Source organism: Diachasma alloeum, unplaced genomic scaffold (genome assembly GCF_001412515.2).
Source record: "Diachasma alloeum isolate Michigan unplaced genomic scaffold, Dall2.0 Dall_scaffold_00206, whole genome shotgun sequence".
NCBI classification, from domain to species: Eukaryota; Metazoa; Arthropoda; class Insecta; order Hymenoptera; family Braconidae; genus Diachasma; species Diachasma alloeum.
In genome coordinates this window covers 202,009-267,729 of record NW_021680371.1, presented here as the reverse complement: position 1 = coordinate 267,729, position 65,721 = coordinate 202,009, and the positions used below count along the sequence as shown (strand labels likewise).

General features: G+C 34.7%; 3 protein-coding genes and 1 long non-coding RNA gene across 5 annotated transcripts in view; 1 reads left to right on the top strand and 3 right to left on the bottom strand.

Moving 5' to 3' along the window:
* Nucleotides 1-6,289, bottom strand: part of LOC107036160 (facilitated trehalose transporter Tret1) — a 22,841-nt gene extending 16,552 nt beyond the window's left edge. The window contains exon 1 of the mRNA XM_015253911.1: nt 5,662-6,289. Within this exon, the coding sequence (XP_015109397.1) occupies nt 5,662-5,730 (69 nt within the window). The 5' untranslated portion in view covers nt 5,731-6,289. The remainder of the gene's footprint in view (nt 1-5,661) is intronic.
* LOC107036161 (RING-box protein 2) overlaps nt 1-16,173 on the top strand; it is a 35,319-nt gene extending 19,146 nt beyond the window's left edge. Inside the window, exon 2 of the mRNA XM_015253914.1 lies at nt 15,910-16,173. Coding sequence (XP_015109400.1) covers nt 15,910-16,091 — 182 coding nt within the window. The 3' untranslated portion in view covers nt 16,092-16,173. The remainder of the gene's footprint in view (nt 1-15,909) is intronic.
* On the bottom strand, nt 12,317-14,252 carry LOC107036163. Of its 2 annotated transcripts, none has more exons than XR_001460774.1 (2): nt 13,819-14,252; nt 12,317-12,408 (listed from the first exon to the last, which is right to left on the bottom strand). It is a non-coding gene; the product is annotated as an uncharacterized LOC107036163 (long non-coding RNA). The 2 variants fall into 2 exon arrangements; XR_001460775.2 differs by lacking the exon at nt 13,819-14,252 and adding an exon at nt 12,517-13,801.
* Nucleotides 16,174-30,650: 14,477 nt separating the features above from the next.
* LOC107036134 (serine/threonine-protein kinase PAK mbt) lies at nt 30,651-42,714 on the bottom strand. Its single transcript, XM_015253878.1, has 4 exons — nt 41,799-42,714; nt 39,332-39,740; nt 34,338-35,450; nt 30,651-32,257 (listed from the first exon to the last, which is right to left on the bottom strand). The coding sequence occupies exons 1-4, from the start codon at nt 42,167-42,169 to the stop codon at nt 32,096-32,098; spliced, it is 2,055 nt and encodes a 684-aa protein (XP_015109364.1). The 5' UTR covers nt 42,170-42,714; the 3' UTR covers nt 30,651-32,095.
* Between the last annotated feature and the right edge of the window lie 23,007 nt (nt 42,715-65,721).

Sequence of the window (65,721 nt, the reverse complement as noted above, 5' to 3'; positions counted from 1 at the left end):
CCCCCCCCCCCAATTGTTCCACAGTCGGGCTAGAAATGATAGGAAACCCATGGAAAACCTCAATCGCAGAGCCGGCCGACAGTGTTGCGCTGCCATTATTGGAAATTAATAAACTCATATAGTTATTTCAATGAAAGTGAAAATCAAAGAGAAGAAGTGTAAATTTCAATTTCATTTTCCCTGAAAATGCATAGAAAACCAGAAAATTCCGGTAAATATATTCTTGAATTTTCAGAACAGTGACACTGAATGTGATTTAGGGAGAAAAAACTCATGAAATTTCAGATTTCACTGGAAATTCAATGTAATTTGGCACCGAATACTCATATTAGATTGAAAATTCAAATAAGTTGAGAAATTCTCCTATTTATGCTGTTTAAAATTCTAGAATTTTAATGAATTTTCAGTGAAACCTGAAATTTCATAATTTTTTTCTCCCTAAATAGCATTCCGCGTCACTGTCTTGAAAATTAGTCAACTGCCCAGAAAATTTTTTTTTTTCCAACAGTGTAGAGAATATTTATTTATCTTTAAAATACCATTCATTTGATGTGAATCGAAACGGAAATCAGGATCAACTTTCATCTTTGAATGAAAGCTTAATTATAAGCTATTTGGTTAAATCCATTGTTCTATTTAAATATGTAAAGTTTATGTAATTCGAATAAACCATTCCTCTGAGTGCTTGACTGGCGCAGCAGATAATTTTGCTGGCTCGAATGCGACGGATTCCAAGGTCAAATCTCGGTCGGGTGGAATGGCACGATCTAATCATTTACACTATGGGCCGGATTCGCAAAATAAAAGCCAGAAATGTAGTCAGGGCGATGTCACATAATTTGAAAAAAAAATCGACCCAGAAACGGGTGGTCGTAACTCCAGTGGAAGGGGGGAGGGGAGGTGCTTTGGCCCAATTATGAAATTGTCATTTTATCACTTATCTGAACGTTTTTTCTTCATTTATGTAATATTTCCGTATTTATGTAATAATAATTCTTGGTAATTATCAAGAATCTTACTAGACGAAACGTCAGCACAAGATTAGTTTGTTCTATCACGTCTTAACTTATATCTCATCACATGTACATAAACAGAAATTGTTCACGAAGAAATACGGATTATGACGTAGTTTACCTGATTAATCCATTCACTAACATCAAAATAGTCTAGAGTCATCCTCTCCGAAAAGTATCTAACCGGAAAACCTCTCATTTCTTCAATTTTTCGGCTCTTATCAATGCTTTTAAGTGCATTGATCACAATACGAAGGAAAAAATAATCGAAAAATTCGCACTCTGCCATTCTTTTTTGTAAAGACTGGCTCATTTTTCCCCCATACTCGGGATAAAGGCATACACGGAGAAAAATATTCAGTAAAAATTACGAAACAATTCACGTAATCCGCAATGGGGAGTCGTTTTCCGGAAATTGTTATAGGAATGGAAGAGAAGAAATCTGAAACGTTCAGTGAATTTTCAGGTTCATCACCGAACAAAGTACGAAATTGTCACGTAATTTTTCCCGAAGAAGTAAAGTCTTACAGAAAATTCCCGATTGATTACGCCTCCAAAATCAAAAATTCTTGAACATTCAACAATTTTTATGAAGATGGTGAGTTATTTCGACGTTTCGTTCGGTAAAATTTCTCAATTGTTGGGGAAAAATTACGGAACGACTCCTTGTCCCCACAGCAGAGAGTCATTAGACGAGTGATTAATTTTTACGGAACAAATCGTAGAATTTACGTAGCGATTCCTACAGTTTCAGTTCCGACTCTAACTTTTTATTGAATTTTACTTCGCTCGCGGATTACGTTTCGAAGCGTAATTTTTACGTTTTTATTTTCTGGTAATTTTTATTGAATTTTTCTCCCCGTCTATGGACTATTTGCTGATGTACTACTAGCGATAAGCCAATACTGCATATTTCAAGTTCATTACCGACTATCGTTATGACAATTCGCTATGACAATTGTCAAGACCAGTATTTAATGGCATGCGTCAATGCGAAAAAACACCGATAACCGATCATTCAATTGCGGAGGCCGCCGCTCATTCGAGTGAATCTTGACGAGAAATAAATTATTTAATTTAAATAGAAATAGCTAATAATTAAACATTTCAACCTTGAAAGCAAATTTATTATTCAAGATTCTTGTGCCTTTCATCAATTACGGTAAGGGGGTCTTTTAAACGATAAGATCGGCAAATAAACTCGGTTGATAATGTCGGTGAACCATGCTTTGGCACACGTGACTGTTTGCACGTGACGACCAGTCTCCAGTTCCTTTCAAAAATGCACGTAACCTCCGAGGTGCATTAATTATCTTTCCTCCGGAGGGGTCAATGATTTTGCGGAGGTACAAATGTCACGAGAAAACTTCAATTTTGTCTGTTCATCAATTTTTGCTCCATTTATTTCTCGTTTCCATTGACATTAGATGACATTTCCGATGGATAGGTTTGATTTAGAATGGAATATTTTTATATGGAATATTTTTCAAGTACGAAAATAAAACTCGTGTTCAAGCGAATCACCTCCGTGTCCTGAGTGAAATTATATCCGACAAATTTTTTGAAATTTTATGGAAGATATACATTGTTGGAAAAAAATAGTATTTTTCCGGCCTGTTGCGATGGGGTTTTTTACTCGTGTGGCGTTGGCCTCCGAGCCGTAGGCGAGGACTGGCCAACCACACGAGTAAAAAACCCCATCGCAACAGCCCAGGAACAATATTTTTCTGTAGTGATTTTCAAGTTTTCGAGTTTGGGAAGTATGTAATACCAATTCCCAGACGAGAAATTGTGAGAAGCAGTACACAAAAACAAATTTTCACGATAGTGACACTGAATGCAATTTAGGGGAAAAAAATCATGAAATTTCAGGTTTCACTGAAAATTCAGTAAAATTCCAGAATTTTAAGCAATGTAAAGACGAGAATTCCTTAATTTATTTGAATTCTCCTTGATTTTTCCATGAAATTATGCATTTTCAATGACGAAATTCCTTGAAATTTCAGTGGTAATTTAATTCGATAAAATTTTTCAAAAAGTGTACCGGAAATTTCGGATAAATGGAAGAAAATGGTTATGAAATTTCAAGTTTTTAGTGGAATTCACGGACATTCATGAGTTTTCCGTTGGAGTGAGATGGAAATTTTACAATTTGATTGAACTTTCAGTGGAACATGAATATTCAGAAACAAAATGACACAAATTTTCTGTTTTTCCCTGAATTTACCTGATTTTTCTGAATTTTCACAAGATAATTGAACTGAAAAATCAAGTATTTTATTGATTTCCAGATAATTTGAACAGAAAATTAATGCAATATTTGATTTTCAATGACAAGATTTCCTGAAATTTCAGTGGAACTTGAACACGATAAAAATTTCCAGAAGGTGCTACGGAAAATTCAGACGGAAATTTTTAACAGTGTGTATTGAAAGTACAATGCTTCGATATTGATCCATCTACCACAAGCACGCTGTTGTTGTCATTATGTGAACACTGCTGAAATGAACGCGATCGAACAGTTACCATTGAAAATGTTCTATGCGCCGCATACAATTCTTACGCTCATGGTGGTTCCGTGTACACAGGCACACTCTCGTATTTGAAGCGACTCTGCTATACTTTCGGTGCTTTCGAGCGCAGGAATGTGGCGATCCATTGTTATTACCAATGTAATAGTGCATATAGTATTAGCATAATGACACGGAAGATATGAAAAAGGTTGAAAGAAAATTGAAAATGTAACGGAGGATAATTTTACTCTCTTGCAAAAATAATGCACGTTGGATAGTTTTTGAAATACCAGCGCGGAAGGACTTGCACTGAGAAAAAAAATTATTTTTGCCAAATATCCATTTACTTGAGAGAAATATTTATTTGTTCAATACCGTATGTCTCCAGTCGAGTCATTACCGGGCAGTCCTCATTAGGTTTCAATTATGGCAATTATATTAGTTTAGGGATGATTATGTTAGTTATGGCCTTGAATGAACTCCCTCGATAACTATCAAGGCCATTAGTTGTGGTCTTGAATGAACTCCCTCAATAATTATCAATAATTTGATTAAAAAACTAATGGAAATGCTTCCCTCTAGAAAATAAGAAATTTAGGAAAAATGAATAATCATTGAAAAAATTAATCCAACATCATGTGCAACATAGTCATCCTCTAGAACAACATGATTTTCATAACTAAAACTTAATCAGGCTTGCCTAGGAATGACTCGATTGGAGAAATCTGTTTTTTTTTAAATAAATGCTTCGCTCAAGTAAATGAGTACTTGGCAAGAGTAATTTTTTTTTCTCACTGCTTACTGTGCAGAAGTCAGCTGCATTGTTGTGTGAATTTTCAGTTGACATGTGGATATTTTTCTTTCGCTTCCTCGAAAAAAATTGACGTGCAGTGGCCACATGAGCGAATTAATAACGCAATTGATATTGATCCAGAGTAAACCATTTTGAAAGTTGTGATCAGTTTGTTTGAACGATTGATAAATTGAGCAGATTTTTTTCTTCGTGTTCCGACAAAAAATCGATTCAGCAGTGAAGAATTGTATAATTATATCAGTAGCAAAATGGTAAAGCGGTTTAACTCGACTTATCTCCGAGTTGAGTTTTTGAGGAATATTTCCCAATCCAAGGGAGATAGCGAAATTTTCCTAATTATATTTGTTGTAGCTCAAAATTTTGCTATCTCCCTCAGATTCCAAGATATTCATTGAAAACTAGCCAATAGTCAGAATTGACTTGAACCGTTTTACCACTTCGTTACTGAATAATATGTATCGAAGCATCATGTGTTCCAGTGCACGCAACTCTTGCCGCGTCAGCATCTCGAAAAATAATTTAAAAATATTATCTTCAAAAACCTCCAAATTCCTCAGGTATTAACGTTCATAATAGCAATTTTGATTAGAATTTTAAAAAATTTTGTGTTCGAAACGTTGGCAAATAGTGGAAGAATCGTTTTTTTTTCTTACGATTCTTTCCATTTTTAATCCTGATTAAAATGAAACGATTGGAGTAATTTCGGTGTTAAAAATATTACATTGATATAATTGGAAAGAGTAAAACTATTCACTACATCGAATTGCCAATATTTTTCCCCTTTTCTCCTCATAAGTCTCATAATTTAGGCTCCAGGGAAATTGAGAGAATTGGTGTTAAAAATCATGAGGCATATTTCCAGACTTAGTTACCGACGGATTCATGACCAGGGGTTCAAAAAGCATTGGAAAATAGTCGTTTACCTCGGCGACTACTAGTGTATGTAACATTATCACGATGGTGGGGCCTAAAATAGACAAAGCAAAAAGAGCGAGAGAGAGAAGCAATGTGATGAGGCCAGTAAGTCAGAGGCGAGCCCCGGCTTGTGGCGTAGTCAAACGGAAACGCGCGGAACTTTCCAGAAGCCTATGAACCGGCTTTGAGGAACAAGGTTCGATATACCAGTAGTCGCTGTTGGTAAGATAAGGACAATGAATACAACGCGACATAAAAGAAATTAATTCCAAATGTGAACACCGGCGTTGTGTAAAAGACTTCCTTCCGTACCGACGTGACAAGTGCATTGGGTTTTGACAATATTTTGAATGATGAATAGTTTAGCAATGCAAATAATTCGTAACATCTGACAAATATAACTCACCTTGCGCTTGGAGAAGGGCATAATGCACAGAGGCCAGGGTTGCATCATCTGCCGCCTTTGGGATGACATTTTCGTTATTTTATCCTTTTGCACAATTTTTTTTTTATAATTTCGGAAGAGTTCAAAGTTCCTTGGTCAGGTGTGAGAATGTCTATTCAATAAATTCCACGTTCACTTGATTTCTTATTAGTGCGGGTTTGATACTAATAACTGTCTGGAGGTATGTAGTCCGGTCTGACTTGCCGATTGTCTCCTGACGTTCTGCACCAGGGTGTCTGCTCGCTATAGTATCCAGGCAGTGTATATGCTGCACTGTCTCTTTCCGTCAGACAATACTTTCTCTCCTTTTCCCTCACTACGTCGTATATTCGCTCTGAGTAAGACGTACTTCACGTTTCAGATTTTTATAAAAAAATGATCAATAGATATTATTATCTTTTCCTGAACTCTAATCGCAGTTGTTTAAACATGAAAATTTACGATTCACGGCTGCTTTAACAAATATAAATTACGATTTGCTATTTTGAATGACGTGCGCTTTAGAACGATTCATATAATTTTGTATGATTTTGAGATATTTATTTTTTATTTGAATAACAGTCGAAGGATGTTTCTAGTCAGTTTAACAACTGTGCTAATCTGATCCTCAGTGAATTGGTTCCTTTTATATACGCCAACAAGTCGAGCCCTGGGGGAGAGTATCATTGGGCTGCAGGCGCCAGTCCTAACGTCGGTTGCCTTCGTACAATCTCGTATGGTGGAAAACCGACCAACCAGGGAATCGCGCGGGCGTATAGTATATTGGATTGAAAAAAATTACGGAGAGAGGGATACTGAGGACTGTATTAATGGCAGCCATCGATCAGGAGATGGGGTTACTCTGTGTACACTGCTAGAAAAAAAATGAAATTTCGTGGATAGTTGACTACTAATTTTCAGGACAGTGACACTGAATCCGATTTCGGGGAATAAAAATCATGAAATTCCAGGTTTCACTGAAAATTCACGAAAATTCCAGAATTTTAAGCAGCATAAAGACGAGAAGTCGTTACACTATTTAAAAATTACACTTGAAATTTTCAAGTAAAAAATCTTGAAATTTTTAAGAGGAGACTACTATGAGTTTTAAATCGTGGGCTATTGCAATGAGATTTCTCATACATTAAAGATCGATTATATGTGTCTAAAAACAAATAATTAGTGCAAAAAAAATTGTTTATTGTTCGTTTACCTCGCAAACGCTTAAAATGTTAAAAATGGTCCAGGGCCTCCAATTTTTGGAGCTACAGAGGTTTTTTTTTCAACTTCTACGCAGTTAATTTCATTATTATTTTCATTAAAAATTGCACCATTCATGTAAAATAGCCCGAAAAATATTTCTGAAAGAATCGGGAATGTATTTTTAATATGTTAAGAATAATTTTTCTGCCTAGTTTACATGAATAGCGCAAATTTTTACATTATACAAAACGAAATTAGCTGTTTAGGAGTTGAATTTCAAAAAAATTAATTGTAATTAATTGTAATTGTTATTGTACACATTGTTTCAAAAATGTTGAAAAAAACATCTGTATCTAGCAAATTAGAGGCCATGGACTATTTTTAACATTTTAAACGTCTGCGAGGCAAACGAACGATAAACAATTAATTTTATTGCACTAATTATTCGTTTTTAGACATACATAATCGATCTTCAATGGGTGAGAAATCTAAGTCAATATCCCACGACTTTTAAAACTCAGCAGTCACCCCTTAACAACGAATAATTTACATAGAATTTCCAATGATCTTGTTATTAAATATAAATATAAATAAATATAAATATGAATCAGTCAATGTTCTTGAATATTCCACGAAATTTGATTTCTCAGGTTCATACGACAATAAAAATTACTGAAAATCGTGAACATTCAGACAAATTTTCTTCTGAATTTTCAATCTCTTGAAAATTCGACTGAATGTAATACTTAATTTTCGTAATTGGTGTGAAAATCCAAATTGTCATTGAAAATTCAATGATGGATTCATCATGAAAAACTCAATTTTATTGAATTTTCAAGATGAATCAGAAACTCCATGAGCAATTCAGTCTGAAATTGAGTTCAAGTTTCGAATATTGAAAATTCAAATGCATCTGTTACTTAAATTTCAAAAAATTTCTAACAGTATAATTTATTTGAATTTCCAATCTAATTTGAATATTCAGTGCCAAAATACATTGAATTTTCAGTGAAATCTGAAATTTCATGATTTTTTTCCCCCTAAATCGCATTCAGTGTTACTGTGCCGAAATTTCAAGAATATATTTACCAAAATTTTCTGGTTTTCTGGTTGACAGTTCTCTTTGATTTTTCCACGAAATTCTGAATTTTCAATGACGAAATTCCCTGAAATTTCAGTGATAATTAAATTCGATAAAAATTTCCAAAAAGTGTATCGGAAATTTCTGGCAACAATTTTTAACAGCGTGTCCCACTTCAATACAGCCATATATCAAGTAAATTTGAATGAATAAATTTTAACGCAAATTGGCATATTTTTGACGCCTTTCAACCTTCAATTCTCCACATTCACATCCACATTATTATGATTCATTGGGCTCGCCCGTGTAGATGTGACTCTTTTAAATTGAATTGTTGATACTTCGGTGGTTCATTCTAACTTCAATATCTCTAGGAATAATCACAACATTTCCATCTAATAATGTTTGAAGTGGAAGGGATTTCATCATTTGAGTTGTGGGCAGGTGGTGGGCAGGTGGTTTTTCGTATCCCCTTTCTTCGTTCATAGTGCGAGAATTCCTTTACGTAATACGGAATAAAATCAGATTTGATAACGAATTGTAATCTTTTCAGGCAATCCGAAAAGAATAAAGTTTACATTACGTCAACGTCATCAGCTGTATGTCTCGTCTATGATTCACGGTGATTTTGATTGTCGGCTCGTGTGACTTTGTTCTCGACGCATTCTTTCCCCTCACCACACTTCGTGTTCCTGCAATGATGGTTTGACGAATCGATAGATTCGAGATATCCTCCAATAACGATTCCGTGATTTTCAACCGGAATTCCCCTATAACTCTAAAACTGTCGAAAATTCGTTCGGTAGTTTCGCTGCGTAGCAATGAGGGGAAATTTGATAGTGAAAAAATTTTCAGTTAAATGGATTTTTTGGAAAATTTTCCGCAATCAATGGTATGCAGGGAAGCTTAGGAAAATTCACGCAATAGCTTCGAATTATTCACATGTCATTCGTTTGGATAATTTTTTTCGTTTGAATTGAGTGATGGAGTGCAGCTATTCAACGTTTGTGCGGGTTAGAGCCATATTCATGTAAAGACTTCATTTATACATAGCAATACAATCAAATTGAAAAAATGGAAAATTTATCAGTTGTAATACCCCGAGACTTTAAAAATAATCGGATATTTCCCGAAAGCTTCGTTGCAAACAAATGATTTTTTTTTTGCAAAACTTAAGGATATCCAAGTACTTTGGGAATTTTTTTTCAGTGAAATGCTTTTTTACTTTTATAGTCAAACATCAAAGCTTCCATTTGAGCCCCATTTGATCCTAAGTCTCCGGACATTTTACAATGATTTTATTATTTAAAATTTGCATGTCTGAGTTTGAATGTCGATATTGAACCGTTAGACAACATTTTGTAAATCTGAAGAAAATTAGAAAGTTTTCTTTTGGAGGAAGATTGATGAAATAATTTAAAAAATGCAATTTTTTGAAAATTACGAGCATTTTACGGACATAAATATTTCATAAACAATCAATTTTCCACCATAAATGTCATGTGATCGGAATCGTAACAAATTTATTCTAATGCAGAATTTTATCAAAAATCGATTTCACGCCTAAAAAAATTTCTTTTCGAATGTTTAAACAATTTAAATAATTTATTTATAAACAATGAATGTTTAAAAAATTAATAATTCTGTGTGAAATGTAATATGAATGATGCTGAATACACTATTAGAAAGTGTTTGAAATTTCATGGAAGATATTATAGTAAATCTCAGGAGACTGACATTGAATCGAATTCAGGGAAAAATGGTTATAAAATTTCAAGTTTTAAGTAGAGTTCACGCAAATTAATGAGTTTTCTGTGGGAGTGAGACGGAAACTTCACAACTTGATTGAATTTTCAGTGGGACATGAATATTCAGAAACAAAATGACATAAATTTTCAATTTTTCCCTGAAATTTCCTGACTTATCTAAATTTTTACAGAATAATTGAACTGTTCAGTTCAACTTGAACACGATGAAAATTTCCGGGATTTGGAACGGAAAATTCGGACGAAAATTTTTAACAGTATATTTATGTTTTTTTTTTTTAATTTTTCTCATGCAATCTAATTGACAAATTTGATGATTGAAAATGGTTAAATCTATAGTGGGGTCTGCACCAAACTGTAAAAGATACTTGAATCTCCTTAATACTCTCGTTTCTTCGCAGGGAAATTGAGGGAATATTCTGATTTTAGTCGAACAGTGTGCGGTGTTCGGAATTATGTGACACTTCACGAAAATGTGGGGAATATCTGTCAAAGGAAGGGAAAACAATTGATACTGTGGAATTATCAGTTTGATAATTCACCCGTTGCCCGGTCAATTATCAAAACAAAAATGATGTGAAGATATCACTGGGCCCCCAATTACTGTAAGTAATACCCCAAGAGCTTTCCTTTAGTGTAAGGAAATTGTCAGTAGTAATACCCCAAGAGCTTCGAAATATTCGATTAATTTTGAAGCTCGAGGGGAACTTGTCGGAGCATTTTTCTCCTTGAAATTTCCGCCAAATAATTGTTCGTGGATACTTTGTCGGTTGCTAATCGCAGGGAAAAATTCTCGAAACATATCCTGCTTAAAATCCTATACGGGTACACTGACTAGCCCATTTACTTCCTAGTTACCCCCACTTTACCTAATCCCCACGCACATCCATATCTCCCACCTCTGAAAACCAAGAGAACGGATTAGTCAATCCGACAGTACTTTCGTCCACCGCAACGATTCTATTGGTCCAAATTTTAGGAGAAATAATGATCGAAATAATTCTGTCTCCCCTCCTCCGCACGGAGAGAAATATTCAATAGTAATACCACGAGACCTCGAAAATTATCGAATATTTCCCGATTGTTTTGTTGCGTAGCAACGAGAGGAAGAAGTTTTGCAGATTAAAATCTCGAGCGCTCAGCGCGAGGGATTTTCGTGCAAAACTCATCCCGATCGTTGATACACAGGAAAACATGAGGGAAATGTTCGATTAATTTTGGAGGTCGAGTGGTATTCGACGGATTATTTTTGGTAATCGGATCTGACTTTCTTCATGACTTTCTTTCACTCCACAGGATAATATTTGACACTTGTTTGGTTAGAGAAACAATTGCAGAGCTAGAGGGAATCTATCAAAAGCTACAGGGAAATTATCAAAAGCTAGGGGGAAATAACCGCTGTAATTTTAATTGCGAAGTACTTCATGTTATTGAATACTGAACTCCGGTTGGTCCAGGGGACGCCAGATCCGATTACCAAAAATAATCAATAAAAATTACGGATCTTTTTATCTGAATCTCTGATGAAAAAAACGATACCGTCACTTAAATTTTCTGGGTCGATTCCGTAATTGGTAAGCGAACTATGAGTTCCGTAATTTTTACTGAACATTTCTCTCCGTACGCCAAAGGTCAAGTACTGCATTATTCTATTGGCTGAAATTTTTAATGAAAAAAATATTCCAGAATGTTCGGTGAAAAAACTTCATCATCAGGAAAATTGAAGGTACATCATAAAATGTTCGCTTAATTAGTGGCGATACCATCGCGATACTCTCGAATATTCCCTCATCTTCCAGTACGTTCCATCGACTGTACAGGAACGACGAAGTTTCAGCATTCATTACGGAAAGCTGGCTTTTTTATACTGCACAATATCATTAATAATGCATTATCTTAATGCTATCGTTGATAATTCATAATGGGAGTTGAATCGAGTTGAACAATTCTTCCGTGAATCGAAAGCAGGGACTGGGTTGAATGAAACTGGAATTATTAGCTTCATTCATTAATTTAATATGTTTTTCAAAATGACATCTCGAATGTTCCAGTTGGAACCCAATTAAATCATAAATTTCCAGCTGATTGTATTTCGTTATAGTACAATTCAAATGCGAGCGATGATGATGGGAGTCAATGGTTCGGGTCAAATGTGAAGACCAACAAGAGAGCCTTACGCAGACAGTGGAAAAATCCTCAAATTCCCCTTCTACTCTCGTCGCCAATTGAGATTTAAATCGTTAATTACCGATTTTATCTCAATTCTTTATTCCATGTAAACATAAACAAAGTTGTTGTGAGTTTTGAGCCTCGATTTATTAATTTACAATACATTTATCATTACTCGAATCAACTGGGGATATTCCTCTCATCCTTACATCTCCTTAGTTTCAATTATCTCAACGTTCAATCGATAATCATTCATACGTGGTATCTTTATTACCCCCGTACAATCACAAAAATTTCCATTGGAGACGAACTATACCCCATCTGCCGAGCGCATTGGTTTAGCTTCCATCCCAATTACCATAATGCTTCGCGTATATTCAATTGACATTTGTTTATAATATAGTGGTATGACGTTGATAACCTACTAGAACCGGCGAGTGGCTTTCGCGCAATCAGCATGAAACAGCACGTAGAGAGAGGACAGACAAAAGAAAAGTGGAAAGACAAATTCTGGAACAGAAAACAAGATGTTAATAAACACCAAAAGAATCACTGACAATGCAAAATTTACTTAATAAGATTGCCATAATTTGCGTATGAAAACTTTTCAGTTGATACTTTTTTTTTTGTCCAATTGTCCCGACATTCCTATGATGTGTTCCATCTTCTGGCTTTGAGTACGTGTTATCCCCACGCGCTCAGCCGTAGCACGTGTTGAATGAATTTAATTGAATAATCCCTGTCTGAATACCAGGCCTATAGTATTATCTATTTAAACCGTATAAACATGACGCGATTCCGTTCACGCTTCAAGGATTAGCATAACGAGGAGAAGGGGAACGGATCATCTTTTCAAGTTCAACTTTTGCAAGGTCATACATGCAGATAATTTTAGAGGGGGTTAAGGTAAAAAATTTCAACGTTGGGGCAATGTTAATTGCCAACCTTCAAGTAATGTTGAAGGAATCATTGAATTTACTTCAAAGTACATCGTTATAGAAACTCCATTCAGAAGCAAATTGTTAGTCTATTAGCAAAAATATATTAACTATGTTGTGATGGAAGCAATTTCCCACTTGTTTGCGGTCAGTGTTTTGCTAGGTTTAAACCACTGTTTTATGATGATTCTATTGAATGGTTTATTGTCACCAGATCAGAAAATTAGCATGTGACGCTGCGTCCTTAATTTTATGTGTTGTGTTTCCACATTTAATGAGACAGGTCAGTGCATCGAACTTATTGTATTACGATATCCCACATTATAAAGTAAATCAAAGATCCGAGAATCGATGATGAGTAATAGCTCTTCAGCGATGTGGATAATGCTGTTGAGTTTTTTTCTCGATAAAACACTAGTGGAAATATACTGGCAACTAGTCGTGCATATCCGATTGAAATTATTTGACGAGAGGTTTTAATGTATTCATTTCAATGCTATTTGGATTCTAGAGTGTTATATATTGATAATCTTGCACAGCTTCACGTTTCAATTATACTGCTATAAAGGAGTGAGAAACATACTCTTGTGATAATTTATCGTAATGCAAGGCGTTATAAACGCAAATTTCTCATTATTTCCTTCGATTTATTAACGCCGATATTTCTATTTTTTTTCTGGAAATTGCATTAGTGAAATCTCTTTTTCTAGTTTCCTTCATGTATTCTTCGCTGTTCTGGAAGTAAAAAAAAAATATTGAATTAAAAACTCAGGATTTACGTTTGCGATTTGGTAACAAACGTGAGATTGCAGAATAAAGAGCTGCTTTACATTGCGCTGATGGACTGAAATTTTCACCTCTGAATTGTCACGTATTCTCACTCATTCGAGAGTTCTCAAATCTTGAAAACGTTCTTCAAGTAATATTTTTGTTGATGAACTGGTGTAAACTGATGAAAAAAATATCCTCAAACAAATCTTACCTCTACCACCAAATGCGCACGTTGATGATTACCAACTTCCAAACATTTTATGTTGAGCATTTGAAGTGTCCTAAGATGAAACATTTTTACTGCAAAACTAGATCTCGATGTTCTAGAAAATTTCTATTCTCTGGTCAAACAAGAAATTCCATTTCCAGGATTAGCATCCCTATTTTGGCCTTGAAAAATATTTTATGCAAAACATGGAAATAACTATTTTCAAATAGCCATTTGGTTAATATTCTTCGTTCCAGAAAAATCTATAAATTTGATTGAACGGGATTGTTATTAGTTAGTCATTTCAGCTTGTCAATTAATAGAGTAACAATGACGATATGATGGCATGCCTGCAATTTGAGCGAAGTATTTTGCATTTAGCTTCACTTCAGGGATGAAAAAAAATTAATAGAAAAACCTAGCGAATTTGTTAGAAAATTCTATTGGATTTCTATTAAACTTTCTATTGGTTTTTGACCGATTCTATTGAAATGTTCAATAGAAAAAGTCAATAGAATTCGATTTTTCTATATAATTTATTTTATTGAGATATTTTCTATAGATTTTCTTCGGCTCAAATTTTCTAAGTTTTTTTGTTTGATTTTCTTGATAAGAAGAATGGAAAAATAGAATGAAGAAAACCTAGAAAATTTCACCCAATAGAAATTCTATAAAAAATGTCTGAAAAGAATAAGTTATATAGAAAATTTAATTCTATCAACTTTTTCTATTGCATATTTTCTATTGAACATTTCCATAGAATTGGCCAAAAACTAACAGAAAGTTCAATAGAAATCCAATAAAATTTTCTAACGAATTCGCTAGGTTTGTCTATTAAGTTTTTTCGTGCGCGTTTATGAGAGGTATGATCTTCCTGAATTAATTGTTCACACTGAGAAAAACAAAGTTTTTTTGAGACGTACGTCTTTCCTTATATCAAGAAATTCGTGGCTTGAATATTTTCAAGAGCAAAATATCTTGCACTAAGAAGAAAAAAATTTTCGTCAAGAAATTTTGTACTTGTCCTAACGACGAGGACAATTTCTTGATGACAATAATCAATTTCTCAAACCATGTAAAATTGAATTAATTCATTTAATTGTTTTTCAGCCTCAATGCTAAAATATTTAAATGCAAAAACCACTTGAATTAATTTGAGAACTCGTTTTCTTTATATGAACCAATTGCCCTCATCTTTCGGACAAGTATAAAATTTCTTGGCGAAAGATTTTTTTTCTTAGTATGAGATATTGTGCGTTTAGTAATTTTCTTGATACAAGTAAAAATGTACTTCTCAAAAACTCTTGTCTTCTCAGTGCAGAGTAGAGCAGAAATATCGATATGGTCAGGCTGCGATTTCTAAATCTCGAGTGAAACATCAACAAAGTATTACCAAAATTTCCTACCTCAAATCAGATTTTCGATGATTTGCCCGGTGGCCTGGCGTAGTGGTTAAGGCCGTTGCCTCACAACGGATAGGTTCCAGGTTCGATTCTTGGCCGGGTAGAATGGTGAGATCTAACCATTTTTAAAGTCTTGATCAATCGCCATATAGTCTCATCAGACTCGAAGCGATATAAAATAAGCATAAAAAAAAAAAGATTTTCAATGATCCATTGTCATTAAAATATCTTATTACTCATGTTTGAAAATGGCATATGTTTCACGGACGAATTCCGATCTCGGTAATCATCAAAAAACTATTTCGTCGATTCGCACAATTTTTACTGGCTAACAATTATTTTCCTCTTAGTATAGTTGCTGCACGAAAGGGGACTCGTCGCATGTATTTCATATCTCAGGCACGTAATTACGTCAATGAATTCCAGATGATTATATAAGCAAAGCGAATCGATCACTGAAACTAAAATTGTAGAGATGAATACGGTAATCCTACGCGTGAAATTTGGTTATCACTGAGTAAACTTATTGTAAGATTTACCAAATATTAGATTGATACGCAAACAATTATATATATTTTTGTAATTTTTTTAGCAGAATAAACTATTTGGTTTGGATGCATTCATAAAAAAAAAATTGAGTAAACTTTTAGTCGACGAATAACTAAATATTTTTTACTGTTTCTTTTTCTAGATGCATGTTTGCGCTGTCAGGCTGAAAGTAAGAAGGACTTCTATGGACGTCAAGACTGCGTTGTAGTTTGGGGTGAATGTAACCACTCGTTTCACTACTGCTGCATGTCCCTATGGGTGAAACAGAACAATCGCTGCCCCCTTTGCCAGCAGGAATGGTCTATCCAACGAATGGGAAAATGAAATGAAATGTGCGAAAATACCGGTCTCATGAATATAGTCATAAACAAATTGTTTTTTAAATAAACAAACAAACTCACACATACGTCCAGTAATTTTTATTTCATTGAGAAAAATACGATAACAATGCAAGATAAAGAGCGCGATTAGATAATCCAGTCTGTATTCTTCTCCTATTTTTGCTTCCGAATGGAAGCATTGTAATCGACCAAATTTAAGTTTTGCATTTTTTGTGTTATATCAACCAAGTATGATCCAAAAAGTCCGAAAATGCAATTTTTGGGCGGTGTCCGTATGTATGTATGTATGTGGGTGCATATGTAAAAACCATTTTTCTCAATTATTTGCTAAGGAAACAATGGAATCGAAGAAATTTTTTTTTATCAAATGTAGGTCTTATCTAGCCCTATCCATCGCCATTAATTAAAATTTAATTCATTCATTCATTTTTTTAATTTTTGAATTTTTTCGAAAATCAGTTTTCATACGATAGCTGAAAAAAAAAAGTTTTAAATTCATTTAACTATGGCTTAAAAAATTTGTTGGGATGTCCTCTCGACCGAGTTCGAAGATGAAGATCATAACTTTAATAGTTATTCGGATTTTTTTTTAATTCAATTTTTTTTTCTAAATTTTAATTTTTACAAATTTCTTTTAATTTATGATGTTTCATGGAGTGAACCATAGGTTAAAATATTTGTTTTGATGTCATTAATGTGTAGTTGAAGAATGAGCATGATAACTGTCTTGATCAATTGGATTTTTATGATCATTCATGAAAATTTTGAATTTTTCATGAATTTTTTATGAAAATCAAATTTCTGGTAGTTTCATCTAATGTAATGCTCAAATTTATCAATTCTTGCATCAAACAATTTTTTTTAAACATGATTATAGTGGAATTCTAAGGTATAATAGAAAGTTTCACTCTATCTTTGAATTTATATAAGATTTTGAGAATCATTCTCATGTTTTTCGATATTTTGAATTTTCCATCAGATTCTTCGAAAAGAATCTGATGGAAAAGGTTTCAGATTCTTCATATTATATAAAATTAAAATATTCTTAATAAAATTTTGTTGAAAATTGTATTATCATAGTATCATTTTTGAATAGTATCATTTTTCGACTTAATTCATATGAGAATGTCCGATCATCATTTTTAGAGTATTCAAAAGATTGTTGACTTTCCACTATTGTGAAAAATACACTTGGATTGATTATTGTAGTGGAGAAAAATATTTAAATCTATTCAATTATTAATAAAGAGTGTTACTCCGACTTTACATCCGGGAGCGTTCAGATATTACATCACGTTGTTTTTTTGGGGGGGGGGGGGGGTTTGTATCACTATTATTACTTCATTCTAAGCGTTTCTGAAATTATTGTCTCAGTAACTAGGGATGAACGTTTGGAATTTGGAGCAGCTTCCCCTCATGATCAATAAGAGATTCTGAAAAAAATCGCAAGGAAAGGTTTGAATAAAAGAATTCATAATAATTATTTGATGTGCTTGATTCAGTTTTTGAAAAATGAATTGATTACTTGTTTTCATTTCTTCAAATTCATCCTCGTCATTGAGTAATAAAACGAAAGAACAATTCTGGAGTTAGAAAATCCACTATCGACGATGATCCCAATTTTATTCGTTTCTTGTTATGATAATGATTTTGTTCACATCAATTTCGGAATGCCAAATCCGTAGATGATTGTTTTTTTCATCTCTGCAATACTTTTTCATTTTACGTATATGCATAAATGGGGATTTATTCGATGGGATGATGACACTTCGACAACTGTAGGTGATAAATCATCTACAATGATCCATTTTTCTCCTTTGACAATGCATGCTGTATAGTGTCCGAAGCTATTTTCATTGATGATTTCTGGATCACGAAAATTTACAATCCCGGCTAGAACATATTGATTATTATTTACGAATAATGTTCTCGGGAAATTATGTAATGGAACTCGAAAATTGTGATCTGATGGGCAGTTAATAAAAAGATGGTTATGAAAGTGAATACTCTTCATAGTACATTGTGTACACTCAGTGTTAACTCCATTGAAAATTTCATCTATGGTCGTATGCAATATTCCTTGAAAATGTTGGCAATAAAGATGACCATACTCGCATATTGCAGCGAAACTGGGTTCTATTATAACTTCATTAATTTCTCTATGACCACACAATGGACAGTCCATTTTCACTGAATAACTTGGATTCTGATTGAAAATGATGGGACATAATTCTGATATTGTCATCAGTGCACTGAAAATTACCAAATCAGACCATAATTTTTTTTTTTTTGGAAGAATTCTTTAGACTGAAAAATATCTAATCTCAACTGCTGAACATATTGTTCATCAACCTCATCATTTATGATAATGTATTTGATTAATTTGAATTCTACGGCATTTGAACGGAAGATGTCACTGCGGAAACCTTCTAAACTACATGCTGCGATCAATATTTGAATAACGCTGTCAAATCCACATGTTTGTTGTAGGCAAAATGAAATACCCTGATTGATTATTGGATCACATATATTACCATTTTTAAGTATGTACATACTTTGTTGTTCAGGAGATCGTTTAGTTGATGATGCCGATTCATCATTGAAAATATTAAAGGCGTCACCCTTCTCTTGAAATTTCATCAAAATAGGATTAGATATAATGTCATCCTCAATATGCCCATTTTCGTCTATCGATTTATTTTTTGTTGATTGTTCGAATTCATAACAGGATATATTTGGTTCATTGTCTTTCTCTCGGGTATCTGTACCTACTTGATGTGGTGTAATGGTAGGTTCGAAATTCTCATTGATATTAATCGGTACAACAGTCGGAGTATGTAACTCAAGACAAATTGGTTTATGGTCCGAAAAAAAAGACTCATAAGTTCCACACGAATAATGAGAGAGGTTATTAATGAATATAATATCTATTTGAGTATTGAAATTGGTAGTTGATATGTGTGATTCTAATCCGCGCTGAAAATGATGATAATTCAAATATTTTTCAAATGAACTATCAGCGACAAAAGTGTCGAAATTAAAATCGCCAATTATAATTTTCGGTTTTCCAATGCCCATTGATTCAATCAGTGATTTAAGTTCTTTAAAAAAAATCGCGTAGCTCATTGATGGGGATTTATATCCAGCTAATATTTCTACGTCATTAATTCGGAACAAAATCAAATCTAAATGTCCATTCTTCGAATTGACTTTTTTATGATTCATAGTGGAGTATTTCATTTTCGTTATTTTGTTTTGTAGAATGAAGATACCTTGAGAACAACTTTTCTTATGTGAATCCGTTCTGAATACTAAATGGAAATTTCCTAAGTTAATATAATCATTCAATTCCGTAAAAGTTTCTGAAAGAATTAAAATATCTGCTTCCATGTACCATCGATCACATTCTATGTACCGAAAATTTTTATTAAATGAACGGATATTATGATATATAATTTTCAAATTTCCATTTTTTGTGAAGTCAGTGTACGATAACTTCAATTTTCTATGTTCCAATTTATCATATTCTTTTTGTAGGGGATCATTTGACAATAATTCGTTTGGTGGTTCAAATTGTCCTAAGATGTACAGATCGTCCAATTTACGGACTCTGCTCATAGCAACATATAGTAGAGATCGACTTAAAGATCGAACTAAAATAAAAAATAAAAAAGATAATAATAATTTGATACTTAATAAAAATTATTTTACCTTTAGACATTTTGAATCATTCAACTCTGCCAACTTCACACACAATATTCACTTTTTTAAATGAAACAATCAAAGAACGATAACACGATTGAATAATTGAACATGAATTACTCATTTTTTACATTATCGATTAGAATGGAATTATTTTAACACATCCAACGACATTAATGGTAATTAAAAATTACACAAATGTTGGTTATCAAATCTGTTGGATATAAAATGGATGAAAAAACAAAATATATTACGATTGAAAATTATTAATTTCATGACAATCATCGGCATTGTATGGAGATGATTAAGGAATAAATTGAAATAGGAATTATTTTCGATAAGAATAAAAAAGATGCAAGATCACCATTCGGAAGCATATTGCTAATTTATTAGCAAAGAAAACTATACCATTTTCAATATAAAAGCAATTTCCCACTTGTTTTTCTATTCGCTTTGAATCTGTGGCAGGACAGAGTGGTGGCTACATGTCTCGAAAACTTATGCAAAAATAATTCCGACAAAATAACTCGGACTCAAAAACTTTTTCAAAAATAACTTTGCGACAAAAAAACTTCCGTCTAAATAACTTTGCGACACAATAACTGTAAAAAAAAACTTTTACAAAAATAACTCTGCATGAACAAAACTTTTGATAATATTTTCATATTCATCCGATGAATTGTATTTACCGGCTCCTTACTAATGTGACAAATTTCACAATCACAATCGTGGCTGCCCGAGCGGTAAATCTTTGTTTAAATGTGGAATTGTAAATTGGATTGTTTATCAAAAAAATTTGAAAATTGTAAAGTTATTTTTGGTGAAAAATTGAAAAATGGAGATATCTGAAAAATATTGCCAAAAATTTGAAATTGTACATTGTATTGTTTATCAAAAAAAAAAAAGAAAATTGTGAAGTTATTTTTGTGAAAAATGAAAAACTATGAATAAAAATTTGAAATTGTACATTGTATTGTTTATCAAAAAAATTAGAAAATTGTAAAGTTATTTTTGTAAAAAATGAAAAAATGTGGATAGCTTTTTACTATATCTCTCAAAAAATAACAGTATAATTCTGCAGTTATCTTTGCCAAAGTTATTATGCCCAAAGTAGTTTTATCGGGAAATTATTTTAGTCAAAGTTTTTTTGTCGCGAAGTTATTTTTGCAGAAGTTTTTGAGTCCGAGTTATTTTATCGGAGTTATTTTGGCATAAGTTTTCGAGACGTACTACCCAGAGTGGTGAATGGAAAGAATACACGTGATTTTTTAAAAATAATTCGAACAGGCACTTCGCGCCCATCTCTAATTAGTTTATACTATTTTGTTCCCGCCTTGTCCGTCTTCAGGATTAGATTAAGTTAATTCAATTCATTCTTATTCTTGATATATATCAGCAGCGAAGTGGTAAAACGATTTAAGTAGACTTAGCTCTTAGCTGAGTTTTCAAGGAATATCGTCAAATCTAAGGGAGATAGCGAAATTTTTGTGCATATCTTTTTTATAGCACTCAATGTGCTCTACAGAAAAAGTTATAACAAAAATTTTGCTATCTGCCTTAGAATCACAGATATTGTTGGAAAACCGATGAATAGTCAAAATCGACTTAAACCGTTTTATCACTTCGCTATTGATATGTTTTTGGCAACTGTAAAACTGCACGCTTTACATACCCACCATGCCACATCTCAACCCAAACGATTTTGATTTTTTACAAAGCTACCGAGAGGGCATCACTACCTAGTGATTTAAAAAAAAAAAATTCTCAATTGAAAATACGGTTATTACTCAAATTCTCAATTCAAATTTTTCGAATTGAGAATTTTCGAATCAAATTTTCTTACTCTAAAACAAATGTCATATTACTCCATTCGTTTAGTATATGTCCATTCAACAGAACATATTACTATTTTTAGACCAACTTGTTTGAAAATGTATTTAATCATCTCTTCAGATGTTATATAATAATTGATTTTTCGTTAATGAAGGTATACCAATATTGCTGAATTCTTTGAGCTGATTTTGATGGAAGAGAATTAAAAAAATGCAGAAAGAGATACACGGAGAGAAATATTCAAGAAAAATTACGGAACATTTCACGTAATCCGTAAGCGAGAATCGTTTTCAGTGAATTTCTATAGGAATATAAGAGAATAAATCTGAAACATTCAGTAAATTTTCGGGTCTGTCACCGAAAAAGTACGAAAAAGTCACGTAATTTTTCTGGAAGTTGTAAAATTTAACAGAAACTTCAAGACTTATTATGCCTCAGAACATGAAAATTCTTGGATGTTTAAGAATTTTTACAAAAAGTTCTGGAAAAATTACGGAACGTGTTGTTAAAATCTCCCCCTCACGGTGATGGTGATGGTGACGAAGATGAAAAATATTTTGCGATTATTATATAGAATTAACAACTCATGAAGTTTTTGACGAAATGAAAAGAGAAAATTCAATGCAAAATATACCGTTTCCCCATTGTAGACTGAGCTCAATTAATCAAGTAATTCGGTTTCGAATCGTCAATGATGAAACAAATTCTTCCATGTCAATAATTACTCAAAGATAAAAAAGTTCAATAATATTAAAAATATCAGACTGGGATTGTCACGATGTAACTATAAATACTTTTATTTGTGCGTGCTCTTCACCGGTACGAAATTAATTATCACTAATTGAATGCGAACACATGATTTTAGGAAGCATGAGTCGTGCATCAAACTTCTGAAAACAATTAAACTGAACTGTTCACTTTATATTTTTTTTATTTACTAAATGTCGATTAATTGAAAAAACAATTGATCACACGATCATCCAGGGTAGGTTGTTTCCGAATGAAAGTAAAAACAAAAATTCAAAGTCATTTGTGGTTTGAGGTGATTAGCAAATCTCATCAAATTGCAGTTCGACGAGACTTGTTGTCTATAAAACCCCTGTAACGGTTATGGTCCTGAAACTCACTTTTAATTCAACACATTCAGTGTTCGTGATTCGAAGGAAAGAACAAAAAACAAAAATTACCAATTTTCTGTCAGTGGTCCGTTTTGCCCTCCCGGTCCATTTTGCCCTCCCCTCCCCTATGGAATATTCAATGCAAGTTGAAATCGTCCAAAAACTAATCCCCGTCCAGAAATTGACCTGTTTACCCTCTATTGAACTTGCAAATTTTCACGATTTCCGAAAACAGTGACATAAAAATGAGTCAAGCAAAGAAGAGAATTTCAAGGGAGTTCTGAGAGAATTTGTTTCATATTTGTGCTTTGCACAAGTCGGGAAATTCTTTTGCTAAAGATATTTTTGTCACAACCTTTAAGTAACTAATGGGCTGATTATTAGGTATGTTATACAATTTTTATGATTTTTTATACTGCAATAGATTGCGAAATAGGATTGGTTTTTAGTAGTGTTGGAATATTCGAGCACAGCTCTTCCATTGTTGTACAAAAACTACTCGACAAAGATTTATGACATACTGGGAAATGGTTCTAGAAAGGGACTAATTTACGATCGGTTGTCCTCCGCACTCGAGAGCGGTTTAATCTTAAGCATGTGCCGAAATTTGAAGGACTGTGGCCTCTTGAGGCATAAAACTTTATTATTTTATTTTTCGTTTTCCCAGTGAGAGTTTTCCCTTGATTATACTAGTGCGTCTCTGGACACCTGTCCTCTAGTACAGACGTGCCTCTTATGTAAAATAAAGAGAACTTGATAAAGTATTTCACTGCTTTGCCGTATTTATTTATTCGTTTGCACCCATATTCCAATAAGTAGTGTTTCATGGGGAAAATATTTTTTGTTTATCTACAGAATGAACGAATGCCCTGATGAAGAACACTTCGTGTGTTCGAAACGTTGGCAATTGGTGAAAGAATTGTTTAATTTTTTTCTTTGGATTCTTTTCTTCATTGATTTTTATTTAAATTTCCGTTATGATCGTTAATGATTCAGGAAGTTGGAGTTTTTCGAATAATTTCAAGGGCGCTATTTCAAATTGACTTTCCGACCTTCGTGATGTACTCAATATTCAGTCTACTACAATATATCAGCCTATTTTCTTCCTTCGTAAATCGTTCAATTGTGTTTAATCAATTATTATATTCATGATTTTAAAGGCCTTCTACAAGTTTCCGAATTATTCTCCTGTAGTTTTCCTCTATCTTTATAGTACCTTGCAATCATTTAAAAGGATCGGTGCGTTTTGGAAAGAATCTGTCACCACGTGTTTAATCGTGCTGAAATTGTTGATTCAGCGGCTGAATACTTTGCCGAGCCCTCATTTACAAATATCATTTGTTTACTGTCTGTGGGACTATGCAATCATGTGAGAATGACGTCTGATACAAAGGTCAATTACAGGCTGATGTAAAATTCTGAAGAAACGGCGGAACAGTCACGTCATTGTAGCTGTTTAACAAGTTTTTCTTTCTTTTTTTTGCATCATTCGTTCACATCTTGCGGTCGCAGTCATCCCCACCAGTGAATTGGATGGCTGTGGAGGCTCGACTGCGCGGTACAGTTCTTTCAACCAATCAGCGCTCGGAGGCCCGACCATCTCGAATGGAATTCCCATTTCAATGCCAGCCTTATGATTATTATTATTATTTTCATTATTGCATTCTAGCATCAGGATTTCACTGGATTCTTGGAATATTCACGGTAGCAAAAATACTGGAAAGTTGCCAATTATGAATCATGAATTCTCATCTATTTTAAAAGGCGTATGTGCTTCAGTGACTCATTTTTTTGTGTTGGAGAAAATATATCACAAAATTCTGAAAATTTAATTTTTCAATGGAATGAGCCCATTCGATTCACGTCCATTACCAATAATCGTATCAAGAGTGCTCCACATATGTTGTTTAAATGTACGTTTTGTACGCCAAAGTGCAACTACACATTGGGTTGCGTTGCTGCAACGATGGGTTCTTCGCTGTGCTCTCATTCCGGTGCAAACCTGTTTGCTGTTACCGAAGAACTGCATGTTCACTATTAGAAATCCGGGTAACATCGATATTGTAGTATGGAATTATATGAACTGACATTTATTTTCCGTTTGTCATCATTTCTGAAATGTTTGAAATTGAAACTGCAACTTGTGGTTGAACTAATTGACTCTTTCCAATCTTGTTTTTTTTTCATCGCACTGTCCGTAAAACGTCGTTTTACGGAAACTTCGTGTCCGTCAAACGCCGTTTACAGACATTATGAAAAAAAATGATGTCCGTCATTCGCCGGAAAACATCATTTATGCCACTCATGTCTGAAACCGGCTGGATTACACACTCGACGCTTCGCGTCTCGTGTCTAATTCAGCCGGTTTCAGGCTTCGTGACATAAAATTTTGTTCAGTACTTGTTGGGAAATTTCGTCCTTAACGTGTGTGGTTACATCACTCGCCTTCGGCTCATGCTGTAAACCCCACACACGTTAAAGACGANCTTTTTTGCACTCGTTACGAAATATACCATTTCCAGCCTGTTGCGATGGGGTTTTTTACTCGTGTGGCGTTGGCCTCCGAGCCGTAGGCGAGGACTGGCCAACCACACGAGTAAAAAAACCCCATCGCAACAGCCCAGGAACAATATTTTTCTGTAGTGATTTTCAAGTTTTCGAGTTTGGGAAGTATGTAATACCAATTCCCAGACGAGAAATCGTGAGAAGCAGTACAGAAAACAACTTTTTTGACTCGCGTGATTGCATTCCTCGTTTTCACCTCGGTCTGCAACCTTCACACGGTCAGAAAATTTTTTTATGTCATTAAAAAATACATAAAATATCGTATGTCACACGGCGATAAAAGTACTATCTGGCGAATGTGGCTTTGCAATACTTTTATCGCCTGATGACATAATATGCTATTTCGGTCTTGCAACGAAATTAGCTGTTTTTCACGGTTCAAATTTTTATGTATGCAAATAGAAGACTTCTCAATACTTTAGGTATACAATTCCTATTTTTTTATAACCTTGTCTCCTTATTATTGAAATCTCTTGAACCTGATGTTTGGAATGGTTTTGTGGACCTTTCTACTACACGTTTTCAGCTCTAAGTAAAGTCATTTCGTTTGTCAAGGATAATGGTATAAACAAAAGGAATTCGAAACGAATTGTAACTGGTTATTTTTCATGATCGATTTTAACAAATTTTTCTTCAATCAAGTTTATGTTAGACTCATCAAATTGATCTTTTTTTATGAAGATAAAATTTTCTGAAGACAATATTAACAATTATCAAGTTTCTTCAATTATCGGAAGAAATAGTCTTGCTCACTGTTGGAACGCATTTGAATCACAATTTTTCGTGATAAATATCCAAACGTCTTTTTCTCACGTAACTGTTTCACTCCAGAAGTATAGTCGGTTGTACATTGAAATTTTCGTTCACCCATTACTACCGACTCACTAATTTTGCAGAGTGAAAACCCTTTTATTACTTTTATTATGAGGGAAAGTGGGACAAAGTGAAACACTTGTCATGAGCTAAAAATTCCAATATCTCCATTTATAAACAAAGAAATCAAGAATTAGAGTGGATCAAAAACGTTACACCTACTCGTTTTGAAATTCGTTTGGAATGATTTATACAATATGTGGTCGTCCGCAGGAAAAGGGCTCACTTTGCCGATACGGAGTTATGCATACTCACAATCAGATAATGTTGATAACATTCCACGCATTTGAAGCCCAAAATGACATCGATTGGATGGAAAATGATGTCGCTAGAGAAGATGATAAAAATAATTTAACCCTAGATTGGTCACCATATGAGAGAAACGCCGCAGCCCGTCGTTTTTCTTGAATTGCCATTGAATGGCTGATCAGAAAAATTCAAAAAAATTTGACTTTTCCAATTAAAGTATCTAAAAAATTAGAGTAGTTTCAGAACAACATAATTCTCGAAATTCCTGAAGAAAACAATTTTTTTCTCACAGAGGAATTATTTTTTCCCATGTTGAATGAAAGTACCTGTTACGCGAAGTTGCCGGAAACTCGCTAAACGCGCCCGGGCAGTGTAAAGTGAATTTGGCAACGTTCGGGCCTAAATAACACGGCGGCACTTCCCCGCGGACGTGACCAATCGTTGGGTCGCGTAGGGTGACCAGACTAGGGTTCACATTGATTTAATAGGCGTTTCAGAAAGATAATCGGCAAAGTGGGCCCTTTTTATGCGGGCGTCTACATATGACGCTGCCAATAGAAATTCTCAAGAGTATCACAAACAAATAAATAACAAATATCTTTCCGGTGAATTTTTATTGCTTCCGCATGGAAGCATTGTAATCGTTCAAATTTACGTTTTGGATTTTTTGTGTTAAATTGATCCAAAATTCCGACAAAACGATTTTTCGACTGTGTCCGTACGTATGTGCGTGGTGAAGTTTTTCTTCAATTGTTCGCTCATGAATAGAGGGAATTGAATCTTTCTTTTTTCAAATGTATTGTGGTATTGTTGAGCCCTATCGATGACCACTAATTAAAATTTAATTCATCGATTAGTTTTTTAAATTTTTTGAACATCGGTTGTTTCACGATAACTAAAAAAAATATTCTGAATTGATTGAATGATAGTTTAAAAATTGAATTTGTTCGGGTGTCCCTTTGACCGAATGTTGGAGATGAAAGCGATAGCAATAATCGTTATTTTGATTTATTCGAAAATTTCCAAAAAATTTTCATTTTTTGGACATTTGAATTCCGGGGATATCCTTGAATATCGTGCTTCAAATGAATTCAATCATAGCTTAAAATGTTTGTTCTAATGCCATTAAGTCAAAATTAAAAGGTGATTACGATAGCTATATTGGTTGATTTGATTTTTATGATGATTGTTGCAAATTTGGAATTTTTCACGAATTTTCCTGAAAGTGAGCTTTCTGATGGTTTCTTCAAATGTGATGTTTCAAATTCATTCAAGTATGTGTAAATAGAATTTTTCTATTAACATTTCATCAAAGAGCTGAGGGGAGAGATAGAACTGTAAAAAAAACAATTGGTTGTATAGAAGAAAAGGGATAATAAGAATAATGATGCTGATAACATTCAACTAAGTTGAAAATCTGACAAAATTGAGTAAGAGGAAATCTTATTCAATTTAAAAAATGAAATAAACAATGGATTATACGTGATAGCAGGAAATTATGTGCAAAATAACCATTGGGTAACATATTGCTAATTTATTAGAAAAAATAACTATACTGTATATAATACAAGTGCAATTTCCGACTTGTTTAAGAAGAGGTAGAAGCGTCCCACTCCAATGAAAATCGTTATTTTCTCCGCTTTTTGCAGAGTGGAGTAAGATTTCCTCGAGATTTAAAATATTCTGAGAATGTCATATTTCAAGACTATAACTCTACCGTAGAGCTAATAGGGCGGAAACTGCATAATTATACCCGCCACTTACGTCGTTTCGATTCGACGCTGACCAATTGAGAAAATAATGTGCAGAAAAATGTTACGAGAGGGAAGAAAAAACTAGTCTGTAATTAATAGAAACTATTTTGCTCCAAGACGAATGCCACTTAACTTTTCTACATGACTCCCTACCCCCACTTTAGAGAATATTGAAGGTCGTGGAAAGGTTATTGCGGTCGAAATGAGTAGAGAGGCTCGACTCCAACAGCCAATGAGCGTCAAGCGTACAATCAGTTAGTTTAATGCTAAAGAAAAAGTAATTCGAGCACGTGTCTCCACGTCTTTTCTTTTTTCTCTCTTTAGCTTCGGACAAGGATGACGCAATCACGAACATTTTCAGCGTTAGGAGAATATTCCAATAAATTCTGCAATGCCTGTTTATCGCACGCAAGTCAAAACCTGGAGTAACTGTAAATCGTGGATGGTATCTCAATGACGGGGAGCCGTATTTTATTTTATAAAATTAATATTACCATTTTATTTTCAACACCATGAAACATCTTCACTCTTCATTGTTTTAAGTCGTTTTGTATAGTTGTAAGCAAAGTTACATTACTCGAAGAACAGTCAATTCCGAGCTGCCTTTAGCTCATTATGTCAATAAATTTGTTTATACAAATTAGTTTTTTTACAGTAATAAAAACATGGATTATCTTAAGATCTATAAATACTAATCAATCGTAGATCTACGAGTTCCAATATTTCTGCAACCAGGGCTTGTTATTTGATATTTTCGTATTGGCTTCCATGCAATAAGCTCGATGATGCATTTCCAGCATGAATATTCACATTTTTCAGGAAGTAATAATGTTTTTTTCTGTATTCTTCAAGGCACTTGTTTTGTAAACTTAAATAAAGAATCATAAATATAGCAACGTTCGTATAAACTTAAACTTAATACCTCATTCGTGATGTGGAAATTCGAATAAGGTGAAAATTCAACTCTAGACTTCAAGAGAAGTGAAAAAATGTATAGGAAAATATAGGGAATGATTGGAATGTTAGATTCCACGGATGTGATTGTGGTCTGGACACACGTCGGGCCAGATTTTTATGCGTTTGTTATGCGCTAGCTTATACAATTGTACAGTCCATTCTTCGTACAAGGGACAGGGACACTAGGGCAATAAAATTTCGAGAATTACTCATCCCCACTTTAGTTGCGCTCGGGGGGGAAAATATTTTGATTTGATATTCTTCGGAGAAGATACTAGACGATTTCCATTTTTCATGATCATTTGAGTATGATTCCTGATGTGAAACACGAATGTTTGATTACAAGGTAGAGTAATAGGTCAATTTCTGAACGATTTCAACTTGCATTGAATATTCCATAAATAAAATGACAATTGTACTGATTATTTCACCTTTCAATAATATTACTGGTGTGTAATCATGTGATCAATTATTTTTCCTATTAATCGACATTCAATAAATAAAAAAAAATATGGCCCAGTCTTCCAAAAATTAGGGATTTCGGCTGCATTCAACTATTTTTTAATTTCATTATTCCTTTTTTTGTTATTTTCACTTCGAATAATTTTTTTTTGCCGATTAAAATATTCGTGAAGGTATGGAAACCATCATATCCCCATTTATTTGATTCTTTTATTTTAGATCCTGCCACGAAACTTGTATTTCCCTTAAGCGTCCAGCAATTGGCCTATGCACCCTATTGCCCCTTTTGCAAATATAAATTCAGAAATTCGGAATAAGTTATTTTGTTAATAGGGGTCTGTGAGGCAAAATTGACTTTCATTGGAGTTTCGGTTTTCATAAAAATTGGGGGGAATTTTGTTTTGTTTTGTCTATCTCTATACATGGTGTAATACATATAAAAATGGATATTTTACTATTTTTTATGACCGATGCGTTGAATTTTTTTTTATTAAGTGTAGGGTAAACAGGTCAATTTCTGGACAGGTCAGTTTCTAGATGATTTTAACATGCATTGAGTATTCCATAAATAAAATGAAAATTGTACTGATTATTTCACCTTTCAATAATATTACTCGTGTATAATCATGGGATCAATTATTTTTTCTATTGATCGACATTTAATAAATAAAAAAAATGTAGTCCAGTCGTCCCGAAATTAGGGGTTTCGGCTGCATTTAACAGATTCTTAATTGAATTATTCTTCGTCTTGTGATTTTCACTTCAAATAATTTTTCTCTGCAATTACAATATTCTTGAAGGTATGGAAGCCATCATATCCCCATTTAGGTGATTCTTATTTTTTAGATCCTACTAAGAAACTCGAATTTCCCGTAATCGTCCAGCAATTGGCTTGTTCACCCTATTATTCCTTTTGAAAATACTAATTTAGAAATTCGGAATAAGTTAGTTTGTTAATAGGGGTCTGCGAGGCAAAATTGAGCCTTTCATTGGAATTTTGGTTTTCCATAAAAATTGGGTGAAATTTTGTTTTTTGTCCAACTCTACACATGGTGCAATGCGTGTAAAAAATAGATATTTTACCATTCTATGACCGATGCGTTTAATTCTTTTTTATTAACTGTGATGAGTGTCCATTTGTTTTGAAATTCAATTAATCTGCAGTTAAGGTGTTGTGTGCAAAAAAGGTAAATAATTACATTTCATCTGGAATTCATATAGAATATTTATAATCACAATTGAATTATCTATGAATTTTCCTAGATTTTTTTCAGATTTCCTTTTCAAGTTATTAGCGATTGAATTCGCTTCTTATACATGAGCTCTTATGGATTTTTTTTTGTTTAGCACGAAACTGCGTTACTATCTGAGCTGATAATATAGTTTCATGCTAAACAGAAAAATCTTCATTAGAGCCCATGTATAAGCAGAGACTTTAGGGCCTGGGTGGATTATCTTTCTAACGTTATCTCGAGTATTTTGCCATCTTCATAATGTAAGAAATATATTACAATATCCATTGGATTTTACATGATGCAGGAGTCCCTAAAGATTATGATTGTGCAATAAAAAAAAGTAGAGAAAAAAACTTGACATTTTCAAAGAGTGGTTTTAATAAAGATTAAGAAATCAGGCGGATAGAGAGGAAATAGTGAATGGATAATTTATCATGGTAACTAACGATTTGACAGTCATTGACTGTGATAAATGACGACTTAACAGCCATTAGATACATTAAATTATTAATTTGCAATTTACTCCCTATTGGGTTCCCAATATTATTCAAAAACGCTCTTAAAAATTTTCCAATTTTTTTTAACGTTTCTTTGATTGTACAATTATAGTTTGTGGAGACTCCAGAGCTATGTAAAACTGAATAGCAATTGGAGATCATTTCAGATTATAAAAACAAAAAAAAACGACCAAGATCAATAGTCAATACATCAAACAACTAAGATTAATAATTTGAAAAGGAAATCTAAAAAAAATCTATGAAAATTCATAGACAATTCAATTGTGATTATAAACATTCTATATGAATTGCAGATGAATGTCATTATTTACCTTTTTCGCACGAAATGCCTCAAGTTCTAAATCATAGATGCACACATTTGCAGTAATTTCGGCAATATCTCAACTCTATTCCCACTCAATTCTAGCCCCTTTGTCGAGTGTCTTGTACGGAAAATACGAAATAAAAAACATTCACACCAGAAAATGGGGGTATCACTCGACACGGATTTAGTCCTAGTATCTTGTACGGAGACTGGACTGTATAGAGTCCAGATATCAAAAAGTGGAAATTCTAGAGTTACTGTACACTTGTTCATGAGCAAATAGCACAAGGCTATGGCGTGCTGTCACTATAATGTCAAAGATTTTTCAACTGCAATTTGGATAATAATGATCTGTGTTTATCCACTCGTGAATATCTAATCGATTCCTCTTTTATGATTATGCAGATGTCGAGTGTATCAACAGTTGGTATGTCGAGCACCCCGCATAAGGGGTATCAGAATTGTTGGATTCTGTGCTTGTCGTAAGAATGGATGCTGCAATAATTCCGCTGCAGTGGCACGTTGTGCTGGATCACGTACCAGCATTCTCTCGAGGAAGCCTTGGAGCCTTGGACTCACCTGTTGGAAAGATAGAAGTCAATTGTCAAAATCTGGCAGAGAGGAACTGATAATTGATAATCTGAAATAATCTCCAATTACTATTCAGTTTTTCATAGCCCTGAAGTCTCCAAAAATTATGATTGTAGAATCAAAAAAACGTTGAAAAAAAGCTGAACATTTTCAAAGAGCGTTTTTGAATAATATTGAGAAATAAGCCCAATAAGGAGAAAATTGCAAATTAATAATTTGATGTATCTGTTAGGTCGTCATTTGTACTGTGACAGTCAATGGCTGTCAGATCGCTGGGTACCATGATAAATTATCCATTCACAATTTTCTCTCCAACGAATTTGTTTCTTAATCTTTATTAAAAACGTTCTTTGAAAATGTTCAATTGTTTTTATACTTTTTTTTGATTGTCTAATCGTAATTTTTAGGGACTCCTACGTAATGTAAAATTCAATGGAAATTGTGATACATTTTACATTATGAAGATGGAAAAACAATCGAGGTAATGTTCGAAAGATAGTCCACCCGGACCTTAATAAAAAAAACTATGAATTTTGCTTGGAGTGTAATATAATAATAGATTTAGATATTTTCGCTTTTGAGTTTCAGAATCAAATTCAGTGAGAAAAGTTTGAAAAAAATCGTATCTAATTAGTATCGTCCAAATTAAATTTTGAAATTTTCTTATTTAGTTTGACTGCTCACAATCAATCTGGAATACCCCCATAGTTATTTTTTCTGTTTTTCTCTCTCTATCTCTTACTCTCCTTCCATAATAATTTCAAGATTTTGTAAAACGGTTTTGTAAAACGCAATCTACATCTAAGTGGAACCGAAAAGCCTGTATTTACTTGCTAAATGTTTTAGATTAAATATTCTCTTCCTACATATGAAGTGTATATATGTGGGCGTCCACATGAAAAGGGCCCACTTTGACGGTATTGGAGTTATGTATGTTCCAATAATCTTGATCAGATTTCTCACATTTTGAGCCAAAAATCAACCCGATAGAATGAAAACTGACGCCAGTATAGACGATCAAAAAAACAATTTAACATTGGTTTAAATGGGAGATGTGAAGAGAAAAACGTGAATATCTCGGAAACTAGATGCGACAAAGTGGGCCCTTTTCACGTGGACGTACAGATATGATCGCAAAACCAATAAACGAACGAATAATCAATATAAATAATTTCAATTTTGCAGCATAGTATTTTTTTAGAAATTACTTATCAAATCAAATTAGGTTTTATCAAATCCAGAGCACTTCAATTTTTTTCATTTCATAAATGGAAATAGGGGAGAGTGGGGTAAAATGAAATAGCCGAAAAACAACTATTTGAGGCAATTCAAGCAAAAAAAAAATGTTCTATCAACTTTTTATATTTTTGGGAGTACTGATGAGAATAATAATTTTCTATTCGTCTTATAATTCAATTAATTATAAGTCAATTGATTAGATTTGGCCGATTACACTTTTCTTTTTTTATTCGATTGAAATTCAGCATCACATTTTCCTTTTTCCCCCTTTGGGTCTCCCCCTGGGCCTTGCTCTGCATTTTAGATTCTGCTGTTTTATTTTCTTTTCAATTTAATTCATTAACAAAATTTTCTCACGTCAAAACTTTTTAATAATTTTCCATTTTCCTGAATGGAAAATTATTATTCTCATTGGTACTCCCAAGAATAAAAAAAAGTTAATAAACAGAAGTAAATAACAAAAATATTTAATAAAAAAAAATTTTTTGCTTGAATTGAGTCAAACAGTCATTTTTCGACTGTTTCCTTTTGCCCCACTCTCCCCTGAATTAATAATGTAACTTGCTTGAAGAACAGAGAATCATTTTATGAAATTTTTTATTTTATGAAAAAGAGATTAGATTTGCGTCTTCATTTGTAATTGAAGTGTTCAAAACAATTGTGATTTTTCCATAGAACGTCGGGTCGAACTCCGTTTTTCGGCATTTTTTTGAATAATTTCTAAAATTGACCTGTGTTCGTACTCCTTCAAGATGTATCAAAGAGAGAAGGGAAAATAATTAAAATTCAATTTTGACGATAAAACAGCATATGAACTCAAAAAACAAACCTTATGAGAATTTTTCAATTTTGGTGGTGGCATATCTCGGATGCGTCTCATAGCCTGCAACGGTGGTTCATTGAAAAACGGTGGCTCTCCATCCACCATCTCAATAATCATAATTCCCAGAGACCATATATCTACCTCAGGCCCATAAGGCAATCTCGAGATAACTTCAGGGCTCATCCAGTAAGGTGTACCAACTAGTGATTTTCTCTTCGGTAGCTCTTGAGACACTTGAGCGCAAAATCCAAAGTCTGATAATTTAACTCTGCCATCAGCAGTGAGCAATATCGAATCGGATTTTATATCCCTGTGAATAACTCCTTGGGAATGGAGATAGGCAAGTGGTTTGAGGCACTGGGAACAAACAGTTGCTATTTGGCTTTCGTCCATGCGAGAATGAGTCACAATATCCGTCAGAGCACCACCTTCCAAGTACTCCATCACTACCCAAAGTTCATCATCAACTAGAAAGCTGTCATACATCTCAACAATGTTTGGGTGATGATAGTCCCGCATTATAACAACTTCATTGAATAGCAATTCACGTCTCTGTTGTTTTCTAAGATCCATTTTCTTTACTGCCACTTGGCGATTCGTTTTTTTATCCGTTGCTATGCAAACTGTACCAGTACTGCCTTCCCCTATTTTCAAAAAATTATCCAAATTATCTCGTGGGTCTCCACGACTTACTACCATTTGCAGAGCTGTTCTGAATTGCTCGTGAGTGAGTCTTTGATCTGCATTTTGTTTATTCTGTGAGTTCATGTGTTGACTGATTGATATATTTCCGGAAGAAGCTGCTGACTTCAAATTTTGATTTTGGTCAGGACTTATTCCTGGCCCTGCCGTCACCTTGGACAGATTATGCATTGATTGTGATTGAGCTGTTTCCAGTGGTTTTCCAAAATGCCCATGCTGAGGCGGGTTTACAGCAGTTGGAACGGCTGCCGGTGATGTTGTAGCACTTTCAGATAGGCCATACGAATTTTGAGGACCTTGTGTAGGTTTATTACCGTAGTGGGAGCTCAGTTGGCTTAGAGGACGCTGAGATGCGATTGAACCAACTGGTGATGCTTTTGTAGGAATTTTATGCAGCATCATGTCTGCAGATCCACCCTGGAACGAGTAAAATTAGACATGTAATGAGTTCCACACTGATGTAGTGAAAGCAAACGCATGCTTTCCATGTAATTTGTACCTTAAGGGGAGACTACTATGAGTTTTTAAAGTCGCGGGCTATTGGAATGCGATTTCTCACACACTAAAGATCTTTTATATGTGTCCAGAAATAAATAATTAGTGCAAAAAAATTGTTTATTGTTCGTTTGTCCCGCAGACGCTTAAAATGTTAAAAATAGTCCAGAGACTCCAATTTTTGAGCTACAGAGGTTTCTTTGTTCTTCAAATTTTTTGAAAAAAATGTGTACAATAACAATTACGAATTAGTTTTTTGAAATTCAGCTGCTACACAGCTAATCTTAATATTTTTGCTTCCAAATGGTAGCATTGTAATCATTCAAATTTAAGTTTTGGATTTTTTGTGTTATATCGACCCATGATAATTCAAAAAATCCGAAAATGTATTTTTTAGACCGTGTCCGTCCGTATATGTGTATGTATGTATGTGACAAGTTTTTCGGCAATTTCTCGCTAATGAAGCGATGGAATTGAATCATTTTTTTCTTAAATGAAGGTATTGCTAAGCCCTATCCATCGCCATAAATTAAAATTTAATTCATTGATTCATTTTTTTTATTTTCGAATTTTTTCAAAATTCAGTTGTAACACGATAACTAAAAAAAACGTCCTAAATTCATTGAATGACGGTTTAAAAAAATCGTTGGGATGTCCTTTTGACCAAGTTCGAAGATGAAAGCGATAGCAATAATAGTAGTTTTGATTTATTCGAAAATTTTCAAAAATTTTGTATTTTTTGAAAATAAGAATTCCGGGGATATCTTCAAATATCGTGCTTTAAATGAATTCAATGTTAGCTTGAAAGGATTGTTTTAATGCCAATAAGTCGGAGTTGAAAGATGATTATGATAGCTATATTGGTTGATTTGATTTTTATGATTTTTGAAAATTTTGAATTTTTTATGAATTTCCCTGAAAACGAGCTTTCTGGTGGTTTCTTGAAATGTGATGTTTCAAATTCATTCAAGTATGTGCAAATAAAATTTTTCTATTAACATTTTATCGAAGTGCTGAGGAGAGAGATAGAATTGTAAAAAAGACAATTGGTTGTATAGAAGAAAAGGGATAAAAAGAATAATGATGCTGACGACATTCAACTAAGTTGAAAATTTGACAAAATTAGGTAAAAGGAAATCTTATTCAATTTAATAAAATGAAATAAACAATGAATTATACATGATAGAAGGAAATTATGTTCAAAATAACTATTTGGAAGTATATTGTTAATTTATTAGCAAAAATAACTATAATATATAGAATACAAGAGCAATTTCCCACTTGTTTAAGAAAAAACTGCACCATTCATGTAAAATAGTCCGAAAAATGTTTCTGAAAGAATCGAGAATATATTTTAAATAATTTAAGGATAATTTTTCTGCCTATTTTACATGAATGGCGCAAATTGTGATTTTAACCGAAACGAAATTAGCTGTGTAGGAATCGAATTTCAAAAAACCAATTCGTATCTATTATTCCACACATTTTTTTCAAAAATTTTGAAGAAAAAGAAACCTTTGTAGCTCAAGAATTGGAGGCCTTGGACTACTTTTAACATTTTAAGCGTGCGCGGTGCAAACGCATAATAAACACTTAATTTTTTTACCCTAATTATTCGTTTTTAGACATATATAAATATAATCGATCTTCAATGTATGAGAAATCTTACTCCAATCGCCCGCGACTTTCAAAACTCATAGTAGTCTCCCGTTAAAATATCTAAGGTTTGACTGAGTAAAATAGCCCGGGGATAATACGGAAAACAAACGCAATTATTTTGAAGAGACTGTGTTATGTTCTTCAATTTGCATAGACTATAATTGTATAGATTTCTCTTTTGTTTACGACTAATGAGATGAGGATTGCCTAAGAAATGGCCAAGATTGAATCCCTAGTAGTGGCATGAACGGTGGTTTTCCTTGAACCCAACATTTCAAACGAAATAGTGGAAATTTCTAGCCGTAAAGTTGTGAAAGACGGCATCCATAGAAATGATGATTATCGTCAATTATTTTTTGTGTTCGAATTCCAGTCAATCAGTGTGGTATCTGACATCAAATAGCATATGTAGCAATGTTTTCTTTGTTTACCAGAAATACCTAAACACTGTGCGAATAGATGTGCGATTGATGGAAATATTTTCATGAAATTTAAAGATCTCAGAGTGATATTGCTGCTGGCAAGCTATTTGCAGATTTTTTATCTTTCTGTTTTCTTTCGAATAGTGAAAGACACGAATGAAAAGGCTCCACAATGGATTAAACACCTTTTCACGAACATTTTTTCACGGGGTCATCGCAAATAAGTGAATAATTGCATTGTTTATAACTGAGTATAGATGTTGTTGTTAATGAATTGGCAATGTGTTTCCGAATACATTACACTCGGATTCTATAACATCGTTCCCTTTAATAATCAAAATTTTGATGAAAAGAGGAAATCCCAAAAAATTGACAAACTACACGATCACACACACATACATACGGACACATTCTAAGAATGGTATTCTCAGACTTTGCAGATCATACCTAGTTATTCTGACACAAAAATTTGAAAACCCAAATCAGTAGCGAAGCGGTTAATCGTGTGAAGTCGATTTTGACTATTGGTCAGTTTTTGACGAGTATCTCGGAGTCTAAAAAAAGATAGAATAATTTTTGTCATACCTTTTTTTGTAGAGCCAATTGGTTATAAAGAAGATCATGATAAAAATTTGGCTATCTCTCTTAGATTCCGAGATATGCATCAAAAACAGACCAAAAGTCAACATCGACTTGACCCATTTTCTCGCTTCGCTACCGTAATTTTAACGTAAACAACACGTATGAGAAAATTCAATAGAAAACGTAGCGAATTCGCTAGAAAATTCTATTGGAATTTTATATAAGAATTCTATAGGTATTCTATGAAGTTTCTATAGGATTTCTGTCGGAATTCTATTGAGAAATTTTACTTGGTTTTTACGCTGATTCAAGCGCATATTTGATAGGAAAGAGTCAATATATTTTTAATTTCTGTTCGAATTTTATTCTTGAGACTGTTTCAAATTTTCCAAGTTTTTTCCGCTGGATTTTATTTTGTTTTTCATTACAGAATCCGAGTGGAAAAAACTTGGGAAATTGATGCTCAAGCATTCGTACAGAAAAAATCTCAAGAGAAAAATTCAAACAGAAATTCAAATTCTACTGACTTTTTCTTATCCAATATCCAACAGAATCAGTGTAAAAAACCGGTAGAATTTTTCAACCGCCATACAATTTCTATAGAATTCTTATAGAATTCCAATAAATTTTTTAGCGAATTCGCTAGGTTTTCTATTGAATTTTTTCATACGTGAATGCTCTCGTTTACAATCGAAAGGTAACTATACTATCCAAAAACAAGTTTTTTAAGGCATAATTTAATTGCTTTCGGTGGTGCCTTTTTCAGTAATCATTGAAAAATTAATTTTTGAAAAAGATCTCACAAACAATTTACTGTTACTCAAAAATAAATGGTAGGACTCTCACCATATTCTGATAGAATCAAAAGACCATCGACATTACTTCTTCAAACTGTGAATAAATCTGTTTTAATAATTATTTTTCAAGTGATCGTTAAAACATAGGTTTAGGTAAAAACATGAATATTTCTCAAACTTTATGATAAACTGAATTTTAATTGTTGTCAATGGATAATAAAAATTCCAAAAACGATTACAATGTTTCATTTAGAAGAGAAAACGTAAAAAAGTGCGCCTTGAACGAAGTCTGCTCACAAGAAGCTGCTGTATTAGAAGACAAAATCGCAAAAAAATCATTTACCTGATTATTCCCATTATTCCAATGACCTGGTAGATTCATCGATGACGACGGATTCATCCTCTGGAAGTCGTTCTCCTGCATACTCTGTTGAACACTATTTCCAGAATTCTGATTATTTGGAATTGGACTCAGATTTTGGAAATTGATTGATAGATTAGGTGCATTGAGATTGGAGTGAGTCAGGTTCGGAGAGGACTGCATGTTCGGATTCATGTTCTGCAGATTGGGAATGATATTGTGCAAATTTGAATTGAGTCCAGCTCCAACGTTCTCCGTATTCTGGCGAATCTTATCAGAAACTCCATGATTCTTTCCAGTATCGGATGATGGGTATAGCTGATGGTAGTTGCTGGGAGATGGTGACATTTCATGACCCTCAGGCACTGATGGAGGTAAATTCGTATTAGTTCTGAAAAAAAATGATGAAATTCTTCATTAACGCGTTAATTTTGTAAAATAATACTAACTACTCATAGGATGTTGCAGAGTCACATGATTTTTCTATTGAGGACTGGGTATAACATTTATGATGGATTGAGTTTTTTCTTATTAAAAAATCTTGGCTTATGAATCGAATAGTTTGAGGGCAAAAATAGTTGTCCTTGAAGGAACGTCAGTCGGAGGAGACTAAAAGTATCGTTGTAAATCTAGTAAACATCCTAAGTATTTTTTTTTATTATTCAAAGTACTTAAATCGACCAGATCTAATTACACTATCAGTAATGTTCTGTTAACTTAAGGCCCGGGTGGATTATCTTTCAAACGTGATCTTGGTTGTTTTTTTTATTTTGCTTATCTGAAATGATGAAAGAGCGTTTTTGAATAATATTGGGAAATAAACCCAATAGGGAGGAAATTGTAAATTAATAATTTGATGTATCTAATGGCTGTTAGATCGTCATTTGTCACAGTAGTCAATAGCTGTCAGATCGCTAGTTACCGTGATAAATTATTCATTCACTATTTCCTCTCTATCGGACCTATTTGTTAATCTTCATTAAAAACGCTCTTTAAAAATGTTCATTTTTTTTCTACTTTTTTTGACTGTACAATCATAATTGTTAGGGATGGAAATTGTGATATATTTTACATTATGAAGATGGAAAAACAATGGAGATAACGTTCGAAAGATAATCCACCCGGGCCTTAATCAAAATATTTACACTTCTTACAATCATTGATTTTAGATATTTACTTTACTATTTATGATGAATTTGTGTAGTATTTGAAGAATTTTTGGATTCTTTGTTTTCAATAAGGGGGTGATTGAGTTCATAAGTGGAACTTTTACTTGTTTCAATTCTCCAATGAGTGTTGTCCTTTCATTGCTGGACGAAGGACGAAACAATGCCGCAGAATATGGAATGTTTTGACTTTCGTTCCACAAGTACAGTTCGTATCTTCAATTATGTGCGTTCGTTTTAGGGAGGCTTTCCTAGGTATTTAATAATTCTTTAAAACGATATAATATATTTCACAAACTGAAATGTGCCTTAGGCTTTATTACTGCAAAATCGAGGGTATTGAACAAACAAAATGGAAAATGATTCATTCTTTCTTCTTGCATGGTTTTGGGGCTGTTTCAGGACTACGAGCAAAGAGGGGTCGTCCTTGACAATATTAAGGATATGTATATGGTTTCCGGAAATACAGATTTGTAATTATCGAGAAAAATTAAGTAATTTCACATGAACCGAAATTTATGGATAATTAAGAAAATATTCAGACAAAAATATTTATATGAAATTACCAAATTTTTTAAATTTAAGTTTTGGATTTTTTGTGTTGGAACATTTTTAGACCGTGTCCGTACGTATGTGTGGTAAAGTTTTTCTTCAATTGTTCGCTAATGAATGGATGCAGTTGGATCTTTTTCCTATCAATCGCCATTAATTAAAATTTAATTCAAAGATTAGTTTTTTATATTTTTGAATCTTTTCGAAAATCTGTTGTCCCACGATAACTAAAAAAAGCAAAAATAACTACACTATATATAAGACAAGAGGAATTTCTCACTTGTTTCTTATACAGGGGTGGGTATGTAATTTATTTTCAAATTGATAATTCGCTTTTTAGAAAATTCAAGAAGTGAGAATAACAATAGAGGATAATGTGGAAAAATATATCGAATTCAATGACCAAGAAAAAATTTGTGGAACCCAGACAAATGACCAAGACATTTGATAAATTAAGCCCCACATAACCCCATAATAGCGTCTGCATTGAGTGCCTCCAGTTTATTTAATTTCTGCCCAATCCCCTTGGGTTTGCGGATTAAAATTGTCATAAACATGAAAGAAAAATCCAATTATTTCTGAGTGCTTGTAACTTTGAGTGAAGACCCTCAATTTTCTTTGTTTTTTCTCACGTGAATGGAATTATCAAAAATATTGATGTCGAACTGTGAATTTTGGAATCTTGAAAAATCTTAAATCCTTGCTATGCTCTATGATGAAAAAAAAATCACCTGTAATCGCGCCTAAGTCGAGGTGGACTAGAAGACCTCAATGAGTTGGACCTCGCGACGGTGCTCGTTTTAGGCAAACCATTTTCCCCTTTTTCGCCGACAACCGCTCTCCCCGTTGGAAGTCTTGGATCATTATGACCCCGGACAATCGTTTTCAAGTCCAATATCTCCGTCGGTGTAATTTCACTGGGATCAACAAGAGGTAGTGGTCTATTTGTTGACTTGAGTATCTGATTATTACCAACAATTGATGCCCATTGCAGCGGTAAACCAACAAATTTGCCCTCACGTTTGTCGAAGCCGGTGTGCACTCGGTGTTCGAAATTTGTGGGGGTAGAAATCTGGGGTTTCTTCTTCTTTTTCGTGAACATTTTTCCTTTCCGAGGCAAACACAATCAATGCAACTTGTTATTTGGAGAATTCAAGGAGGAATCGAATGTATCATCACATGACTGTGTAAACTGGGGCTGTGGCGAATTCAGTGGATCAGTTGACAGTGAATGACATGGTGACCAAGAATCCAAGTAGCCCAGACAAACTAGAAGTTGTAGAAAACCAACATGTTTATATCCACTGGCTTCATAAAACCAAAGAAGCCAAGTGACAGCAGCAACGCCTACCGAGCTCTCAACCCCGTTTTTATGCTTTTTTTCTAGCCCTCTCTCTCTAACGCAGTCGTTGAAACGCAAGTCACTGGATCAACACCAATCATTCACGATAGAAAAAAAACTTTCACTTGTCCTTTTATAAAAAAAATGCTCTGTCGTTAGTTACAGGCTATAGGGTGATTCACAAGTGTTTGTATACACTTAAAAACATAGTAAATCTTCGAAAACAATCAGTTGAGGTGACTTCCGCGGTCCTTTCCGCTCGTACTCGTAGCATGTACATAAACTATACTGTACACATTCCTGATACACACCTCGTGGTAGCAAGTGAAGGTCTTCAATCTTCATTCGCTTTGGGTCCTTTGAGTTCTAGCCGCACTCGCTATATTTTGTGCTACAGCAACAGTGTGTGCTCATTGTTTTGTGACAAGTTAGCGACATATAAAAGTCCGCACAAACATAAAGGAATTTAGATAAATGAACAAGCAGATCAGGTGGCAAAATTGGCTCGAGAAGATAATGATACAATGGGAGGAGAAAAAGTCTATTGAAGGGAATGCATAGGGAAGGGTGGGGTAAAATGGACACTAGACTTTTTTTTAAATTACTCATAACTCAGAAACAAATTTATCAATTGAGCTCAGTTTAGGCTCATCACAAAGGGAAAGAATTGTTCTTTGTATTGAGAAAAAGATTATGAAATTTCATCAACATTTCAACTCCTCATTAACATTTTTAAAAAAGTCAAAAGTGTCCGTTTTACTCCAACAACTTCCCCTACATAAATTAAAGAAAAACTTATTTCAGATTCTAACCAGTATTTGTTCACTTAGGCAGATGAAAATCAATAGCGAAGTGGCAAAACAGTACTCGTCAACTTTTACTATTGACAGCCAGTTTTCAATGAATATCTCGGAATCTAAAGGGGATAACAAAATTTTTATTATAACCTTTTTTGTAGAGCCGATTGAGGGCTACAACAAATCTAGTAACGAAAATTTCGCTATCTCCCTTAGATTCGGAAATATTCCTCAAAAACTCAACTGGGAGTCGACTTAAACCGTTTTACCACTTTGTTACTGAAATGGAGCAGTAAAGGAATAAAATATTTTAAACATGTGAAAGAATTCATATATAATCAGCAATGGTTTGCAAAAGACAAATTATCTAGAAGTACGATCACAAGATGTGATAGAATAAAATCAAATCGCACTCTACTTAATAGTCATTTATTTGGGAAAATATTATTGAGTTCAGCTTGCATGTCTGATGGACCTGGCCAAATTATAATTTAAAGAGTAATGAATCCGCAAATGATTTGAGAGCAGTGAATGTTAATATAGATGGTATTCAAAAAATTTACTTAAAAAATAATATTAAAGTTATGAAATATATTGATGAATTCTTCATGATAAATAATGTCAAGTTGTAATAGTCTTTCCATAAAAATTGTTATTCATTTTTCGCTTGTGTTGTCTGAATAGCTGGAAAAATTGGGAGTTCCTTGGGGCATATCCACTGATTAAAAATCGACTTTGACATTTGAATAATAAGGTATGATACACAAGCAGGTATGATGAAGCCAGAAAACAGGGGACAAGTTCGCCGGAGCGCCAGAAGCGGCGTTCCGGTCGACTCACGCTTCCCCTCATCTCCTTTAGTCTCCCACCACTGGCAGTTTTTTTGCTGGAGGGAACGTTATGAAATTGATATTTCAAGTCAAAATAATTAGCCCCGTATGAAATTACATGTACAATGCGAAGAAAAATTAAAAAATGCAAATATACTCTTGGTTTTTCATGTACTATTTCTTTAATAGTCAATGGCCCGCTCACCCTTTCATTAAGGGGTGATTTTTATCTTATAATAGTTGAATTCTTTCTTTTTTCACTGAAAATAATTACCAAGATTGAGAGTGAAATCACTGCTCAATATAATAGCATTGAAAATAAAATGAAAATGCATTTTTGTCCAATGTTGAACAATATTTATTTTTCGCGCGAAAATATCTCGCGAATGTTGTTTGTTTATGTCTGTTCCAAAACGTACTCCAATAGATCTGAACAGTCTGCGCGAGTTGATTCATGTAAAATGATTAAATCGTGTGCAATTATAAATTGCAAAGCATCTTCTAAGGATAATTATCGTTTTTTCTCCCTTCCCAGTGTGAAAAAAATTGAGAAGCGACGACAATGGCTGGAAAAAAGCGGTGATTTGCTATCGAGTGATCAAGTGNAGCTGGAAAAAAGCGGTGAGTTGCTATCGAGTGATCAAGTGTCAAAGAACGATTGTTGTTTGTGTGAGGTGCGTAAGTGAATAGTTGGGACTTTTTTTTTTTTGTGGATCTTGAAACCCCTTGTACCTCATTTATTTCACCCCTCGTGACCATTATGACCCTCGTATCTTTTTCAAAACTTGTTCATAGAAGAAAACTTTAAATAACATAGTTCAAACTGGGATCCTCATTATCGTAATCCCATCCCTCCAAATTCTTCCCCATTAAGCTTCACTGAAGAGAAGAGGAATAATTAATAAAATGGACTTCTGATGTTAATTATTCTTCCTTCTAATTAGTATTTCAATCGTCTAGTCGACATGACTCTCAGTCAATCTTTATCGCTCGATCCCATAGAACTATTTGGTGAGAATCATATAGTTTTCATCTCAACATTTTTTAATCCTGTTCCTCTCGATTGAACACAAAATTTTATTTTCATCACGCTGTATCGGAGAAGTAACTTTCCGACACATTGTGATGAAAAATTTTGTTCGTAACTCGTGAAAAAAGTGGTTTTTGGCTCGTGAAATTATATCACTCACCTTCGGCTCGTGTTATAAACCTCCCACTCGCCAAAAACCACTTTTTTGCACTCGTTACGAAATATACTATTTCTCTCTCATGAAAAAAAAAAAAAAATTGATTTGACGGGGATTTGAACTCGCAACGCAAGTAAAATCGGCGTGTGGTGGGAGATCTAATCCGCGTGAGGGGAAGGGACGCAACAGCGCCGCGCGCGGCTTCCGTTGGAACTTGTCCCCTGTTTCGGTGTCGGCGACATCAAAGCTTCACCATACCTCCCTGTATCATACCTTATTGAATAAGAAAACTAGTAACGCCCTCTCTAGGGCATACCAAGAACTCTCTTTAGGAGGAGCAATGGTCCTTGCCTCTCTCTCTTTGAGTTGAGGATATAATCATAACGAACAGAAGAAGAAGAATTCCGCACAAATCCCTGTGGTGAGGATAATGATAATTATGAAAACGTCAAATTGTGATGGAAACTTGTACGATCATACCGATGATTTCATCAACAACTCCACAATTGAATTGGGATGAGACAACTTTGCAGGAATCTCTTTATCTACAACAATAGTAATGCCTTCATTATTGCAACTATCTATATTCTGCCCAGGCAAAGAAAGAGCCTGGATTTGAGGGGTGGGGAACACGAGCATTATTGGTTATGTGGTCCCATGGAGGGACGACTGGGCTTTTGAGTGGTTGCCACAAAGAGGAATGTGGGAGCACGATCATAAGTGGGAATTTGAAGAGAGTGAAGGTTCTGCCGATCAAACAGCGGTGCTAAAGGAAAGATTCAAGTATGTGCATCAGCCATCAGTAGATGGCAGCATGAAGCTATGATAGAGTATCCAAATTTGAAATAGTATATTTGGATACAAGTGCGATGGGTTTTTTACGAGTGTGTCGCACATGTATCAAACTATATTTTATGTCATTAGGCCCGAAAAAACCGCGATTCTAACCTCGCTTGGCTCGGTTAGATCGCGGTTTTCGAGCCCAACGACATAAAATATCGTATATCACACGGCGATAAAAGCATTATCTGACGCCTTCGGCTCGGATTATAATGCCACATTCGCCATATAATACTTTATATCGCCTGATGACATAATATACTATTTTGACACTGCTGCTATGTTCACCTCATGACCAAAGGTGTTTTTTCGTTTACTCGTAAACGAAAAGTCTTTCTGTTTACTTGTAAACAGGGTTGGGTGGTTTACTGAAAATCGGAGTTTTCTGCGGTACATAGTAGACTACTGGTAATTTACCTCTAAACCGTAAAAAAGGTAAATACCTGGTAGAAAACCCCTTAATCCGACTATGAGGGTAATAACCCTTGTGACTGAATTTCATGAGGGTTGTACCTTGGGAGGGTTAAACGTTAAACGTCATGAGGGCCATACCTTGCCAGGGTCAAACGTCATGAGGGTCATATCGCGCAAAGATCATGCCTCTCGAGGGTCAAATGTGGCACAGGTCATATCTCGCAATGATCCTGCCTCGTAAGAGTCAAACGTTGCAACGGTCATACCTCGCAAGGTTCACAGATCGCAAGGGTTATCCTCGCGAGAATCATCTCTCCCCTTCGACCCTTGATAATTTACCTTTCTGCTCCTTTGGTCTGACCCTCATAATCGTTGGACCAGGTATGACCGAGATATGACCATTGCGATGTTTGACCCTTCTGAGGCATGACCCTTGCAACTCTGTCAACGGGGTTGTTCTCGCACCAAAACAACTGTGTTGTTCTCAATCACGCATACACGCGGTCAAAAAGGTCTAAAACCTCCTCGGTGAATCCCTCGGCTCCACCTCGGGGTGCCAAGACTTTTTGTTTACTTTTCATTTATGAACCATCAAATCTCGACTCACTCAGTCACTCAAGAATCAAACCTGTGCCATCCTACATGGCAGGCACCACTACACCTTCAAGTAGCCCTATCTAATCTCTGAATCATCAAATCTCGACTCAAACGAAAAGGCACTTTTCGGCACGAGGTGAACGTAGCAGCAGTGTCAAAATTGTATATTTCGATACGAGTAAGACGGAATTTTCACGAGTTCGAAGTTGGTGTCCCGAAGCGAAAGTGAGCTGCCAATCACACGAGCTGAATATTCCCGTGTCAAATGTGTCGATCAATATTTTTTGACAGTGATGTTACGTTCAGCGAGTGGCCAAACTGTGAAAAGACTTCGTTTATGTTTCGCTTACAAGTAAGCGAAAAGGCACTTTTCGGACGAGGTGAACGTAGCAATAGTCGTTTTTGCTAATAAATGAGCAAAATGCTTCCGAACGGTTATTTTGTCCATCATTTCGTTTTATCATGTGTATAATTCATTGTTTATTTCATTTATTCAATTGAATGAGCCCGGTGGCCTGGCGTAGTGGTTAAGGCCGTTGCCTCACAACGGATAGGTTCCAGGTTCGATTCCTGGCCGGGTAGAATGGTGAGATCTAACCATTTTTAAAGTCTTGATCAATCGCCATATAGTCTCATCAGACTCGAAGCGATATAAAATTAGCATAAAAAAAAAAAAATTATTCAATTGAATACGATTACTTTTTAACTAATTTTGTCAGATGTTCAACTTATACAAGCCATTGTCTTTGTTACGGTTCTATTTCTCTCCTCCGCCCTCCGATAAAATGTTAATGAAAAAATTTTATTTTTATATACTTGAATGAATTTGAAACATCACATTTGAAGAAACCATCAGAAAGGTTACTTTTAGGGCAATTCATGAAAAATTCGAAATTTTCAAAAATCATCATAAAAATCAAATCAGCCAATATAAATATCATAAGCATCTTTTAACTTCGACTTAATGGCATTAAATTAAAGATTTTAAGCTACGATTGAATTCATTTGAAGCATGATATCCAAAGATATCCCGGGAATCTTGATTTGTCAAAAATACACAATTTTTGAAAATTTTCGAGTAAATCAAAATTACTATCATTGCTATCGCTTTCATCTTCGAACTCGGTTAAAAGAACATCTAAAAAAATTTTTTAAGCCGTTATTCAATCAATTCAGAATATTTTTTTAGTTATCCTGAAAAAAACCATTTTTTTTTAATTAATTTTTTTTTTTTAAATTAATAAATGAATTAAATTTTAATTAATGGCCATTGATAGGGCTCTACAGTAGCTATATTTGAGGGGGAAAAAGATTCAATTCCATCGATTCATTAGCGAACAATCGAAGAAAAATTAGTTTATGTATGTATGCACATACGTACGTACATACACTGTACGGACACTGTCGAAAAATTGCATTTTTGGACTTTTTGGATCATAATGGGTCGATATAACACGAAACATCCAAAACTTCAATTTGAACGAATACAATGCTTCCATTCGGAAGCAACATTGCATATTCGAACTTTTTAAACCGTATTTAGTTACCACAAAAAATTGGCAAATTTAAATTTGAACGATTACAAAGCTTCCATTCGGAAGCAAAAAACACTAATAACGCAAAAAGTAATGGTCACATGCTTTATAAAGCGCGAACATTTTGCCCAGCATTACCCGGTTCTAGAATTGGGCATACACTCCAGGGATAGCCATATCCATTAATTATAATTACCGTTAAATTATTAGGTAGTCAATCAATTAATATCACTCTTAAATTTTAATTATTGAAGTAATCATCAATTTAAATATTCAAATTCCGAACTATTTATTAATCAGTAATTTAGTTAGGAATATTGACGATTAAATGGATATTTGGAAATCCCTTACAAGAAATTTAGTATTCATTTTATTTTCACATGTATACCTTTTCGCGTTTTTACATTTTGTTCCCCTCCCATTTCCCCTATATAAATACAAACGTACCAAAATGGTTACTGTAAATTAGCGCCTTCAAGGCTATGAATAAACGTTGTCATAAATGTGTAATACACTATATGTGAGAGGAACACTCAAACATTACTTTACATTTGTTTCTTTAAGAAATTTAGTATTACTCACTTAATAGAAAATTTACACATCCATATTATTAAATATGTAATTCACCATCAATTGGAAATTTAGATTATCAATTATTTTACTATTGTTAAATTTCGATTAGCATATTTAAATCTTAATCAATGTAAGTGAGAAATTCTTCTAGTATTGAAGAATCGGAAGAATTATTTATTCAATAGAAATTTAAATTATCAATTATTTTACTATTTTTATATTTCAATTAGCAGGGGAGAGTGGGGTCAAATGGACACTTTAGACTTTTGTTTTAATTACTCATAACTCAGAAACAAATTTATCAATTGAGCTCAGTTTAAGCTCATAGCAAAGGGAAAGAATTGTTTTTGTGCAATGAAATAAAAATTATGACATTTTATCAACATTTCAACCCGTCATTAACATTAAAAAACAAGCAGGGGTTCGAGCCTATTCGACAGAAGGCATGCGACCGTTTCTTTTTGCGTTATTAGTCTTTTTCTTCTTTTCATTTCTACCAATTCCATTGGTAGTAAGCTTCCGAATGGATCCGTTCCTCGTGTCTGTGACAGGCATATGCCTATCGCAAGCACGAGTACTAGTACTTTGCAGAATACAAGGATTTTAATGAAAACAAGAAGCACCTTGATCGTATTTGGGATGAAACTAACCTGATCAAGATATCTACTCCTGCAAACTTCTTCAACATGGTGCTCGCCTCTCTCATAGAGTTGAGAATGTAACCATATCGAATAGAAGAAGAAGAAACATCTTATCCTTGCAACGTATATTCATCAAAATGTCCGACTCTTGGAAGGCGTACAATTAGACTGATCTCATAAATCGAAATACTAGCACCAGTCAACTTAGGCAGAAGTAATGATACAATATTTATATGATACACAACGTTGACTAACGACCACACTCAATAATGAGAATTGGTTTATATAATATTACCGACACACCGATCTATGTCTCCGTCCTAGCTATGACATTCCATCAAATATTACATAATAGAAAATATAAAAAATCATAAATTTGTTATATGACTGTTGAAGTCTTACGGAGACAAAAATTATCGATAACATGACGTTGTGTGATTTAAAAAAAAAGATTTTTGGATGAATCGCTCTACGCCAGGATGTACTGAATCGATTGACACAAAATTTTATACACAAGTGTGGGTTAATAATGCGAATCAGTAGCCAAAATCTCAGATGTTTACTTCCAGTTTTACGTGTATTATGGACACCACATGAACTTTTGAATGAAAAAAACAGAAAAACGCTGATATTTCGGAAACTTTGTATGGGCGGGTATACATATTTTGATTGATCTCGATAGAAGGTACCATGACAAATATTTTGAAAAAATAAGTGAATCGGCTCAGTAGTTTAGAAGTTATTAAGTATAACAGTTTTGCAGAAAAAATTGAATATCTCCTAAACTACTCATCCGAGTCTACCCATCTACAATCCCAGTCAATGGCACCATCAGAGCTACAATCCTACAAAATTTCAACTTCCTATCTTGATTTTTCAGACAGTTATCGCACGTACACTGATTTCCTCATCGAAATGAAAAATGCCAATTATTAGCAAACCATCGCTAGATAGGTAGCAATATTATGATTCGATTCGATAGATATTATCACAAGGAATATTTTGACATATAAGAAATTCAATTCAGTCACGTACTTTTTGAGATATTGAGGAAAACAGATTTTTGAGAAATTCCTGTATCTCAAAAACTACTGCACCGATTGAGCTGAAACTGCGCCCTAAAATGCTCCAAAGTAATACCAATTAGATGACAAAATTTCAGATTTCTAGCTTGAACTTTAGTCCTTTTTGCTTCCAAATGGAAGCTTTGCAATCCTTGAATTTTTCGATTTTCTAATTTTGCCTGGAAATGATGTAGAATGGTCTGAAATGTAAAAATACGAACTTTGGCGACAATGTCTGTCTGTCACCCCCCCTTCGCAACTTTTTGGAAATTAGGTTTTAGAAAATACAACACTGAGAGGGTTAAAAAAATTCAAAAAAATTTGAAATTTTGTCAGATTATAGGTCCTAACTAGGACTAACTCTGGGCACAGGATCAGCTTGATCGGTCCAGTAGTTCCTGAAAAAAAGCCATTTCTTTTTGAATCTTTTTTTGCAAATATCTCAAAAACTAATCGGCCGATTGCATTTTTTTTTTCAAAATGTTCGTCTCAACTCCCTCTATCTGGATCAATCGAAACCTATATAGCCGTTCCTGCAAATTTTTTGAGATATTTCCACTTTTCTGTTTTTTTCCAAAAATCGTTGTATGCTCTCTAGCCTTCGCAAAAATGAAGATATCAACTTGAAATTTGGACAGGATCTCCGTCTTATGACAAGGACGGTTGGGATTGAAACTGGGCTGAATCGGCCCAGCAGTTCCGGAGATATTCTATTTTTTGCTATGTAGAATGGTCTGAAACGTAAAAATACGAAGTTTGGCGACCATATCTGNTTTTTTGAGATATTTCCACTTTTCTGTTTTTTTCCAAAAATCGTTGTATGCTCTCTAGCCTTCGCAAAAATGAAGATATCAACTTGAAATTTGGACAGGATCTCCGTCTTATGACAAGGACGGTTGGGATTGAAACTGGGCTGAATCGGCCCAGCAGTTCCGGAGATATTCTATTTTTTGCTATGTAGAATGGTCTGAAACGTAAAAATACGAAGTTTGGCGACCATATCTGTACGTGAATATGTCCACCGCCACCTTCATGATGGTTAATTTTTAGAAAATTGAGTAATTAAGTGGCTAAAATAATTCAAAAAAATTTGAAATTTTGTCAGATTATAGGTCTTAATGAGGAATAACTTTGTGCATAATTTCAGCCCGATCGGTCAGGTAGTTTTTGAGATAAAGCGATTCGTTTTTAAATCGTTTTTCACGAATAACTTTAAAATTATTGGATCGATTTAATTTATTTTTTCTGAAAATACTCGTCTTGATGTCCTCTACCTAGACCAATCAAAACATCTGTAGCTCATAGAAAGTGTTCGAGATTTTCCCCTTTTTGTTTTTTCATTAAAATCCTTGTACGCGCGCTAACGTGTGAAAAAATCGAGATATCGACTTGAAATTTGGATAGCATTTTCCTCCCGTAACAACAAAGGTTCGTATTGAAGACGGGCTCAATCGCACCAGTAATTTCGGAGATATTCAACTTTTTCTGAAAATCTATTATGTTGAATATCTTTAAAACTTTGCAACCGATTCCATTTTTTTTTTCAAAATATTCGTCCTGATGTCCTCTACCGAGGTCAATTAAAACATCTATACCTGTTCATACTAAGTGTTCGAGATATTCACCTTTTTCTGTTTTTTGCTTCCGAATGGAAGCATTGTATTTGTCATATTTTGACATTCTCTAATTTTGCCTGGAAATGATGTAGAATGGTATGAAACGTAAAGAAATGATGTTTTTAGAAAATGTCTGTATGTCCGTGTCCGAGGATTCGGTTTTTGGGTGGTCACTTTTTAGAAAATATAACATTAATACGGTGAAATTTATTGATATAAATTTGAAATTTTGTCTAATAGTAGGTATTATTTTGCTCAACATTGACCTACAATTTCAGCCCGATCGGTCCAGTACTTCCTGAGATATTCCACTTTTTGTATAAAACTATTTTGGTCAATATCTCCAAAATTATTGGACCGATTTGATTTTTTTTTCAAAATGTCCGTCTCAATGTCTTCTATCTAGATCAATCGAAATATGTATACCCGTTCATACAAAGTTTTCGAGATATTCCCCATTTTCTATCTTTTCCTCAAATTGTTTGTTCGCACGATAACTCGAGAAAAAAGTGAGATGGGAGGCTGAAATTTGGTATGATTGTAGCTCTTATAATACCAAAGGTTCGTATTGTTCCTGGGCGATATCAGTTCGGTAGTTCCTGAGATACTCAACTTTGTGTGTAAAATTACTTAATTAATTTTCGACATATTCCTAATTTTTATTTTTTCACCTTAACTGATTGTACTCACGATAATTTGTACTAATTATACTCATTCCTTCTTGTTCGTTTTTTAAATTTTTTAATTCTTGTACGCACGATATTTTGAGAAAAAATGAAAATAGTAAGTTGAAATTTAATGTGATTATAGCTCTTACAATATTGAAGATTCGTATTTTGGATAGGCGCAAGCGCATTAAAAGGTTGAATATCTTCCTGTAGACATTCTGTAGCATGTGGTTACGGTTGTATACCTGTCACAAGGACAGGGAATTGCTACGGATCCATTCGGAAGCTCACTACCAATGGAATTGGTAGAAATAAAAAAAGGAAAGGACTAATAACGCAAAAAGTAACGGTCACATGCCTTCTGTCGGATGGGCTCGAACCCCTGCTTGTTTTTTTTGTGTAATTTATAAAAAATTTCCGAAAAATGACCGCACACTTTCGGACATACATACACACCTTTTCTAAAAACATCATATCTTCACGTTTCATGACATTCTACATAATTTCCAGGTCAAATTGGAAGAAGGCAAAAATCATCGGTCACAATGGTTCCATTCAGAAGCAGAAAGTCAAAAGTGTCCATTTTACTCCAACCTCTCCTATATTTATTTAAAGGTTGATCAATGTAAGTCGGAAATTCTTTTAATATTGAAGAATCGGAAGATTGATGGCCATCCCTGCGTTACACAATTACTCCGTGGACCATTTTAATAAATTTGTCATATAGCGTTTACGATTTTCCGGCGGGTCTCCTCGTTGGTAGCCTTCAATTGCTCAGAATTTCTGTTCTTTCGAGTATGTTCGTAGGAATTCTTGTTACTCCCCAAAATATGGTGGAGTACTTCAATTATTCTCATAGTTTCTCGACCATGTTTGGAGCGTTATTGCTGTTAATTGGGCAGTTGTCTAGTGCTGCTCTACCCTTCAACCCAGCGTTTTTATTTTTGCGGGTACGGCTCCACAACACCACCTCTGACATATATAGCCTCCGGCAATGCTTGCCTTGTGTATCTTCCTGCAACTCTAGTTTTCCGCCACGGGAGGATACTGCATTGCATCAATGGTCAGTCTGTCCAGGATGTCAATGAACTTGTCCGTCATCAGGCTACACTATATGAAACATATAACAGGTGAAAGATTCAATAACATTTAATAAAACTTTCATAAAGCTAGTCGCGTGCTATTGACACCTCACTTCAATGGGCACTTGGCGCAAGCCCAGATGACGGCTTCCAATGCAGGCATCGGCAACCCGTGAATGGCAGCCTCCATGAAGGCGTCAGCAAACGAGCGGTGAGTACCAAGATAGCTATATGACTTATCATCATACTCGCTTTCAGCTCCTGCAACGAGTTTCCATGCAATGCAGTTTTATAAAGGTTGAGAGTGAGTTCGTAGCATCTTCATTGGCGTATGGTGAGCTCATGCTTGACGCTACCGGCTATAGTTCTTGTATGGATGTTGTTCTTGGGGTTTTCCCTTTCAATGCAACGGGTATACCATGCCTTATTTTTCATGGAGCCTCGTCAGCCTTGACGAAGAGTTTGAATCGGTTACCTTTACTCTTGTGCTCACTGCAGGGTGTTTGCAATGCCCACCTACATCTCACTTAAGAAACTTCTGCAGTAAATTTTGGGGCTGTGGAGTGGGGGAAAATATCAAAGGTTCCGACACTCCGCTTCATCCTTTGGAAAAACAATGAAATGACGAAAAGTTTCTGGATGCATTGGAATTTCGTCGTTTGGCTTTCTTTGCACTTATGATTCATGATTAATCAATTTCAAATAATTTTTATTCCGAAATATTATTTATCCGAATTTTTTAACAAATAAAAATTTTCATGAAAGATTTGACAACCACGCATTTTCGTTCGACGCAGTTGGTATTTTTATGTCCTGATGAAATCCTATACTGTATTATAGAATCTATAGTGTATGCCTATGCGGGGTTCACACGATGGCTTCCGCCGCGCGCACTTCAACCTCCCTCAACGTTGCCATGTTTAACCATCATTTTCCTCTAACGTAACTAAAATCCCGAACGATGCCGTATATTTTCAATCATTACAAATAATCCCTGTGCTGACGGCTAGTGAAATTGTGAGGATATGTTCCTGAAATATAGACGGTTCTACGCGTGAAGCGTTTGAATTTTTATTCCATGGCCGATTATTTTTTTGTGATGTTTGAAAAAGTCGTGCCATAAGACTCTGTGTTGATGACACATTTTTCATATTTTCTCCTCAACAATCGACGTGGTTCAGCGTTTTGGGACTTCGGGAAAATTTATTTTCAATCACTCAAAGAATATATTCTCAAAATTTTAGCTCCGCAGTCCATTTTCTTCTACACCCATAGGGGAGGGTAGGGCAAAACGGACTTTTGACAGAAAATTGATAATTTTTGTTTTTGCTTCCGAACGGAGCAAATTCGAAGTCATTTGTGGTTTGAGGTGATTAGAAAATCTGATCAAATGGCGGTTCAACGACACTCGTCGTCTATAAAACCCCTGTGATGGTTACGATCCAAGAAACTCACTTTTAATTCAACACATTCAGTGTTCCTGATTTTAAGGAAAGAAAAAAAAACAAAAATTACCAATTTTCTGTCTGTTCTGAAAGAAAAAAAAAACAAAAATTACCAATTTTCTGTCTGTTCTGAAAGAAAAAAAAAACAAAAATTACCAATGTTCTGTTTCTTTTCTGGCCCGTTTTGCCCTACCCTCCCCTCTACTTACGGCAGAAGTTCCTCGTATTTGGCAATCGATCCAACATATTTTTGAGCGCCATTACTGCTAAATTTACCAAAGCCGTTGTGTCCAAATTGTGAAGGTTTCAGTGCTATTAAACACTGCAGACGCTTCTGCAGAATCGTGAGGGCACAGTCGCTGGAGAGATATTGATCATCAAATGATTGAATAACAATCACTGACATACTTGTTTTATTTCTTAAGCTTCAAGTGAATCCAAAACTAGAAATTTGTTCAAGTTCTCAGTGATGACAAAATTCAAGTCCAATCACATTCGAGGAAATTTTCCGAAGTGCCCTTACACATTTCCAAAGGTGTAATTTATGAGCGTGTAATCAGACTTCGTGCGCAAACCGTCAAGTGCGTTACGAAATTTAAACGTGTAAAACATGTGGTCCCGAGTAGTCATTACACAGTTCACGCGCATATATTTTGGTGTGTAGTTTGGAAACGCACATTGTACCGAGTAGCTCAAATATCCACACTTTTGGCGAGTATATTTTATACACTGGTGGGTAGATTTTACACACTAGTGAGTTGAAATTACAACACACCAGTGTAATTTCAACACACTAGTGTGTAAAATCTACACACCTTTGCGGTAAGAAACACACTAAACGAAATTAGACACATCCCAAACGTGTAGTGTGTACCAACTACACACTATGCTACACACTTTACTTTGCAGTCGTCGTGTGCCTTCTTGCCTACTTACTGAGGAGATCGGGAATATGGCGTCTTGCAAACTCAGACCATTATCGGTGCTTCCCTCAGTAGTGAACGTAGTGGACATTTTCTCGGTTGTCCTTTTGTGCAACTGAGATAGATGCTTCCGTTCCACTGGGTCGATAATCCGAGAGTTCCCTGTTGATGCCTCATAATCTTTCATCTCTGGGTCCGCTGCCGTTTCGTATCAGAATACGTCGGACGAGATAAAATGCGTGCTGCTTGTTCTGCTAAGACAACAGTGCGTGTGATAAAGATGACGTGTAACGCACGCGTCTTCTAACTTCATAGTCGTCTTGCAAGGGTGATATCACAATGAATGCAACGGGAGACATGCGTAGCGCTGGAAGCTTTCATGACGCATCTATTGTAGCATTACCCTAAACATTGATCATCATAGGTACCGTCTTTTGAATGGAAATGGGAATATTCGTTTTATCGTTAATGAAGTTCTATAAGTGAGACATCAGATGTTTTACTTTATCTGATATTTTGCATTGTCTTCATCTTGGTACTCACGCTCAATGACCTATCTCATCCAAATACCATCTAATACCATCCAATCATTTCCTATGACGGCAACAGGACAACCGTACCCACGGAAACTCTACCAACATGAAACACCACCGCAATCATCCCTACCAACGTACAACTCTAGCCTAGGTAAGAATTACATAGGCTGACGATGAGAGCAAGCCTGTATGAGCCCAGGGTTGTTGAGGCTCAGTTATCAGGCTTGGTTTTATCGTTTACTTGAGCTTCAAATGAGGATGATTAAAGGGGCCATTGGCGAGGCTCAATTCAGGCCTAGTCCAGGCTTTCAGTATTTAGGCTCAGTACGTCAAGACTTATTCAGGGCTCAGCAAGGCCTCGAAAATTAAAGTTACTTCCGATTAATTTCCTCAATTTTTATATCAATACTCATCAGCTAATGGTGGTGAAAACATTATCATCATCTACAAACATAGCTATAATTTTCCGCCAAGTTACCTAAGCTAACCCCAGGCCAGGCCTAGAGCAGCTCTTTGTGCACGTGGCTACATAATTATTATTATCCTTATCTATAATTAATTAATCAATCGATTCTGAACTCATAAATCCATTGGACCCATCATTCATTCAAGTTTAGGAAGTTTAATTAGGATATCAACAAAATAACAAAATAACACTAACACAAGTTGAATTTTTATACCCGAAAAAAATGTATCATCCTAAGAAGTCGCAAGTAACCCAGTGGATAGCGCGCGTGTCTACGGATCAGAAGGACCCCGGATCGAACCGTAGCAGAGGAGCAAATTTTTAAATGTTTGATTCCATTGTATTTCAATTTCCAGGTGCGCGGTAATAATCCAGGACGAGTAATTAATAGAAACTAATGATGATAATAATTTGTTTCCTATCCGTTGTTAATTAACCAACAATCACAATCACCAACAACGCTTAGCAACAGTGATGTACGGTCCGACCGCACTCTCTTTCATAGGTTACTCTAAATTCATAAAAAGGGTTATGAAGCAATAAGAAATTGTTTAGATAAATATCTGTAAACAATACTGCAGTTTATTTAGCCGAAGTTCGATTGAGCCTTTACAATTTGGTAATTCAAGGCTTGAATCAAGCCTTGGCACCGAGCCTCGTCCAAGCCTTGCGGACTAAGCCTGAAACGAGGTNTAACCAACAATCACAATCACCAACAACGCTTAGCAACAGTGATGTACGGTCCGACCGCACTCTCTTTCATAGGTTACTCTAAATTCATAAAAAGGGTTATGAAGCAATAAGAAATTGTTTAGATAAATATCTGTAAACAATACTGCAGTTTATTTAGCCGAAGTTCGATTGAGCCTTTACAATTTGGTAATTCAAGGCTTGAATCAAGCCTTGGCACCGAGCCTCGTCCAAGCCTTGCGGACTGAGCCTGAAACGAGGTCATCATTTTAGGGCTGAAGGAGGATTGATTCAAGGCTGGGCCCCAGCCCTGATTGAGCATTTCCGAGCCTTGGTTCAGGGCTTGACGAGCCCTGTTTCTATCGTCAATTCTTACCTGGGAGCCCACCAATCTGGTTTTCCGACAAGCCTACCGCGTTAGAACACTATCAATGGTGCAACGGTACCGCGGGAGAACCGTACCCACCGACAAGCCTACCGAATTATACTCCTACCAATGGTGTTCGGAACATTGCATCCGTGCAACTCTTAGTCCATACGCTAGCAACACTTTCGCGTACATTTTTTGGGTTATGGGTAGACTTGGTGTTTTTCGATGTTTTTTGGCGTGTAGAATGCGAATCTAATGGTCGTTTCGTCGTCACCCGATGCGAACAAAAGTTATTAACAATTCAATTGTTTATATGGTCATATCTCGGTAACGGTTATAGATATGGAAAAAAATTCCAAACAAAAGATGTTTCCTTTATTAAATTACACACTTTTTGTTTTCTAACTTTTTTTCGTATCTGTGATAGATAAAGAGTTAGCGGGGGAGAGCTTGCGCTTGGTCTCGAGACACTCCGAGTGCGTTTATCAGCTAACTGGATGGAGATGGAGGAAAAAAGTTCGAATAAAAGATGTATGTAATACAATTTTACATATAATTGATTGTAACAATTTTTCTCCTCCAGGTAGCCATTAACGATATATTGACGCTTCAGTTCGGTTTGAAGCGAAAAATCATTAGAATTCTTCCGTTTATCACAGAGTTGTGCTTAAACGCGTCGAGATAAGAGGAATATTCCGAATTATAAATTGTTCCTCCTTAAAAATACATAAGTTTGATCTTTTGGCTTTTTATTATATCTCCATTATTTCCAGAGATATAGTCGGTTGAATAAAAGCGCGAGAGCGTTTTCCGCGCTATGCGCATGGTGAATACGATTTGGAGCGCGATATCGGTTCGCGCAACTGATCTCATGTCAATATTTTGAGATCTGATTGAGATACAGAAACTTGAGAAAAAACAACAATTGTTCGTTACTAAATTTTTAATTATTGATGCATAGAAAATTTTTGTCTATTCCAAGTTTCAAACTATTAATGAATGATTGAAAATTTACTAACGAATAATTGTTGTTTTTTCTGAAATTTCTATATCTCCATCAAATCTCGAAATATTAACAATAGACCAGTTGCGTGAGCCGATGTTGCGCTCCGAATCGTATTCACCGTGCCCATAGCGCGCGAAACACTCGCGCTTTTCTTCAACCGACTATATCTCCGAAAATAATGGAGATATAATTAAAAGACACAAGATCAAACTTATGTATTTTTAAGGAGCAACAACTTATAATTCGGAATATTCCTCTTATCTCGACGCGTTTAAGCACAACTCTGTGATAAACGGAAGAATTCTCACGATTTTTCGCTTCATACAGAATTAAAGCGTCAATATCTCGTTAATGGTTACCAGGAGAAGAAAAATTGAAAAAATTAATTATATGTAAAATTGTGTTCTATACATTTTTTATTTAAACTTTTTTCCTCCATCTCCATCTAGTTAACTGATAAACGCACCGGAGTGTCTCGAGACCTCGCGCAAGCTCTCAAGCGCCGCCCACCCCCGCTAACTCTTTATCTATCACAGATATGAAAAAACGTTATAAAATAAAAAGTGTGTATTTTAATAAGGGAAACATCTTTTGTTTGAAAATTTTTTCCATATCTACAACCGTTACCGAAATATGGCCTTATAAACAATTGAATTGTTAATAACTTTTGTTTGCATCAGGGGACGATGAAACGACCATCAGATTCGCATTCTACACGCCAAAAAACTTCGAAAAACACCAAGTCTCCCCATAACCCAAAAAATGTACGCGAAAGTGTTGCTAGCGTATGGACTATCTACCACGGGACAACCGTACTAAACGACAAGCCTACCGCATTAGACCACTGCCGATCCCATCTAGAAAATTGAATGCGTGCAACTCCACGGCGGGACAACCATACCCAGCGATAAGCCTACCGAATTATACCCCTACCGATGCCCAACTCTACCACAGAATAACCATACCAAGCGAATAGCCTACCGCAGAATAGCCCTACCGAACTAATAAGTCTACCGCAGTATTGGCCGTATTAAAATCATTCTCTAATACATTTTTATTCGTAATTTTTTCTCCTCATGTTCTCATTATTCAAATGACTAATAATTAATAAATTTCTTGAATTCAACGTTTCATCAATCTCAATCTTATATATAAAAAAGAAGTCCGTTTTCACCTGATTCTCTAGAACTTTCGAGGAAATTCAACGAGTTTCTGAAAATTTTGGGTTAATTCAAAAAGTTTCTAGAAATTTGATGCGAACTCGAGAAGTAAAACCCAATTTCATCAATTCATGATTCTGTTGTAGGAATACTTGAGAATGAGTCATAATATATATGCGAAAGTGGTGCAAAATGAAACAGCCGAAAAACGACTATTTGACGCAATTCAAGTAAAAAACAATTTGTTTTTATCCACTTTTATTAGTTTTTGCTTCCGAATGGAAGCTTTGAAATCATTGGATTTTCACATTTTCTAATTTTGCTTGGAAACGAGGTAGAATGGTCTGAAACGTAAAAATACGAAGTTTGGACACCGTGTGTGTCTGTGCTCACGGTCATCTCGTGGTCATTTTTCCGTAAATTCAACGAATAGAGGGCTAAAACAGTTCCAAAAAATTTGAAATTTTGTCAGATATTTGGTATTGAATTGGAGTACCTCTGTGCCAAATTTCAGGCCGGTCGGTCCATTTGTTTTTTAGAGAGAGCAATTTGTCTTTTTATCGTTTTTAGAGAAAATATAAAAAACTTTTGGACCAATTTCGATATTTTTTTTTCAAAATGTTCGTCTTGATGTCCTGTATCCGAGTCAATCAAAATATGTGTACCCGTTCATCCAGTTTTCGAAATATTTCGATTTTTTCGTTTTTCATAACAAAAGCTTGTACGCACTCTACCCCTCGAAAAAATCGAGATATCAACTTGAAAATTGGTATGAAGTTATCTCTTATTATCGTAACGACCGGTATTGAATATGAGCTATATCGGTTGATTAGTTTCTGAGATATTCAATTTTGTGTTTAAATGTGTTTTATGTAATATCTCAAAAAATATTCAATCGATTTCAATTTTTTTTTAAATGTTCGTCTCAATGTCTTCTATCTGAATCACTCAAAATACGTATACCCGTTTATACAGAGTTTTCGAGATATTTAGATTTTTCCGTTTTTCCTAAATAGCTTGTACGCACTGTACCCCTCGCAAAAATCGAGATATCAACTTGAAATTTGGTATGAAGTTATCTCTTATTATCGCAATGACCGGTATTGAATATGAGCTAAATCGGTTGATTAGTTTCTGAGATATTCAATTTTGTGTTTAAATGTGTTTTATGTAATATCTCAAGAAATATTCAATCGATTTCAATTTTTTTTTTCAAAATGTTCGTCTCAATGTCTTCTATCCGAATCAATCAAAATACGTATACCCGTTTATACAGAGTTTTCGAGATATTTAGATTTTTACGTTTTTCATAAAAAGCTTGCACGCACTCTATCCCTCGCAAAAATCGAGATATCAACTTGGTTTTCTACTTTTTTATCGGCGATCTATCGTCACGATATTCTCGTCACTAAGGGTAGCTGTAGGCAAAAGCTCATGCTCGTAGCTCTTGTAGTTTGGGCTGTAGCTCGATACGTCAGTCGCCTCGAAAATCGTTTCTCCTTTATATATAAGATTCCAGCGAATTGGCGATTTTACATTTTCGGTTTTCCCTAAATTTTTTGTTCGCATAATAACTTGAGGGAAAATTGGGATAGGAATATGACGTGAGAAAATAGTTTCTCTTGTAAATTGAAAGAGAATTGCTATGGGTCCATTCGGAAGCTTACTACCAATGGAATTGGTAGAAATAAAAAATTAGAAACACAAATAACAAATAAAGTAACAGTCATATGCCCTCTGCAGCATAGCAGCGGTGAATTGCTTGTTTTAATTATTGGGAGTATTGAAGAGAATAATAATTTTTTATTGTTCTTATAATTCAATTGATTAGACTAGGCCGATTACACTTTTTTTTTAATTCGATTGAAATTTAGCACCACATTGTCCTTTTTCCCCCTCTAGGTCTCCCTCTGGGCCTTGATTTGGACTTTGAACTTTGCTGTTTCATATTCTTTTCAATTAATCCATTGAAAAAATTTTCTTTCGTCAAAACTTCTCAATAATTTTCCATTCTACTGAATAGAAGAAACATTCTAATGGAAAAATCAAACAAATTGACTAGAAAAAAATGTATTGGATTTCTATCGAAGTTTCCAATAGTTTTTCGCCCATCTTATTCCAAAATTTCACAGCTTGACTGTGCATTTTTTTCACTTTTTATAGAAAATGTACAACAGAAGATATTTTACAGGAAAAATCAGAGGAGTTTGACTTTTCCATACAACTTTTTCTATTGAAACGTTTCCCACACTCGCAAGTGCATTAAAAATCGATGCCAGCATCCAGTCTTCCAAAACTTAATGTATTATATCTCTTCAACGTTACCTTGGGTTATTTCCCATTGCAGGTAACGATGCCGATTTCCCTGACGATGATGACAATATTTTTATTAACCGAATCGACATAAGAGGGGACCTTTCAATTGCATCAAATTTCTAGAAACTTCTTGAATTAATCCAAAATTTCTTGAAATTCCGTGCATTCTCTTCAATTTTCTAGAACTCCCTCAATTATGTCGAATTTTCTGGAAAATCCGTGCATTTTTTTGAATTTTCTAGAAACTCCTTGCATTCTCCCAAAATTTCCAGAAACTCTTTGAATTTCCTTGAAATTTCTAGAAATTCCGTGCAATCCCTGGAATTTTATAAAAATTTGCTGTATTCTCTCGAAATTTCTAGACCATGCTTGAATTCCCTCGAAAGTTCTAGAAAGTCAGGTGAAAATGGACTTCTCCTTTATATATAAGATTGAGATTGATCACACGTTGAATTCACGAAATTTATTAATTATTAGTGATTTGAATAATTAGAACATGAGGGGAAAAAATTACGAATGAAAATTTATTAGAGAATGATTTTAATATGGCCGGTAGGGTTGTACCGCGGTAGACTTGTTAGCTTGGTAGGGTTATTCTGGGGTAGGTTAGTCGCTTGGTACGTTTGTCCCACGGTGGAGTTGCACGCATTCAAATTTCTAGACGGCATCAGTAGTGGTCTCATCCGGTGGGCTTGTCGCTTGGTACGATTATCCCGTGGTAGAGTTGCACGGATTCAATATATATTCCGAATACCACACCCAAAAAAAAGTCGGTCTGAATCAGACCGATTTTTCGAAAAATCGGTCTGATTCAAGTCGGACTGAATCATGCCGGGATTCGAGTTGTTTCATGTCGAATTGACGGTATGTATCAAGTCGGACTCGGACAGGTGCAAACCGAAATATCGATCTGATTCAAGTCGATTTTCCGACTTGATTCAGACCGACTTCGGTTTTATTCAGGTCGATTTTTCGGTTTGATTTAAACCGATTTTTCGGTTCGATTCAGACCGATTTCTCGGTTTGATTCAGATCGATTTTTCGGTTTGATTCAAGCCGATTTTTCGGTTTGATTTAGACCGATTTTTCTATTTGATTCAAGCCTATTTTCGGTTTGATTCAGACCGATTTTTCGGTTTGATTCAAGTCTGGATTATTGAGCTTAATTGATCAAAGGTTTTCATCAATGCCGAGCGGTTTTTATAGGCGGGGGTGTAAAAGGGAGTTCTTGTTAACGGATTAGGATTCTAAATCGGGGTCTTATGTAGATTTTATATCGGGGAAGTGTTGTTACATATGGGTCGGAGAGGGAGGGGGGTGCTTTGAGAATTCATGACCAAAAAAATGGAGCTGGTGAATTTTTCAAAAATATCTCATAAAGTAAGGGGAGACGGTGAATTTTTACGAAAATTTGCGGGAGGAGGAGGGATGCATTGAGAATTCACAACCAAAAAAATTGAGTCGGTGAGTTTTTCAAAAATATCTCCGAAACTAAGGTAGATCGCGAATTTTTATAAAAATTTGGAAGGGGAGGTGAGAAGGTGCATTGAGAATTCACAACCAAAAAAATTGAGTCGGTGAGTTTTTCAAAAATATCTCCGAAACTAAGGTAGATCGCGAATTTTTATAAAAATTTGGAAGGGGAGGTGAGAAGGTGCATTGAGAATTCACAACCAAAAAAATTGAGTCGGTGAGTTTTTCAAAAATATCTCCGAAACTAAGGTAGATCGCGAATTTTTATAAAAATTTGGAAGGGGAGGTGAGAAGGTGCATTGAGAATTCACAACCAAAAAAATTGAGTCGGTGAGTTTTTCAAAAATATCTTCAAAACTGAGGGAAATAGCGAATTTTTACGAAAATTTGAGTGGGGTTGAGGGGAAAAGGGTGCATTGGGAATTCACAACCAAAAAAATTGAGCCGGTGAGTTCTTCAAAAATATCTCTGAAACTCAAGTAGATGGCAAATTTTTACAAAAAAGGGGGGTTCTCAATTTTTTTTTCTATTTGTCGAAATTAAAAATTTCCAAAATTTTCAAAATTCATTGGAAATTGTGGAAATTTTTGAAAGGTTTGACGGTTTTGAAAATTTTAAAAATTTCGAAAATTAAAAAAATTTCCAATTTTGACAAATTGAAAAAAAAATTGAGAACCCCTCTTTTTTTTAAGAAAAACCTTTCTTAGTTTTGGAGATCTTTTTGAAAACTTTACCGACTCCATTTTTATTGGTTGTGAATTCTCAATGCACCTCCTCCCCCCGCCCTAAATTTTGGTCAAAATTCGCCATCTCCCTTAATTTTGGAGATATTTTTAAAGAACTCACCGACTCAATTTTTTTGGTTGAAAATTCTTGATGCCGTAATCCCCCAAATTTTCGTAAAAATTCGCAATTTCCCTTAGTTTCAGAGATATTTTTGAACCNCAGAAGGGGATCCAGGGACGAAGTCCCTGGTGGGGTCGAGGGGCGAAGCCCCTGCTGAGAGGGGGTTGGGGGGGGGCAAAGCCCCCCCCCCACTGAAAAACAAAAAAAATCAAAATCAAGATCAAAAATAAAAAAAAA

Excerpts from the sequence above, each read along its gene's own strand:
- LOC107036134 (XM_015253878.1), bottom strand. The coding sequence starts at position 42,169 with ATGTTCACGAAAAAGAAGAAGAAACCCCAGATTTCTACCCCCACAAAT. Across the intron at positions 39,741-41,798 it reads CGACTTAGGCGCGATTACAG|AACTAATACGAATTTACCTC; the intron begins GTGATTTTTTTT and ends ATTTTTTTTCAG. Across the intron at positions 32,258-34,337 it reads AATTGAAAAATTCTCATAAG|GTGAGTCCAAGGCTCCAAGG; the intron begins GTTTGTTTTTTG and ends TCTTTCCAACAG.